General features: G+C 38.1%; 6 protein-coding genes across 16 annotated transcripts in view; 2 read left to right on the top strand and 4 right to left on the bottom strand.

Annotated features, from left to right (window-relative positions):
- LOC103703246 (uncharacterized) overlaps positions 1-6035 on the bottom strand; it is a 6106-nt gene extending 71 nt beyond the window's left edge. Inside the window, exons 1-3 of one of the 2 annotated variants that reach the window (XM_089926974.1) lie at positions 5423-6035; positions 1455-2621; positions 1-823 (exon numbers count right to left, since the gene is read on the bottom strand). The exon at positions 1-823 is cut by the window's left edge and continues 71 nt beyond it. In XM_089926974.1, coding sequence (XP_089783100.1) covers positions 533-823; positions 1455-2621; positions 5423-5656 — 1692 coding nt within the window. In that variant the 5' untranslated portion in view covers positions 5657-6035 and the 3' untranslated portion in view covers positions 1-532. The remainder of the gene's footprint in view (positions 824-1454; positions 2622-5422) is intronic. The other variant, XM_017841820.5, reaches the window with a different exon arrangement.
- Positions 6036-11145: 5110 nt separating this feature from the next.
- LOC103703174 (uncharacterized) lies at positions 11146-18740 on the top strand. 2 transcript variants are annotated; one of them, XM_008785938.5, is made up of 7 exons: positions 11146-11416; positions 12439-12468; positions 14374-14472; positions 14794-14941; positions 16477-16783; positions 16897-16951; positions 18086-18735. In XM_008785938.5, exons 1-7 carry the CDS (start codon positions 11291-11293, stop codon positions 18158-18160), a joined length of 840 nt encoding a protein of 279 aa, XP_008784160.3. In that variant the 5' UTR covers positions 11146-11290; the 3' UTR covers positions 18161-18735. The 2 variants fall into 2 exon arrangements, with proteins under 2 accessions (XP_008784160.3, XP_088565642.2); XM_088709516.2 differs by lacking the exon at positions 11146-11416 and adding an exon at positions 11991-12117 and having other exon boundaries at positions 18086-18740.
- A 673-nt stretch (positions 18741-19413) lies between these two features.
- LOC103703173 (uncharacterized) lies at positions 19414-22236 on the bottom strand. 4 transcript variants are annotated; one of them, XM_008785936.6, is made up of 2 exons: positions 21561-22236; positions 19414-21026 (listed from the first exon to the last, which is right to left on the bottom strand). In XM_008785936.6, the coding sequence occupies exon 2, from the start codon at positions 20888-20890 to the stop codon at positions 19637-19639; it is 1254 nt and encodes a 417-aa protein (XP_008784158.4). In that variant the 5' UTR covers positions 20891-21026; positions 21561-22236; the 3' UTR covers positions 19414-19636. The 4 variants fall into 4 exon arrangements, with proteins under 4 accessions (XP_008784158.4, XP_008784156.4, XP_008784157.4 ...); XM_008785934.6 differs by having other exon boundaries at positions 19414-21113; XM_008785935.6 differs by having other exon boundaries at positions 19414-21116.
- A 2007-nt stretch (positions 22237-24243) lies between these two features.
- LOC103703172 (sm-like protein LSM3B) lies at positions 24244-28125 on the top strand. The gene is made up of 3 exons (XM_008785933.5): positions 24244-24533; positions 26584-26679; positions 27798-28125. The coding sequence occupies exons 1-3, from the start codon at positions 24417-24419 to the stop codon at positions 27876-27878; spliced, it is 294 nt and encodes a 97-aa protein (XP_008784155.1). The 5' UTR covers positions 24244-24416; the 3' UTR covers positions 27879-28125.
- Positions 28126-28733: 608 nt separating this feature from the next.
- Positions 28734-32309, bottom strand: LOC103703169 (Plastid-lipid associated protein PAP / fibrillin family protein). Of its 3 annotated transcripts, none has more exons than XM_088709515.2 (7): positions 31822-32309; positions 31546-31664; positions 30385-30507; positions 29610-29708; positions 29469-29513; positions 29319-29376; positions 28734-29160 (listed from the first exon to the last, which is right to left on the bottom strand). In XM_088709515.2, the coding sequence occupies exons 1-7, from the start codon at positions 32255-32257 to the stop codon at positions 29033-29035; spliced, it is 1008 nt and encodes a 335-aa protein (XP_088565641.2). In that variant the 5' UTR covers positions 32258-32309; the 3' UTR covers positions 28734-29032. The 3 variants fall into 3 exon arrangements, with proteins under 3 accessions (XP_088565641.2, XP_008784152.4, XP_008784151.4); XM_008785930.6 differs by having other exon boundaries at positions 28734-29130; positions 29303-29376; XM_008785929.5 differs by having other exon boundaries at positions 29303-29376.
- A 3151-nt stretch (positions 32310-35460) lies between these two features.
- Positions 35461-59709, bottom strand: LOC103703170 (exocyst complex component SEC5A-like). Of its 4 annotated transcripts, none has more exons than XM_008785931.6 (21): positions 59071-59709; positions 57396-57544; positions 56708-56805; positions 54863-55057; positions 54620-54747; positions 54348-54506; positions 51619-51723; positions 51088-51162; positions 50833-50970; positions 50242-50424; positions 48845-49000; positions 47324-47450; positions 47026-47236; positions 45262-45377; positions 44924-45164; positions 41015-41108; positions 38911-38988; positions 38731-38787; positions 37567-37716; positions 37208-37423; positions 35461-35910 (listed from the first exon to the last, which is right to left on the bottom strand). In XM_008785931.6, the coding sequence occupies exons 1-21, from the start codon at positions 59476-59478 to the stop codon at positions 35695-35697; spliced, it is 3300 nt and encodes a 1099-aa protein (XP_008784153.4). In that variant the 5' UTR covers positions 59479-59709; the 3' UTR covers positions 35461-35694. The 4 variants fall into 4 exon arrangements, with proteins under 4 accessions (XP_008784153.4, XP_038986640.3, XP_008784154.4 ...); XM_039130712.3 differs by having other exon boundaries at positions 41015-41123; positions 59071-59599; XM_008785932.6 differs by lacking the exon at positions 38731-38787.
- Positions 59710-60948: the final 1239 nt, after the last annotated feature.

Raw genomic sequence — 60948 nt, forward strand, 5'->3', positions numbered from 1 at the left:
TAGTAACATCATGAATTAGCATCATGAAGTGCTTTTACCCAGTGATTATGGTGGAATAATTAATACAACGCTCCCAAAACCACATGATAGACTTCAAAGGTATTGAAAGCAAATGTTTTCAGTTCAAACAATACCAGGATAACACTAAAATCTAAAACCAATAGTCAAGTACCTGACGTGCAAATGTCATATGGTCCGTTACTCTTCATACTACTATGAAATCTAAGATGGAGTAATGGGAAAGTTCAAATTTTTTTGTGCGAGATTTCTGTTTATTGTATTATATGACTGTTACCTTCCAAGCATGAAAACTCTACCTTCCTTTTAGTTCATGGAAATTGCATTGCATGACTGCCACCTTCCTTTAAGAGGGCTTATATTTAACTCTCTAGGTGAGCTTTATAACTCTTCGCTTGTCCTCTCTTTTTCTTTTTCCTTTTTTCTACAGTTGTCCTCATCCAAACATTAATCCTTCACCTTTTTTCCATCGAGACATTAATCCTGCTTTCTACTGGCCTAACACAAACAATTCTTATAAATGAATAAAATGCCCCTGAATTAGATTCGCAGATATCATTGGTAAAAGATAATTTGAAAAGGAAACAAAATTTCTGTCCCTCATAGAATGCCAAGGGAAATGGAAGCAAGTGCACCTTTGTAACAAGGGTTTTAGGTTAGGTTTGATGCTGAATGGACCATATCCGGCAACTGCAGATCCCTCGTCGCCGTCCACATTCAGGCTATCTTTCAGCTGTCTTCGATGCCCTCCTTCACCACCTGTCGTGCACCGGTCGAGTCCTGGAGGGCAAGAGAGTTCATCACCCTGGCCATGAAATGGTGAAACTTCTTACCTAGTTGTTTCAACAATACATTGTGGCATTTTAGGTGGAATTCTGATGATTGGAGGCATTTATAGTGTTTTATGGGGAAAGAGCATGGAAACTATGGACTAAAAACCAAATATCGAAGAGGCAACACCTGCAGAAATATGATCCTATGACTTAAGAATGCATGGTCAGAATAAGTCAAAAACAATTCATTAGCACATTTTGAGCAATCATGTAATAACTATTACCAATGCGATCGACAGCCAGAATTTCTTTAGAACAAGACGACAGAATAGCATCCAAGAATATTCAAAAATAGATATATCAAGCTACACTGAATCACTAATATTCATCAGAAAGGTGGAAGTGAAAGTGCAAAACAAAATATTCAAAGCAATCAAGATATGGATCAGTCAAACCAAATAACAAATCATCAATTAAATAAATAAAATACAGAAGAAACTGCACAGCCTCAAATAACATTACACAAGCATTCATACCCATAACCTAAACAGAAGAGTGGTTCTTTCTTCCGTTTGATCTATGATCCTCCAAAGTAAAAAGACTCCCTTCTGAAAGATCTCAAGCAAATTCTCGTACAGAGGAAACTGGAAATTATATATCTACCTTCCCCTTTATGACAGATGCCCCTTCCTGTCTGATAGCAGCTGTTGGATTCCCTACTTCTCCCTCAGCAGCCTGGCCTTCTACTTTCGATTGTGAATCTACTTCTTCTCCCTTAACCATCTGGATGACTTCCGCCTCTTGTTTTGAATCCATCGCTTCTCCCTTAGCAGTTTGAACTTCTAATTTTGGTTTTAAATCAACTCCCTCTTCCACGGTAGTCTGAACTGTTTTCAATTTCGAATCCACTGCCTCTGCTTTTCTAGTCTGGTGTTCTTCTGCTTTTGATTTTGAATCCACTGCCTCTGCCTTTTCAGTCTGGAGTTCTTCTGCTTTTGATTTTGAATCCACTGCCTCTGCCTTTTCAATCTGGAGTTCCTCTGCTTTCGACTTTGAATCCGCTGCCTCTACCTTTTCAGTCTGGAGTTCTTCTGCTTTTGATTTTGAATCTACCATCTCTTCTTTTCCAGCCTGGAGTTCTGCCTTCAATTTTGAATCTACCGCCTCTTTATGGACTTCTGCTTTCGATTTTGAATCAACTGCTTCTGGGTTTGCAGCTTGGATTTCTTCTTCTTTCAATTCTGTATCCACTGCTGCTTCTTTTGCAGTCTTGATTTCTTCTGCTTTCAGTTTTGAATACAATCCTTCTCCCTCATCGTTCTGGACTTCTGCTTTCAATTTTGAATCCATTGCACCTCCCTTAACAGCCTGGACTTCTTCAACATTCAATTTTGAATCCGCTGGCTTGTCATTTCCTTCGAAAGCTGCTATACGAGAAGTAAAAGAAGCTTTTTCTGTAAATTTATTTGGACTTGAGATGTCAGCAACCAGAGTATTGAGTTTAGATTCTTCAGTAGATTGAACAGAGGCTTGTTCTAGGGTGGTACTCGGGTTTGAAACATCAGCAACCACAGTCCTGGGTTTAGATTCTTCCGTAGATTGAACTTCGGTCGTGGGCTGAACTGCTGAAGAATCAGATGTTTTTTCAGTAGCGGGATTAGGATTTGAGATGTCAGTACCTATACTTTCTTTCTTAGAATCTTCCATACACTGTACTTCTGCCTTGGACTGAACTGCTTCTTCCTTTGCTTCCACCAGTTTCGGTGGTGGTGTAACAGCCTCTGTCATGAAAGTCTTCCCAGTGTCAGAGGGTCCACTGCTCTCTTCATTCTGCATCGACAGCAAAGTTTAATCACCATGACTTCCAATTCACTCTGAATTCCTTGAAATATTTAAGTTTAATCATCATCAGACCTACATATATTGTCATAGTCTACATTTTTTTTAAAGAAAAATTGTCTACATTTTTACTCCTTCATATCTGCAACTTGTTGGTCTAAACCTCAATTAATATCTAAGATTAGTGTCTTATTATAAAATTTCGGATTTCATTTTCCCGGCCCAAAGTATAGCACTGGGATGAAATCATTCCATTAAAGCTAAACTACCATGATTGCGCAAGCCAATGTTGAACAGCGAAAGGCATCATGAAAAAAAGAACCTAAGGTTTTGTGTAAGTGCTAGAATTGTATATAAATATTATAAGTTTAATCACCTAAAGCCATGATCACAGGAATTATAATACAACAAAGGTACCTCCATGAGGAACAGAACTTTAAATAACAAGACATATACAAAAGAAGGTGGGGCTGCCCCACAAAGGAGAATGGGCTTTAGCCAGCTGTTGTAACAGCAAAAATGCAACAAAGAAGAGCTGGACCCTGAAAATGCATCAATTCCTAAGAGCATGCACAAGAAAGGCAAAGAGAAGTCATACGAGGAAAAGAAAAAGGCATCATTATGTCCCACAAAGCTAAAGCTGGATACTTCTTTTACAAATCACATAATCAGTACCAAGAAGGGCTCAAATATTTTACTACAACTGGCCATCTGTATGATGCACCATGGTATCATTATGTGTTCAAGTAAATATGTATAGTCTACTATCCTGCCAAACTCTGCATTACCACTAAATGGTGTTTCAGGAAGAAAAGATCTAATAAGAGTGTGTTTGAATGCACTACAAAAATATGATACTTCATAATTTTACTTGTGCATTGAAATTGCAAGTCATGATTTTATAATGCTAGATATTTAATTGTACAATGAAATTTATAACTATCTTAAAATAGTGATATTCTACTTTGAGTATAATATTTCAACATCATGTTTTACTCTCCTCAAGTATTTTACATTTTTTTCATTTTCAACATTATTTTTAACAACCAAACATATTTTTTTAAAATTATTAACTCATAAAATCCAATAAATTTCAAATATTGGAAAAGGATAGTATAGTGATTTTGAAATTCAACTCATGGCTTTTCATTTCTCAAAAAAAATCATGACTTTTCTTTCCTCCAATTGTGGGAGGCATATGCTTTACCAAAAAGGAAAACAAAAAAAATGGCAGGCATGATATGATACATGGTGATTGTTATGCAAGCTAGTAAATTTTCAATGTCACGTTGTTTAATCATTTTCTGTTGGCTTGTAGCCAAAGAGTCTTTATTTTTTTCACAGTTTTCAGTTTTTGATGCCCAGAGCAGCATATAATTTTCTCATTTTTTAATATTGACTAGCAACTAGGATTCCATGGGTGCCTTCTTAAAGAACACCCAAATTATCTAAGTTACAAAGTGCAAGAGTTTCTACATGCACTTTTTTTACTTGCATAAGTGGCAAAGCATGACTGGAAGAGGTTCCAAAAATCTCAAATAACTTCCAATCACATGCTGCCACATCGGATCGCAGTGGAGAATGCTAAAAAGCAAAAACTGTCATGTTATAAAAGAAATCTAACATGGCACACATCTCAAAGTATACAGCACACACCATGATGCCATCCAATAGTCCAAAGCGTGGTGTACTATTCAAGTATCAGATTAAATCCAGATGCTGAATTCGGTTATGTGCTTATAAATCTTGTCAGATCTGGGCATTCGGTCAACCGCCAAGGTAACTTATTCATATATATTTACGTCACTAAATAGTCATTTGATGTATGTTGTGATGTTTCATATTTTATTCGTTATTTATTTAAAAAAATAAATCTTGTTCTCTTTGATAAAAATGAAAAATGAATATGCTTTATTTTATTCTTTATGATATTTTCAGAACTTTATTGTTAGAAATATTAAAAATGATAATAGCTTCTATCTATTTCTATATTTATATATAAATTTTCTTACGAGCTCTTAAAAATAGATAATTCATAATTATTTGTTATGCATGCTGCAATTAAAGAGTAATAGTAATATTTGATGCAAAAATTTATTAATATTTTTATATTATATATTTTTACTTTAATTTTTTTTATTTTAACACTTATAATACAAACCCAATTACACCAGTGACCTGGGTCTTTGATTAGTTTGGTCACCATGTAGATTTAATGACTGTCTTAGAACCTTGGTTACCTATATGTTATGTCATGTACAATCTGAATAGTGGATTCTATTCTAGTCTTTAAAATTATATAATTAATTTCAGTTTTTATTATTGAATTCGGCTAAAAATCCGATTTATATCTAAATAATATCCAACTTTTATCCGTGTTTGGATGGAAAATATGGAAATAACTAATATTCAACTTGCATGGATGCATTCAAAACAAATACGGATATGCTTAATATCTAATTCATATCCGTATCCATTTATAACAAATATAAATCCTAATTTTAGTATATCTTCATATCCGTATTCATATATGCTAAAAAAACAATGATACAAACGGATATACCAGTATCCAGTCCATATCCGATTCGTTTTCGGCCGTATCCATTAAATACTCTAAATACATGTCCGGAAAAAGAAAAAGTTAACTTGCCTAAAACAGAAATCTTGCAGTAGTTTAAAATCTAAAAATTCAAGGGAAAAAAGCTTGGTCATTGACGACCATCAGATACAAATCAATCGGTAAAGAAAGGGCAGAAAATATTTTCTAATATAAATAAAAATCGAAAGAGTACCTCTTTAAACAAGAGGCCGAGGGATCTCCTGCGGTTCTCCTCCGGCGGCCCTTTCTCGATCTCCTGGCCGCCACTTGTGGCCGCCTCCGCCGCCTCTTTCCTCTCCTCTACGGATGCTTCTTCGGCCTTGGAACCGGCCGCCGCCGCCGCCGCCGCCGCCGACGGCTCCTCGAGCGGCCGAGGGGCCTCGAACTCCGCCTTGAGGTCCGTGGGCTTGGTCGCGCACCCTCCCATCGCTCTCTCTCTCTCTCTCTCTCTCTCTCTCTCTCTCTCAGAGTAGAATAGAAGGAAAAAGACGGATAAAAAAAAAAGTTGGAAAATGGGGAAGGGATCTCGGAGAATGAAAGGAATTTATAAGGGCGCGAGAGAGAGGAGGTTGCGGTCCGACATTCGCTCTGCAGCGCAGGAAAAGAAGAACCCACCACCGGAGGGAAGAATCGGAATGCGCCCAAAACGCTCATCTATTTTTGATTGCACCGGCTTTTGGCGACACCCAAAGACCGCCCTCTCCGATGGTTGGTCCGAGTTCTTTAATTTTTCAAATTAGCGGTTGGTGAAATGGAAGCCGGCACGACGGGAGGACCGGCACGAACAGTGCAAACGAGAGGATCCAAAGTGCCGGACTGTCCCGCTCTGACTTGACAGTGGGTTTGTAGACACAAAAGTGGACTCGCTTTGGGGACTGCCGTTTATATCAGACAGGTTTTTCTTTTCTTGAATAAAAATTCTGATAGCTTTAGGTCAGTATTTTTTTTTTCGATTTTTTTTTTTGCATAAACACATTTCTAAAAATTTAAATTTACATAAATATCCTCACAAAACACTTTTTTTTTTTCAAATGCTCCCAATTTAACCATTCTTCTAACACCATTAAAAACCATATTTATTTTAATTAAAAATAAATTAAAATTTTGAAATTATTTTTTGGTTTTCCATCGCGATCGTATTATAAATGTTTCTTTTTGCACATCCACCCATTAAGAATATTTTAGTTATTTTAATTTGAAACTGTTAATTTTTAACGATATTAGATGGCATGGATATATATACAAAAATATGGATAAAAAAGAGATAAAATAGCAAAACAAATGTTTGACGAGAGTATACATATAAATATCAATTTTAGAAGACTATTTGTGCTTTTTTTTTTTTTTTTTTTTTTGATGAAATGGGAGGTAGTGTTTCCACCTCTTGTTTTATTAATAATGATGTTATTTACAAGATGGGTACGTGACCGTTGAATGCCATTACAAGTAGGATTTTGTTGATGCAGCAGGGTATATGAAACCCTTTGACTCCCCCGTTACAAACCAGTTGCTCAAAACATAGTATGGACACCTGCTATTGGGTAATATGTGTGTCAGTGTGTACCATTTTTCTTCTCACCGAATGGGTGCTTCTTCTCTCTCCCAGCTCTCATCTGTTCAGTGCTTTGTTATCCTGCATCAATGCGTCTCCATTTCCAAGTTGTTGCAGATTTCTTTTATGTCATTCTTGATGGCTTGGTCAGTAGCTGACATTCAGTCTTGGAGTAGCAATACAATCTTCTACATGATGACCCTCATCCTCAAATTCATATATCCTTTGGTTTTTTTACCTTCCATAGACACCAGCACATGTGTAAAAAAATATAAAATATGTAAATAAATCTATCTCATCCTATCAACTAAAGTTTTTGGAACAAGTGATAATTTCAACACGATAAAATTTCACATATTGAGCTCACCTATTAAAGAAAAGTCCGACCTACATGTAAGAAGAAGTGTAAGAAAATATAAAATATATAAATAAATCTATCTTATCCTATCAGCTTAAGCTTTTGGGACAAGTAGTAATTTCAACAAGGTGGTTGAGAAAACACAATCCCATATCAGCAGCCTTTCTTTCCTTTTAATCTGCATTCTCCAACTTATCCACCTTTCATGAATCGTTTATGGCAGAGGGGGGCATGGAGTTTTCCTGTTAAACTTCTACTAAATCGAAGCTGCATACCTGCAGTTTAGAAATAAGTGACCTTGGGATAAATTGAAGTTATCTGCCGCGAATACTGATTGTTTAATGAATAAGAAGGATAACCAGAGATAGTGCATAGTTATCCTTTGGGATAAAAACAACTATGCCTTGTAACAATCACCTGCAAGTTTATTCCTGTTGCTAATGCTTGTATGGTGCACATAAAAAAATTATTCCAGTATCATAGATTAAAGTACGTATTTCGCATAATGCCAGCAGAAAGTGCCGGCAAGTTGGGAGGATTCGTAATGAGTTTGGTAAATGCTATGTAAATGAGGTTGGCCGGCCAAAAGAAATTGTGCCCATTAATGAAAGGTGCATAAAATTTGACAAAGTCCTAGGACTTGGCCACAAGAGTAGTTACAATATGGTTTACTAGTACTGCATATAAATATTAAATCTTATTTTAATATTTGACAGGAATGACATGGATTAATTATATCATAATATTTTACAGGTGAATAAAAGAACTACGTAGTTCATATTGGTTGGAGAGCAAATGTTGTCCAAGTCCAATCTAATAATGCATGGAAAGACTTAAAGACTAGCCGTGTATTTTGAGTAGGCTATGATGATAACCAAAGCAACATCCAATATTTTGGATTTTGTGGCAGAAGTAGGTAATTAATATATTAAATAATATTAATGTTGAATGTTATTTAGTTGACATTACATTTTTTCTTTTACAGATGATTAGAATAGGAAAAATTTGACAATGCATCAGCAAAGTATCGAAGGACAAATAGTTCATTTTAGCACAGCTCGGCAGCATTAAGATTACATTATTAGCAAGTAATGAAAAAGTATGCATAAAAAATTTATTGAATTAGATATTAAATATATTTTTTATATAAAAATATATTAATTATATATATGAGTATTAAATGTATGGTACGATGTACTGTACCAAACAGGATGGTATGGATCATACCATACCATACTGGTACCAATATATAGTATGCAATGCATACTAACATTTAATTTGTCGAATTAGTTTCCATACAGATATACCAAAATAATAACAAAATGGCATCGGTATGGAGCTCGACACCAAAATGATGTACCCTGATTACATGTAATTAGTTAGGAAATAGTAGAACTTATTATATGTTTAAAATGAAAAGGAACATGAGATCATGTGAGTCATAAATACAACGCTGGCAGCCACTTAGCAGGCCTCGCCGAATAATATGATGCACGATGATGAAGTGCATCAAGATTGGCCCACTAGCATGTCCTGGCTTGCAAAAGGAAATACCAGTGGCTCTTCACCCCTCCTGATCTTGCGCCCTGCCTAATAGTTCAACTCAATATTAGTAAAACAGTAGAAAGCAAGGTTCGAGACCGGTACGACATATCATAGTACAAAAAATATAAAGAATATATCAACATAATAAACAAAAAATGTGTAAAATTATTAGGCACCCAGCGAAGATGCCTTGTTGGCTCAGAAAGCTGGTGGTTAATATATAGGTCTCACTGTGATATATTGGTGCACATCACTCAACCATTATAAGTGGGTAACAATTACTGGTTCTACAGAATGCCTAATAGCTATTCTACTCAATAACATGATTTAGAAAAGAAAAAAAAAGTTCAATTCTCGAATCACAATACATTTGTGCCAGCCTAGTAGGATGTCAGCATAATACATAAAATTCACATTGAATTTCTTAAAAAAAAATTGTGTAGGAACTCAATTTCATATTCAATTATTATGTTATAGCAATTGAAACTTTCACACTTTGTATTTCGCACATTGTAGGAAGTTCTATATCATAGTTTCAGCTCAAAACTGAAGTTACTTTGTAAATCAAAGACATGGTCATATTTGTAATCAAAGGTTTACATATGAAACTAAAGAATTTACATACCAATGAGAATAATACTTTGTACTTTTAGCTCAATGCTGGAAATTTGACTCCAATTTTTAACTCGGATTCACCATGACCATCCATCTAGACAGTCAGTGTGAGTTTTATCAGCAAATATGAACGACGGTTTTAACAGGTGCTATAACATGGTCTGGAACACAGTTAACTGAAAGTAAAATTCAAAATACTATACACATTTGATAGCATCTGTAAAAAATAGAGATCAAAGCATGCAATATGTAGTAAACAGGATTCGTATGAACAAAGAAAGGACGTGTTCCTTTAATTCCACCTGAAAATTACATCCAATTTTAATAACATGAATAACAACTTGCATTGCAAATTAAACAGATGATTTGCTTCAAGAACAACGAAATCATCATATTTTTCAGCTATTCAGTACATTAGGCAGTGAAACATGATCATACTCCTGTAAAGTTTTTGCTTGATGACTCAGGCAAGAATAGACACACAAGTAGTTGCTGCATCATAAAAATTTACGTCTCAATAAGCATTTGAGCATAGAAAGACGATGCGACAGAAAGCAGAGCAAAAAGGAAACATTTGCTTAATTCGCGTGAGGACAGAGCTCACGCGCTGCCAGAGACCAAGCACGGAGCAATTAGAGCTGGGGAAAGAAGCCCTCCCTAATTCTCAGGCACCAAAGGCAAAGGGAAGAGGAGAGAAGGGGGCGAGGAAGCTAACAGGCAATTGGAAGCTCATCCAAATCACGGACAAACCAAACCTCGGACCTCCTACCGGTGACTCCGAGGACATGGAAGCCATGGAAAAGGCGGCAGCGAAATCCGCACCCGAGGAAGAGGGAGGAGCACTAATGGAGGTGCGCGAGGGTTCATGGCCTCCATCCGGCTACGTCTTCCTCCGAGAGGAGAAGATTAGACCGAGGGCAAGTATTGGTCTAATCCAAAATAAAACCATGCACGTAAGCCCAATCTAACAGCCATATGGAAATGCGCCCAAGCTTAAACTAAATCAGTTTAATAATTTCTACCCTAGGTTAGAATTCTCTACTGTCCATATTTTCCACCCCTAAGGACTGTAGCCCTCGATTGCTAGATTATTTGATGGAGTTTGAGAAAAGTTTTTTTTGATGTGCTGGATATGTGTTAGCTCTATATAACATATTTCATAAGTTGAGTTAGATTGTATTGGAATTAATCCAACCTAACTATCATACTACTAGCCAAATCCTTTTCCACCTAGAATACTTATTTACTAGCTTATTTTGCAAGTTATATTTTTATTTTTTCCACTAGTTTAGAAAAAAGAATTTCTAACCTTTTTCCACCCAGAGGACTGTGTAGCCCTTGATTGCTAGATTATTTGATGGAGTTCGAGAGTTATACAACTCTCTACGATGCAAAATACATAGCATAAAGAGATCCTTTTCGTGTTGGAATTAATCCATCCTAACAATCATACCACTAGCCAAACCCTTTTCCACCTACAACACTTATCTACTAACTTATTTTGCAAGTCATATTTCTATTTTCTTTTCTAATAGATTAGAAAAAAGAATTTTTAACCTTTTTCCACCCGAGAGGAATGTGCAGCCTATGATAGCTAGATTATTTAATGGAGTTCGAGAGTTATACAGCTCTCTATGATGCAAAATACATAGATTGTGCTGAAATTAATTCAACCTAACTATCATACCACTAGCTAATTTCTTTTCCACCGAGAACATTTATTTATTAACTTATTTTGCAAGTTATATTTCTATTTTCTTTTCCACTAGTTTAGAAAAAAACAATTTCGGACCTTTGAACCCAGGCCCAGCTAAAAGCCCATATACTCGGGCCGACGAGAGCAAGAAGGGCCGAGGATAGAACCCTAGACCAGTGAAAGAACCAGAGAACTCGGCTCCAATGGCGGAAGCGAAGGCCTAGAAAATAGAAGCGCCCAAAGCCTCCGTTGTTTGTTCTCTCGCGCGACTTTCTTCGAGATATTCAGGGTGGAGATGCGAGCGGCCCCATGGAAGAGCGTGCTCAGATTTCGGAATCCCCTGTCCCCGACTACCGATTCCGCGCTGTTCCATTCTTCCCCCGTCTCATTCGCCAAATGGAGGAGTAAATCGGACCCTGATGTTCGTTCCCAAAGGCCAACCCTTTTCTATTTATATTCCTTTTTTTTCCCTAAGAATACTTTGCATTTCGTGGGGCTGATGGGTAAAGATTAGCTCAAAAGATTTTTTTTTTTTTGTAAGAAGAAGATAACGGAGGATGGGCTTGATTGGTTCTTGTGTGCATTGATTTTAAATAGCACAAGTCACTTCAAACTATTGTTCTTCCCATTCTTGTTTTTTTTTAATTAAATTTATTTGATATAGAGGAGGCCTTGGAAGCTCTAGAATTTGCTATTTCTGTTGGTGAGGTTAATTAAAAAATAATTGGTGATGGGTTTGAGTGGCTTGTGTATTGCGTAATGGGCACTGGGTGTCTGATAGGTTGAATTTAAAAGGCATCGGCTACTTTAGGAGTTTTTCTTCTTTCTTTTTTTTCTTATTAATATAAAGGAAAGATGCATTTTTTTTCTTTTTTTTTTCTTTTTATTTTTATTTTTTAAAGCTTGTGAAATAAATCAAAACAAGAAAATTCAGTCATAAAATTTAGCTAAACTAATCATGCCTAATTATTCGGTGTCAGCTTTATGACAAAGAATGAAATTTCATAATCGGGCTAAGCCGTAATGGGGAGAATGATCGAGTTGATTGTGAGTTGGACCAGAAAATACAATGGAATCAATTAAATTATTGCTTAAACATAGAGCTGCGCATCCATGCCAATGGTAAAATGCCAAAGTTCCTACTTTCTAGATTTTCACCATTTTGTTACTTTCATTGGTTCACTTTTGATATACATATTTGTTTTCTTTCAGACTTGTTATCTTACGTAGCTATATATACCGAGGAAGCCATGAGATAAAGGGAATAAATAGCTGTTTCTGTTCCTATATTATCAACTCTAAAAACATATCTGTGCTGTTTGTGCGGACATGTATGTGTGCATGTTGTGTAGATAATCTATATATGATTTGTAAGTCATATATAATGCCTTCACATCTTCATCGGTTATTGACATGTAATATTTTGTGATCTTAAACTTTCAGGATGAAGGAACAAACCAAGAACAGTCCAAGGTATAACATGTCTGGATCTTTTATATCTTGTTTAAATTAATTAGATAGCTTTCACTTTTCATAATTATTTTTTTTTGATGACATACCTATATTCTTCTATTTTGGATGAGTGTCTCATGTAAGCATTCAACATTTTTTCCGATGTTTTGTTTTCTTAAAGTTGCCAGGCCTCCAAACACTGGACTTTCCCATATCTTAGTCCTGTAATTGATTGAGAATTAAACCCTCCAATAATATATGCTCTCCCCCCTTTATCCGATGCACTTTAAGGTTTATAGAAAGTGTTAACTATGGTCAAATATCAAGGAGAAGGTAAAATTCCTTGCGCATTTGTGTGGCTGGACAAATTCTAAATTGGTGTCAGTTGCTGAGGTCAAAGGTGGCCCAAGAAAATTATGGTGGAACTGCATGATCTGTGAGAATTGAGAAAACTATGAGATAATGACTTTGTAATCCATATTAGAACCACCAAATAAAGTCATAAAAGATGAACTACTATAGAGAGGGAAGGAGATAATACAATCCTGTCATGGTCTCTAAAATTAGGCACCTTCCTTTCTAGAATGGCAGATCTTGATTTGGCTTGATCTGAAGGGCCTACAGCTGAACTTTAATTTTGTTGCATAACGGAACTAGTCAATTAAGGCTGTATCATTCTCACACAATATGGAGATGGAAAAGTTTTTAGTTGGTCATGTTTTTCTTTGAAGTTGAAGGTATGGAATTTGAAGTTGACTCAAAATATTATAACGATTGGAGAAATTCATTCATGCATCCTTTGAAGCTGGAGGGGAATGGAGCATGGAGGTGATCTTAAATCATTCAGAACCAACTAGGAAGGGTGGCTAAACCTGATGAATAGTGGAAGCGGGTAAAGTGCTGGCATTCCAGCCAAATAAAGTATGTTCCCATCCTTGCAAGTTTGAATGTAATGTATAGATTCTTCCATGTCATTGTAACAATTGGGAAAAGAGCTTTTCAAAAGAGCAGCAACAATAAGCAAGTAGGAGACGCAACAAACTATTACTACTGCTGCTATAAGCAAGTAGGAGACAGTTTGGGATTTGCTCTGAGAATAGATTCGACACCATGAGTTAGTGGTTGCTGCTCTAAGAGTCCCTGAACGGTCAATAGGATTACTCTGGATCTCTTTGGAACTCAATATGTTCCAAGACACAAGGCATCTTTGCTTAGCCTTATGCTTACTCTTGTTTGTAGAAGTGGTCAGACATTTGTTGATGGACATTTCAGAGTATGTTTTGCCCATAAGGATTCTTTATCAATAGTCATCTTCAAATTGACAATAAGTATGTTTTGGAGTCTTTTGATTCTCAAAATTATCATATGCTGTTTTGAAATGATTTATGGTCTTGAAACTACTTTCTCCAGAGTTGTTTTTCTTTCCTTCAAGGCGGATAATGGCATATATGTGAAAACGCAGATCTCATGCTATTGTATTGCCTCTTCGACTTTAACTGATTGTCAATTTTCTAATTATTAGTCTGTACACCATTAGATGTAGTGGATTAAGTTCTGCTGTTCTGGTGACAATTAGACTAAATAAGAAATTGGCAAGCTGAAGGAGAAAAACTTGATCGTTCTATAGCCATGCTACGGTCTCTTGAATGATCACATTAGGATATATTTTTAATGGGGACTACTGTCAAGTAGGAGATGTTTATGCTTTATGCTTACATATCATCATTATTGGGAAGTAAATCTCTAAGATGCGGTCCAAGTATCGATAATGTTCTCAGGGACTTAATCAAAATTAATATGCAAAACTCTTCTTTATGGCCAAGTATCCTCATACATCTCCATTAGCATATTCTGATGTTTCTGAGAGTAATTTCTTCTCCTAGTCCTATATGTTGGTGTAATCTGACAAAACCATGATTTGGACAGACTCGCATCAGATTTTCAGTTCATCAAAAGCGATCTGATGCAAAGGCAGCTCTCAAGAATCTTCTTTTCGATGGTAGACCTTCTCAGCAATATTTTCAGGTAAGCATAGCTGGTAAATTTGTTTTTTCTTTGACAGTTGGCTCATTATGTTAATGATCTCTAGGACCTTGTCCGGAATCGGTAGTCACCTTTTCTAACTTCGATTTGATAACCTGATTGATATTCCATCTGCACATTGTTAAGTGAATTCTAATTAACGGTATAATTAATTGCTTTCCATCATTGTCAGTGATATTTTATTTTGTAAATCATGCCTATCTTTTTCTTCTTCTTTTTCTTATGTCATCACCTTCTTTTAGAAGCAACCATGCAAGCTGTATAATGACATGAATCTACCTGACATCTTGGTTTTATTAATAGGATGAAGATATCAGTTGGTCTACTGATAAAAAAAGCAGCAGAAATGTCAAAGCAAAGGACAGTTCACATGATTTTGATAAACATCAACGGTCAAAGAGTGCTGGGAGACCAAAGCCCCACAGTAAAGGCAAACATAGTGCAAACAAGCGTGAGTTTGGTTTTCCAGATTATTGTACTTTGTTATTAACATAATCCTTTGTATTTTATAGCTGAATTGTTAAGTAAACAATTGGTTCATCTAGTGTTCTCAATGACAAGATTTTAAGAGCTACATTTGTTTGCTATTATTTACTGCTATTAATATTCGTACTGCTGCTGCTGCTGCTAATACAAATTGCCTTATCTTGTATTCTTTTCCTTGATCTCCATAATATGATGGTATTGAGGTATCAAGAAAGTGGATGCTCAAAATTCTTTTCTCTACTGCACTTATCTACTAACTCAATCATATCCTAGCAATGCAGCATGTGGATTAACATCACATGGATGTCATCTTCTCTTATCCCTGCCTCAAGAACTTCCTCAATACCGTAGCTTATATGCTTCTAGAATCATCTCCTGTATCTTAGTGATGCTTTACAAAGTCATAGACTCGCATGGTCTTTCATTTTTCTTGACATCTTGAAGTATGCTCATTTCGAGTTTCTTCATAATGTCCCTTTTTTTATAATTGCCTGACAAAGTCCTACAGTTAAAATTTTAGAAGATTCTCTTATTAATTTCGAGGGCTCGAAAACTTAAATCTTATTCATTGAAATTGTAAAGATTCAGAGTTGCATGCTCTTTCATTCTACTTGACATGTTGGAATGAGGTCATTTAAAGTTTTTTTCATAATGTCCCTTTCTGTTTGTAATTGCCTGATGAAGTCCTATAGTCAAATCTTAAAGATTCTCTTATAAATTTCTAGGGCTCCAAAACCTATATCTTATTCATTGAAACTATAAAGCTTTGGTGGCAATCCTTTGTGTTTCTCCTGTATCCTTGTAAAAATATCTGCTATCCAATTCTCATCCTTCATGCAAGCCCTTTATTTGGCATCTGTTTTTGTTTTTTTCTACTGGAATGTTATTCTTGATAATTCACACTATTTCCTGACTAGCCCAAGACTTTATTCTCGGATTATACTTGTTTGATTTGGTTGTCCACGATTTAAGGGTGGATGTTCCTGCTACACTCCTCTGTATAAAACTTTTATCCAGTCTGACATCTCTACTGTCAATGTCCAAGTCTTTCACAAAACTTAATATGCTTTTTACTGGAATCCCCTTTGTTCCATTGGAATATCTAGGTGAAGTATTAGGGGCCCATAGTGTTGAAACTTAGTTACTGTAAATCTGTTGCTTTTGAATGTATAAGCGGTTCATAGGTTTTTTGCACAGTTTGCTGAAGAAAATAACTCTAAAGGCATCAATTTTCTTCCAGATGAACACAATTTTAGCACAACACTCATTTGAATTAAGGACACTAGATTGGAAAAAAAATAATCAGTTTGCCATTGCAGCCAACAATAACGTCAATCAAATTACATTCATTTTTAGATACCATATAATATATGCAGTGTATGATACTGCATACTTTATTATTTTGATCCCAAAATTCATGCTTGGGACCAGATTATTTAGTTACTGATTTCGTTGCCTTTATACTCATAACGAGATAACATTTCTTCCTTTTTTTTTCAGGGTGGCGCAATAGGCAGAGCAGTTATGATGAAGATGATTATGAGCATCCTGATACAAAAGTTTCAGCTACCTTTGGCGGACAAAGATGTTTTACCTGGTCTTTTACATCAGGGGAAACCCTTCATTTTCAGAATTATGCAACCGGATTTGAGTGGAGAGATAATTCAGAGCGGATCAAAACCAGAAAAAAAGTATGGAGTGAAAGTGATATTGAGGATGAACCAAGTGATATAGGTTCCCAATCCCATAGAGTTATCCTTGGATTGCCACTCACAGGCCTCTTAAAATTAGATGATGTTAAACATGCGTAAGTTATTGTTGTACAGACCTTGTCCTAAATGATGCTACTTGGTTCTCATAGTTACTGCATTCTTATACCATGTTACTCATTTAGACCATGTAATTTATTACTTTTCACAGTTTCCATGCAACTGCTTTAAAGTGGCACCCTGACAAGCATCAAGGCCCTTCCCAGGTTTGTTGTCAACTTTACTAACTCATTATTCATTTGATTTTCTTTTGTGTGTGTGTCTGCCTGTTGAATGGATCTGTTTTTTATATGGGGGAGACTGGCCAAAGATAAACTCCCACTTCCCTGACCATGGCCTAAAGGTTAATTAGCTTGTGTGAAGGGTCCAGCAGGCCTACCCCATAAACTGATAGATCTGATACATATCCCACTTAGCGGCTATCCTATAGCCAGTCTGCTTCTATTTTTTTATAACTTAGTCATGACAATTAAATGAGGGCAGGCCTTGGTGCAATTGTAAGGTTTGGTCTATTGTAGCCTAGGTGTTACGGGTTCGAAACACGAAAACAACCTCTCGCTCGCAACGGTAAAAGGCTGTGCGCATCTAAACCTCCTCAAGTCCTGCAGTGGTGGGAACCTTATGTACTGGGACATTCTCTTTTTTTTTGTTAAATCATGACAATTAAATTATTTTGGGTGGGACATTAATCCTTAAATTGCATGCAAAATTTGGCTGGAGTAATGGTGTACATTTTTTTCCTGAAGACAATTTATGCACAAGTAATAACTTTTTTTTCTTATTAAATCATATATGTCAGTTGTTTATTGTTCCATTTAAGTCATTTTATTTCAACTTTTATTCTCTAGCTTAGACTATCATGTGTGGTCACAAATTTGTTAATTTTTATGACAAGTTACAAGATCTCGGTGTGTATCATTTTACCTGCTTTTTTTTCGCTGGATTTTGCCTTTTGCCAGTTGTGGATCGTGAATCACATGAACCTAGTTTGTGAGGATAGGGTTACATAATAATGGGTCAGTGAGCTGTGCGTGTCTGGACACCTGTACCATCACTCTGAACTTTGTATTAGCTGGAAAAAATCATATGGCCTTGTTTGAATTTATCATGTGTTCCACTACACTCTAAATCAATAGTTGTTCTGTATATCTTTTCTGAAGCAAATAGTTGTTATATATCAACCATCTAATTCTTTCCAAGTTTTTGTTCAAATTTCTAGAATGATCTAATCATGTCTCACCCATTACTTTTTGTTAATCGTTAGTAAATCTTTTTATCTTGCATTCTGGGTCTTTTATTGCTGAAATCCTGAAAAAGGAACCATGCATGTGTTAATGCAGGCAATTGCTGAGGAAAGGTTCAAGCTCTGTGTTGATGCATACAACTCCCTGTGCAAAGCCTTGAATTCCAGCTAAGGCATTGGTGATAATAGTAATCAGGCATACCTTGTGCTGGAGTTTTTCCATGGAGCTGTGTATGTTCAAGTTCTCATGTAATACTTTCTATATATATATATATATATATATATATATATATATATATTAGAGAGAGAGAGAGCTAAGGTGCTCTCGAGAGGACAGTTGAGAAGGTCTTCTCATCTTAAAATAATGATAGATCATTTAATTTGAAAATTCAAATTGTTGAAGATAGCTATAAAAAAATGCTTAGATCATAGCAAAATATGATCCTAAGTCATTTTAACCACTTATTTTTATTACCTAGTTGATGCAGGGATCAGAGATCACCAAACGTTTTTATGGATTTATAGTATGATCAACAGTGTGAATCTTCGATTTGAATGCTCTATTTTTAATTTTGGAATCAAGAGAATTATATATTCTCAGAAGCATAGTTTCTCTCAAAAGATTGTATAATGTATTTTGTATGAAGTTTTTGTGGCAGTGAATAAGGGAAGGCAAGGAGAATATCATAAGGATAATCTTTTCATTGATGTAATTCCAATAAGCTGTTGATGGACTTGTCTTTGTCTACACTATAGCAATGATATTAAAAAAATAACCACTAGTTATCAAACTATACTTCATGGTTATGCATTCTAGAACGTCAAAAATAATTAAGTCTCCCACACCGATCTGTTTTAGGTCATATTTGGCAGCCTCTTTGTGGAAACAATGTGATCCAAGTATGTCTAAATTGGAGGTTACGCACTTTAACATGATCATAATATTTAAAAATCCTGTTTGTGAAGTTTTGAGTAATATGGGCAATATATAATTGAACCCTGTTTAATTAATTTCAGCATATATGGTAATGATAATGCTCCTGCTTCAGCATTTTCCGAACTCGCTTCCTTGCTAGAAGTGTTACTAAAACATCCACTTTCCACACTTGCTCAAAATTGTGGCAGCTAAGGCCATGTCTCCGTCACTATACATAGGCATGATACATAAGCTGTGTTAGAAACTGTGAAGAGAAGCCAGTAAAAGAAATAACAAATCGGGGATGTATGCCACCTTCTGGACAGTTTCGACTCTTTCTGAGTCGCACATGTATTTCGGAAGACGAACAGTATGGCGGACTAGGTCTACAGAGCTCCGAGCGTGTTTTGTATTCTGATTGCTCGTAGCATACTCACATCCATGTATAGTGAGAAGCCGGTTTACCAAAAAAAAAAAAGAAAGAAATAACAAATCCAAGATCTCATTCATTTTGCACACAGAGCAGCGATCATTCCAACTTTGAAGGTAGATGTAGAAACACTTACATGCTCATCTGACAAGGAAATAAAGGTTTAATTGCATGGCCCATGTTTACAAGTTCAATGGAACAACAATACAAAACAAGGACTTCATCTAGGAAGTACTTTAGTTATAGGCTGCTGCAGCTTACCATATCTAAAGCTTGAATTCCACAGTTCTCCAAATCATGCATCATGACTGATATCTCTTCAAGTTAAGATCAACCTCTAACTCCCTGCGCTTCAACTCCAATGCCAACCTTTCATTCTCAAGCTTCATCCTTTCATTCTCCATCCTCAGCTTGTTCAGTTCTCTGTCTTTCTTCTTACTGAATCGTTGCCACTCGAAGCTCTGCTTTTCAAGCTCCAGCATCTGAAGTTGAATTTTCCATCTCTGCTCTTCCAGCTGAAGTAATGGAAAATTCTTAGAGTGCTTCTGCCCGCAAGCAACAGCAGACATGTCTTGGGGATGAGGCTGTAACCCTGAAGAGTCTCCAAAACTCACTTCTTCATGGTCTGCCAAATGCTTCAACCTTTTCTGGAAGCATGCATCCCCAGCATCGCCATGCAATATTGCAGCATGCTCCTGAGCATCATCTTCCTCATCGTCGGTACCTGCGCTTCGATCATCTTCATCGTTATTTCCATGCACAGCCCTCCTTGTGTCATGCTCATCTCTACTACTGAGAGCCAGCTGCAGAGATCGTCGAAGCGCCAGATCGTGAGGTAGATGCAACCGATTCGCATTGTGATATGAGCACATCTCCTCATAGAATAGTTGCTTTGAACTCAAGATCTTCTTCACTTCATCCTTCAGCTTATCAGATATGTGCTCCATTTGGCCCAACAGGGCTGGATTCTCCACCACCATGCAAGCTGTGCCCCTTCCAAGAATATCTATGAGCCTTTTGTATCTCTTGTTGAGATCATTGAACTTGTCTTCACACTGCTGAGGAGAAACATAGCAGCCCCTCTCTGCCATCACTCTTGATATAGACTTCCACTTCCTCTTTTTCTGCAGTACTGCACATTTTCTCCTCCCACCATTGTTATATTCCGGCATGGCATCCTCTCCTATGTAGGAAATTGCAGTTATCAGTAGCCTAACCATTCGATCGGTCCACTTCATCCGCTGCCATGGAGGGCCCTGCTTCCGTTTGCCAGCATCATCCTGATCATGGACTCCGTCCTCGGTGAAGCTCGCTTCGCCATCATCACTCATGGAGGTTTTGAAATCTTTCATGTGATTGGCATTTAACGGGAAAACTTCGTGCATTATTGGTGAGTGAACCATCAATCTCTGATGTTGGATGCTGCTTGGCTGTTGCTGGTGGCGACGAAGGGACTCTTGTGGGTGGTGTTGGTGATGCTTGCGCACAGAACCTTGCAAGTCCAGTACCCCATAAGAAGCAGGCATCATGTTACTGGTTGGTAAACTTTGCTCCATCTATTGTGCTGAACTCTAGACAGAAAACAGCCTCTTCGCACTTGGTATATACCGAGGATGCTGCATACATCTAACCCTCCCCAAACCTCGCAATGGCAGGAGTCTCGCCGCCCTTCTTTTAAGAGCTTAAATTTGCCTGTTTTGTATTGAGAAAAGTTTTCAAATCTAGCAGCAATTTTTCCCAGCAATAAACTTTGATGACATGCTTCTTGGTAACTTCAATCTGCTGTCGTGGAACAAAAGATCAGAATGGATCGAATTGTTAAACTTCCTTTTTTTTCTTCCTTTTGCGAGGTCTTAAATTAGACTACTTCATGGGAAGAAAAAAAAAAGGAGCTTTAACTCAGAAGCTCCACCTGGTTTCTCCACAACAATCTCAGAATCTCAACAAAACCTACCTGAATCTTAGGTAAAAAAAAAAGGCATAAAGAGAAGTAAGATAGTACGAGAAAATCATAAAAATCCTAAACGTAAGCGAGACAAGAGAGAAAATCGATCAAAATCACCACCAAATCTTCTTCATATTTCTGGAAAACCAATAACCATCAGAAATTTCAAGTTCAGCTTCAGATTTCTCCATAGATAACGAGATCCAAACTCCAAGAAAAACCCAAAATGAAAGCCAAGGTAATCAAATATGACTTCACAAACAGATGATTATCGGACTTACCTGGATAGAAATGCCTGCATGAGAAGCCCAGTCGAAGTTATTTGGACGAGAAAGTCTGAGTTTTTCTTTACCATTTTTTTTTTTTTTTGTTTAAGGCGAGGTTGCCGGGGAGTTTTAGAATCACCAAGGAGACCACCTGCCGGCCTTGGTGACGCACTGAAAGGAGGTTGGTTTTGATACATTGCATGGGGGAGTGTTGGGTGCAACATTTTTGGGACCACATGACCCCACAGCCAGTGCAAAGAAGTCCTCACGGAACAAGAACTGGTTCCCATGCATTGAACGCAAGCCAGGGTTGGTGCGCTTTGAACAAGGTGGTTTTCAGTCAATATAAAAAAAAGGAAAAGGGATCGTTTTGTTTTCCAACAGTACTTCTAGTAAATTTATCGTAACATATTTAATCCTAGCTACTGTGTAAGAGTTTTCTACTTGGCCAAACTCTTAGTAGAGTAGTCAATAACAGCTAATCAATCACACGCCAATGTGATTGTCGGATTGTGTGAGATGGTCGGATTCTAGGGAGGCATTTGGAAAAAGTAAATAGCAATGTGAGAAGCAAACTACTCCAACTCCCTCATGTGAGATGGTGCAAATTATAGAACAGGCATTTGAAAAAAGAAAGTTGGAAATTTTACAAGTAAATTGAACTCCAATCAGTACTAGAAACTTCTATGGAGTCCAATCATCAGTGATGTTTTTTAGGCTTCCTTTTTCTCTTGAAATTTATTGCTTTCTATTTATTATAATGTAACTCAATATTAAGCTTTTCAGTCTTTTGAAGACTTCCGTCGGTTTCCTTTTTTCTATAGTCTTTTTGATAGTGACGTAGCTGGTTGTGTTTATGTGAAAACAGTTAGAGCAGCTGATCCACTGAAGAAAAAAAAAGAAAAGAAAAGACTCCTGACGGGCTTTGTCACGAGTCACAACCCACTACTATCTAGGTGGATTGCTGATCAAACTAGCATACAAAACTCTTTAGTTACATAAAGTGAACTTCAAATGAAAAACAAGAATGAACAATTAATTATGCCTAATTTATCCAACTCCACGACCATCGACCTCCGAAATTTAGATCAAATCGGGGTGAAGGGCATCACCATGCTGGAGAGAAATATCGTCCAGAATTGCTTGTCCAGCCAACAATCTGATACTTGATTACCTTCACGACAAATATGAGTTGCCACGAAAATATTCTAAGATTCGCCGCCATGCCTTTATATCGAGCTCCACCTCCATGAACACATGGCTTGTTAATCCACTTAAATCTCCGTCACCTGGAAATAATGAACAGCGAAATTAAGGCCAAGCCAGGCTCAAAATAAAGCTCTCTTTACAATATGTTCTTTTGCCAGTAATGAATATTTGATGCATAAAACTAGAATACATACTGAAACGGCGCTCTCCCAATTGCCCAAAAACGGCGCTCTCCCTTGGAGGGGGGCCGATGGAGGGAGGAGCTGATCCGTGAGGTTTTTGGGGAGCAGCTGGCGGAGTCGGTTTTATCCCTTCCTGTTCCCTTCGGGGGTGGAGCCGACAGATTAGTTTGGATGCCGACCGGACGGTCGCGGGTTCGGGTTAGAGATCTTCTTGCCCTGATCGGTAGGGAGCCAGCCCGTCAGATTGAGGGTGGGTGGATATGGAGGATGAGGATTCACCCCCGTGTGGCGTTATTCATCTGGAAGGTGGCTTGGGGCTGCCTTCCTACGAGGAGCTTATTGGTTCGGCGTGGTATGGCGGTCTCTCAGTGCTGTGAGGAGTGTGCAGATATCGAGGAGACGATCGAGCATGTCCTTCTGCGGTGTCCTAGAGCCCGAGAGATTTGGCGGATGGCACCAGTCCTACTACCCGATTCGGTGGTGTTTGCGCAGGATTTGATTCATATGTTGAGAGTCTCCGTGCGGAGCCCCAGATTTGCTGAGGCTGGGATTGTAGTGGCATACCTGTCCTATTACATATGGCTGGACAGGAATGCCGGTCTTTTCGAGGGGAGGAGGTCGTCTCCGAGGATGGTGGTAGACAGAGCGATGCTATCTGCGAGGGAGGTTCTTGCGGCTACCGTCGGGTTTTCTTCTGGGTTAGCCAGGGACATCTGGGGTACTTGTCACGCTGTTTCAGCGCCCTGGTTTGCCCTAGTTTCTTGGGTACCCCCACCCCCTGGCTTTCTCAAGGTAAATTTCGACGGTAGTCGGTCAGCAGATGGTGTGACTGGAGGGATCGGATTTGTGATCAGGGACCATCTGGGGAGGATGATAGCAGCAGGAGGGCGGCGTACGCCGGGTCTCACAGTGGTTGGGGCTGAGTTGCAGGCGGCATGGGAGGGTATATCCTATGCATGGCATGTTCTTGGTGTGGAGAGGGTATGCCTCGAGGGTGACTCTTCTGTGGTTATTGACTGGATTCGAGGAGCGGATCGTTTTAGAGATGGCCACCCCCTGGTTCGGGAGATCCGTGGGTTGGTGCGATTGATGGGTGAGGTTCAGATTGGACATGTGTTTAGGGAGGCGAACAGAGCTGCAGACTGGGTCGCCTCCTTTGTAGCCCGGCACTCCGGAAATTTTCTGTGGACGTCTGTGTCGGACGTCCATCCTTCCTTGTATCTCTTACTGTCCCGCGATATGGCTGGGTGTACTCACGTCAGAATTATATGAAATGAGTAGCCGCTTTTAACCAAAAAAAAATCGAGTTGTGATTTATAACCGTTTGTGGAAAGAAAAAGAAAAATCCGCATCCAAATAGAACTGGGAGAAGCTGTGTGTACCTTCGTTACGATTAAAAGTTTAAAACCCCCTCTTCCACCTCCAAGGTACGCAGCGAGCCGGGCGAGAGGAAGAGAGAGAGAGAGAGAGAGAGAGAGAGATGGCGAGCGAAGAAGAGAGCGCGGTGAAGGAGCCGCTGGACCTCATCAGGCTCAGCCTCGACGAGCGCATCTACGTCAAGCTCCGCTCCGATCGAGAGCTTCGTGGAAAACTTCACGTAATCTCATTCTTACTCTCTCACCAGATCTCTTTCCCCCAAAATCTGTTCGTTTTTCGCTGCCAAAACCCCAGAATCAGCTGTCCGTATAATTCGTAAAATCCTTTTCCTTTGATCGTTTGTGTCTCCACGATCTCGGGCATGTTTCATACATGGATTCTTGATCTTGCCCGAGTGTTTCCGGTGGAAAAATTTCCTTTTGTTCCATTTTTCTTGATTAATGGGATAAGAAATAGGGTGTTCTAGGGTTTGAACCCGTTGGCTCGATTAGTTGATAGAATCGATCGGAGACATAGACCATACTGCTGGCAACAAAGAAGAAAACTTTTTTAACGTCAGTGATTTGGAACGCTAGTAAGGATAAAACCAGTTTCATGGGGCAATAATGTAGCAGAATCATGGGAAAAAATAGTATTCGTATAAAAGGAAAACCTTGTGATTGTAGTACGGGTAGGCTGTTCGGGCTTGTTGAAACCGAACCAAACCTAAGATTGAAAGTTGGACGGAAAAACCTTCTGGGGTGAAAGCCAATGCACTATAATCATGAGGAATTAGGGAAATCAGAGTGGATAAACGCTCGCCATGGTTTGAGTTCCGCACCAGATATGGAGCATGAGTGCAGTGAGGACACCTCAATTTCTTGCTATAATGGAGAAGCAAAAACAGTTACAGGGAGTCCACAAAAGAAACTCAGTGAGCTTAGTGTATCTCTTCAACTCTAATCTCCTTTAACCCTGTACTTTATACAGGTTTAGTCCATTATATGTTGAGGAAGTAACCAGCAGAGGGAATCTACCAGGTGCTCCAGACAATGGAGAGATTAGGAATCTGGTAGCTAACCACCCACCCCTCTCAAAAATATGTCCTTATTATGCTGATGTAAAAACTAGTAGTAGCTATAATGATTACAAGAATGCAGAAGTCTTACAGTGACCACCTTTTTTATTAGAAAAATAATTGGCAGTAAGTTTCTTCTTTTCTTTAAGTTTTACCTTTCTTTAGAATTATATTTATACACACATGTATTACGAAACCACGCCACTATTACCAAGGCTCTAGATATACATCTTTTGAGAATATGCCTCAATGACGTATGGTTAATAGTGGCTCTGATGAATGGTTTCGCTAGAGTAGGTGATAATGATATCACCATTTTAGGAAATGAGTTCCATGAGAGAAGCAAGAAGGTCAATCTGCTTCGAATATACAACATGGATTCTAGCGATGCAATGAATTTGGACCCTCATGCTGGTCCAAATGAATCAATCTTCTCATTGGTTGCATTGATGTGGTCCCTCTACGCCTAGAACACCAGAATATCGAACCATGAAAGTATATGGGTTGGTGATTGCAAGGCACCAATTGTACATGTTTATATAATTATATCCATTTATTTCTCAAAAAAAGCAAAGTAAATGTTAAACACATGATAGTCAAACCTGCTGATTAAATAGAAAAGAAAGTAGCTTTAAGGGATTTTTTTTCTTTTAATATGCTGAAGTGATACTTGCATTACCTGACCACTTGTCTTCAAATTCCACCCTTGCTAAATTGCTCTTGCTTTTGTGCTCAGCTGTGCTTTTTTTTTCTCCCTCTACATCCTGTTTAAAACGTGAAAATATTGTGATTTTCATGTTGATATCAGATTATGTATGAAGATGTTGTTATACCATGGTATCTATGTGCAACAAATCCTACATATTTGCAGTGAAGTTCCATCCAGATACAATTTGCCTTATTGTGGCATCTTCAAGGAAACATCACTGACATTTAAAATCTCTCCTCATTTTAAATATGTTACTTAAATTATATATCCACTGCATTTATTTTCATAGCTTGCTCAATCCGCAATTGCTTCGTTGCATGGACTGCCAGCATTTCTAAAGAAATTTAGAGAAGTATCTTGGCATGTTAGAATTATTCAAAAGGCTGCCTTTGCTTTGGTCATATTCAAACGTCCATTTGCTTGTTGACTATCTAGATTGTGACCTAATATCTGTTTCGTCTTAAGTTAGCACTGTGTAGACACTGATTTTTCCTCTGCTTTCAGGCATATGATCAGCACTTGAATATGATACTTGGGGATGTTGAAGAAATAATTACTACTGTAGAGATTGATGATGAAACTTATGAAGAGATTGTCAGGGTAAGCAAAATCAATTTTTGTACTTTTTGGCTTTGTGAAGCTGACTTTGTCGCGAGAGATAAGTAACTATTCATAGTAGTGTATTGGAATAGTCATTGGTATTGATCTTTGTAAAGCTTGCTCAGATCCTTGTTTTTTGGTTTTATTGGTGTTTTCTACAATTCTTATTATTGTTGTCCTTCTTTTCAATGAACTTTGTCGATCAACTAAATGTCATGAGCAATCAAGTTTATGAGATGTTCCAGCCATTTTCAAATATGTTTAAACCAATCGGTTTGATGATGGTCCTGACAAGGTTGGTCCAAATTAGTGCTTTAAGAGTTGATTTCTAGGTCCTTCATGATGTTCTATAGGTTGATGTATGTGATTGTATAGAAAGATTTGCACTACATGTTTATGAAACATTCTGCTTTCATATTTGTTTAAATTGAATCTGGTTAGAAACTAATCCTAACAAAATCGATCCAAATTAATGATTAAGTTGTAAGTTTTTAGGCCCTTCATGATCTGCTTTAGATTGATGTATGTGGTTTTATGGAAATACCTGGACTACATATCATAGAAGAGGTCAGTATTCAGTGGAGAAGGAAATAGCTACTGAAACACCCTCAACCTTGGTAACTTCTTGTTTGGAACAAATGCTGGAGTCAGACACCAAGATTATTCGGCACTTAACGAAGAAATCTGTCAATTTTCTTAGAATTACAAAAGCATTGAGACTTTCAAGCAATGTGGCTAGCAATATCAGCTGAATTGTGAAGCAATCATCTTGATACGTCCTGTAGTTTTGCTGGATGAGAAAGGTGACTTCTCTGTTCAGAAGGAAGCTATAGCTATTATTCTGTGATCTTGGCCAACAAGTACTCAAGCCTTTGTACAATGTGAATGGTTATATAGTTTAAATAATTTTAGCCATTATATGCTAGCCTTTCAGTGAGCAAAATAAAAAATGTTTTAATTTTACCTATTTGTTGAAGCTCTTGATAATCTGCCAGATTTGACATCAACAGTTAATTTTAGTTCCTGTTTTCTTAGTGATTATTTACGAAGTTACTGATCATTGCTTCTGTTGAAGTAAATCCATGATTTCTGATTTTTCTTATCAACCGTTCTTTCAGACCACCAGGCGCACTGTGCCCTTTCTTTTCGTTAGAGGAGATGGAGTCATACTGGTTTCTCCACCTCTGAGGACAGCATGATCAAGCTGTAGAATTAGGTCAATGGTGAGAGGTCACTGGTGGACTTTGTGTCTCCAATATTGACTGTTGTGTTACTGTCCTTTTCCCTTTTGGATGACAACCAACTGCAAGTTCTCGAAATTGTAATCATCTATATGTTAGGTTGGAAACAGATATGAATATCTGTATTATCTGTGATAAGCATGTTTAATTTTAAGCATCCTTGTTACGACTGTTGATTGGTTGAATGAATTAAATTATATTATCAGGTTGGGTTATTACTGTTTTCTAAGTCTTTTTTAATGTGGCCATATCTTCATCCATAAATCTCCCTGCCATAAGAGGTCTTGTATGCCTTGTGTCTAAGGGACTTTTGTTTCCTGTGTTTTTTGATAGGGTGCGCCCTTCTGATGTTGTGTTATTTAAGAGTGCCAAAGAATTATTCCATCAGATCTTTAGGCCTCAAGTTCTAGAATAATTGAAAACACCTAGGCTTGAACCAGGAGCAGCACCTGTTCGTTATCACTTTGCTGCGGGTTCGTCTGGGAGGCTTTAGGCGCCTCATCAGTTTGAGGGCCTGTTTGGCTGCCTATCAATTGAGGCTACTGAAGAACTGGATATGTGATATTGAAATTAGAATAACTGCTTTTCAGTTGAGCTCAACTGTCACAATAATGAGTAATTTCAACTATCAATAGCGTATGTAACTCAAGTAGTCATAGATTTGCCCCTAATTCATAAGCACTGTAATAATTTATTATTGTGAGATGCAGACCTTCATCTTTCTCAAAACAAACACTGGATAAGTTGGCTTGTGGTCAAATGTGGTATTTGTTGCAGTGCTACCATTACACTGTCATGCATGCAATCAACATATGTTCAACTGCAGGCAAATAAATATCTAGGAATTCAAATGGAAGGTTCATTTTGCAGTACACAATTCCATGCCCTGGAGAAACATCTTTCCCTTTGATTCTTCTCTTGTTTTTGTGCCCCTCAATGATAAGCAACAGTTAACAAATAAACATTTAGGAATTCAGAATGAGTTTAATTTCAAAGTACGCCATATCATGCCCAAGATCTACATCTTTCTATTATATTCTTCACTTGTAAATATTCCTCTAAAATGTAAGCTCACATTAAACATTGTTGATCCAAGAACTGCTTTGGTAATGTTATATCATGGATGAAGTGCAGCTGAGCTCAATGTTCACGAGCTCAGACTCTTGCCTGCTCGGTCCTCTCCAAGATGAAAATGTTGCCCTTGTCATCCCTCCCAATCCGCAAGGTGTCATCAACATATCTAATGATGTTTAGAGAAGACAAAAAAGCGCAAAAGGATATCCATATCAAAAGGACAACTATCTTTTTTTTCTCCTTAACAGAAGATGATCTAATATAAGCATATTGTTGGATTTTTAGATTTAAGATTGTAAAGAGGATACGTTATTTCAAGCCAACCTTCTGGATTGAAAATGGCAAGGAGAAGATCGTAATTCTTCTGAAAAATACTCATCAACTGTGGTATCCCCACGTCAGCATCAGTCAGGAGGATAAAGCTTTTAGTCATCTGAAAAGAGTTCTCTGTGGTGTGGTTGCAGATGGTTTTACCTGATCCGGAGTAATGCTTGAGTTCTCAAGTTTAATGTCAACTCTCTGTGACAGAACAGATGCAACAATGAACTTGAGAAGGAATTTCATGATCACGAACTCCTTGTAAGTCTAGAGTTTGAAAGATGGGAGTTGTCTCACAGTTTTGGACACAATCTTGTAGGATGCCTCAATTGTCAGCTGCCCTGTCAGCAACTTGAATGCCCTCACATTAAACTCAATCACATTGACTGCCTTTTCCTGTGAGTATTGAGAATCTGAAGTTAAATTTTCCATTTACTTGAAGCAATAACAGAAGATTATGGCTTTTTTGCTTACATTATTATAACATTAGACACAATTTAATTTTTCTTCACACTAAACACCCTCTACCAATTTTGGAACATTGCCATTAGCTCTGCTTTACGTGCCATTGCATAAGCACTTGTGCTGTTTTGCAATGTGATATAACAATTTAGTATTGAATAAAATAATACGTCAATATTTAAGCACTGATTTGCATCTAGTCATTACTATACCCAACCGATTAAGAGGATATCAAGGGTGGGTTTGTCTTTGTCCATGTAATGAAGTGGTGCGACATACTTAAAACTGCAAAAAATATTTTTATATAACAAAATTTCAATGTATTAAAAGATTTTTTCTTTTTTTTGAGGAAAAAACTCCATTAAAGATTTTTCTAATTTTTAAGTAAATGCCCCAATATTGTTAGATGAGTTCTTCCCAGATAAATGAGGCAATCAGCACTAACATATCCGGTGCAACACAATGGACAGCCTCTCTGGAGATACCATTGTGATAACTTCAGTCAGGCCAACATGCGGAGCCCCAATATTTATGCATGCATGATAAGCTTTCTTTTACTTGTTGGATTAATGTGATGAGCTTACAAATTCTACAGAAGAATGGATCTCACCTTTGCAACATCAATTATCTGCATGAAGTCACCAAGAGTGATGAAGTCACGCAATCCGAGCTTTGTTCTCTTAGCCCCCAGTATTGTAATTGTGCTGTAAACAAGCTTCCAGCATCCATCCACCTAGTTTTCTCCCAAGTATTAGCATGTATTACCGGAGCAATCATAAATATGATTAAATTGATTAAACTTCAAACAAGAAATTGGTCCCCAAGTTGATACATGAGGTCAACAATTTGCTCGCTCAGTATGAAAAGGAATTCCATTGTTCAGTTCCCAATTACCATCTACTTGTTTGTCAGGTAAGGTCCCTGCAAGTACACTTGCTCAATCTGCATTTAATTTCTTTGGAAAATATCCAAGATCTCATCGAACTGCCTTTAACAGAAAGTTTATGCATAAAATTTTCAATCCAGCTAAGCAATCAAGACTCCACTGTCTGAGAAGCAGTAGGTAAACTTCATACATATTAGTATATTTTCAGGTATCAAAATGGTTGCTTTTATGGAAGTAGCTGTCTGCTTTTTGTTAGCTCAGCAGCTCAGTTGTTTAGGGAACTGCAGGATTATTTGAGAACACAAACTTATCTAAACTTGATGCTTGTAGAAGAGGCTAATTTTGATTAGTACTTGCTTGTGAAAATTACAGGAGATTGAGATGAAGAATTATTTGTAAAGTGTTAATTTGTTCATTAGATGCCTTTGAAACTAACTTGAATCACAATAAACTTCATGATGCTACTTGAATCAAAATTCTGGGAGCGGATGTATTATGGATAGTGCAGAGAAACAGGAGGTTGACAATAATATCAAGAGGTGATTTTGTCAGAGAAACCTAGGAATTCTGTGTTGGTATTAGCGCATGAAGCAAAGATGATGAGCCCTTTGAAAAAGAGAGGCACTCAAATCAGTGTTGGAAAGCAAGGCGAAAGATTAATGAAGACAATGAGGAGCAACCAAAATAAAGCCCTAACTTGAAATGAGTGATGAAGAAAGATATATAAAACTGACCATAAAAATATTGTTGGTTTTGGTTCTAACATTTCTGATTGGACAAATAAGATTACATCTAACATTTCGAGCTATACAAAAAGAAAATAAAAGATTTGGATGACTTCACTTAGTTACCTGTGTCACAAACATGAAGATGACATTGGAATACCTTATCTAACAGATTATCAGTTGGCTGAGGGGTGGGGTTTTGGGACTCCAGTAGCTCCACCAGGCCTTCGATCTCCAATTTCTTTGCAGATGGGACTCCAAAAATCCCTCTGTTAACACCTTAAATGCATGACGAACCATTATCACCATTGCCATCACACATCTTGCTTCAACAAAGAGATACATACTCGCTTGTGGTTCTATCATGGAATATATATATATATAGACAGCAGAGCAACATGAAACAAAACCAAAGACTTGTAGTAATTCACATTACCTTCTAATTTCTGGTAGAGTGCCGATCTGATCTCTTGAGCTGTCTTGTAATCTCCTTGGAGTTGTTTGTCTACCCCTTGGTTGCCAGTGGCATCATCCGGTAGTCCAGCAGTCGGTGCTGTTGCTGCTGAAGCAAAGGCTGACTTCGGTCTCTTCCCCGATGGGTAGTCTCTGCCCTTGGGGCTCTTGATTCCCAGTTGGGTGGATCGGTTCGCCTCGAAGTGCCTCATGGGTGCAGCATTGCGGCAAGAAAATGGTGGCCAGATGAACAAAGCAGCCATTGTTCTCCAACCATAAGAAAACTTCGGTTGACCGAAGAAGATGACACCAGGGGCTTCAGCGCCGTGCGGTAAACCTACGGAATGTTGAGTTCCAAAAGACTGGGTCCACTGGCCGAAGAGGTTTACGGTCCAAAAACCCAGCCTCCACAGGTACATGGAGCAGCTCTGTCCAATGTGTGGCTATCTTCTCGAGAAGATAACGATGCAGGCGCCGACACCACCTCTTAAGGGACAACTGGGCCTGGACTGGAGGCCTGCATTTCAAGGATAATAAAAAACTTATGGTAAGTTGGTGACAGCGACGGGACTCAACTATTGCAGCAACCCACAACCTCACCCCCACAAATAAATAAATATATATATATATAATTAGATTTATTAATTCTGTATAAATATTCAACATCTATCCAACGAATAATCAATATAAAACTAAATATACACTCATACGAATCCTCATATACTCCCTCCGTTTAAATCTTGACGTCTTCGTCAAACTAAGAATTCAAATCCATTCAAACCTAATCACAAGTACCATGCTTAGTTCATGGTCAACTCCAATGGATCAATGCTGCAGTATCTCCTAATCCACATAGATTATGGACTTAGTCCACTCTACTACCATTTGTAACAACTCAAGGCCTCACCAAAAAAAGATAGCTGGAAGGTATTATTTGGGTTTCTTGATTCTATATAAGTATCCAAGATCTACCCATGAATAATCGATGTGGGACTAAACACATGCCCGCAACTGTACCGTACCGGTGCTAGGCACCGGTACGGTACAGCCACAGAATTTGGTTCCGACCCCAAAGAGAGAAAGGTCAAAAAGAAAAACAGGAGAAGAGGAAAAAAAACAGAGAGAGGCCCATGCACGAGGGTGAGAGCACGAGTGGGGAAACGCGTCCCCCACTCGCGCCTGCGCGCATTCTATGCGTAAGGAATCGCTCGCGTGCGGTTTCCCGCATGGGCTCTCCACGCGAGGTAGCGAGCCCACGCGAGGGGCTTTTAATGCCACATAGTGGCATTTATTGCCACTCTATGGCCGAACACGTCAGCACGCGTTTTTTTTAAGCGGAACTGGAACCGAACCGATCGACGCACCGGTGTAGACCGACCGGTTCGTCGGTTCGGTCGATTCCACGTACTTTGCCCGTACGGGTCCTTACATACTCTCTTCATTTAAGCTCTAATATTCTCGTCAGACTAAAGGTTCAAATCTATTCAAATCTAATCACAAGCACCACGATTGGTCTGTGGTCAGCTCTAATAGATCTGTGCTGCAGTATCTCCCAGTCTACATAAGTTATGAGCTTGGTCCGCTCTAATACCATTTATAACAACTCAGGATCTCATCTAAAATGGCTAGCCTGAAGATATTATATGGATTTCTTGAATATGTAAAAACACTCAAGATTTATCCAACGAATAAACGATGTGGAACTAAATACATGCCTGCACGGGTCCTCACAACTATAGCATCCAATAAATGGTGCAAAGTAAATGGCAAAGGAATTCTAAAGTTGAACAATGACAGCAAGCTCATATACCGCATGATGTTGAAACCAACCTACCTTGAGCCAAAGAGAGGCCGTGGACGTGCACCACCTAAGATTAATAATAGCTACCGGGCTCAACTTTTTAATTATGCAAACATGCAGCGTTTAATAATCCTGGATACGTCTAGCATCACCCAACAGCTCACCCGTGTTTCTGTCATTCCAATCAACAATTGTTGCAGTTAACAAACACAATCCGAAGATACAATCCGTAGCCCGAAAGAAGGATCCATCGCGACGTCAACCGTTGGATGACGAAACAGCTGTTTTGTAATCTATGGAGGCGAACGAAAGATTCGGAGCGCTCTGAGATCTGTGCAAAAAGCGATCCAACGGTCAATCATTTCTAGGTACGATTCGAACCTTCTTTTCAGACGGTAGCTCAACCGGTAGATAAATTATATTCCTTAAAAAGGACCCTTCATCATCAAGTTACCCGGGATTTATCCAAAGTCGGCAAATATTATGCGGAACCCGTGACGTAGGGACTGGTAAATAGTTAATTAACCTTTTATGGAACTTTTCATAATTTTTTCATGCAGATTTCAGACTTTTTTACACGGAACCCGGAGACTAATTAGATCCACTTAACGAACGTTGCACTAAAATTTTTCTCGGGGCCTATTTATAGCCGGCTGGTACTGCCGCTCCATGTGAAATTTCTGATGCAGTGTTCCATGAATAATTGGACTTCTTTCAAGGACGCATTTACCCGTTAACGCACGAACGTTGCCGACATCATGGAGACCTGTTAACTTTGTACAAAATGATAAATAATTGAATATTCTTGAATATATGAGTATCATGCACTGCGATTCATCCATTATCGTGCAGATGAACGTCCACAGCTAGTGTGTCCATGAACCATCTCTGAAAAAATAGTAGCCTGTTATAGTAGTTCTCAACTTTTAATCTGCCTCATTTCATCCGCGTTTGCATAAGCTTGAGAATTAGGCTACTCAAATTACAACTATTGCCGCATTAAATGCATATTTTGTGTTGTTTTCCCTAATTATGCCTGTAAATCAATAAGATCTCCAATCCCATCAGAAATGCCTCAGAGACGTCCACCTTTTGTGCAGCACTATCGTTCAGACTAGAACAGAGATCCTAAATGCCTCAGAGACGTCCACCTTTTGTGCAGCACCATCGTTTAGACTAGAACAGAGATCCTCTGAAAACCAAGAGTCCGCCGTGTTATTCATCTTCTTTTCCTACCATTCCTCCCTTCAGACTCGGAGAGAGACATCGATGACACTCCCAACCTGTAGACCAGGGGGTAGTTCCACCCCCTTAAAACTCCTCCATCTTAAAGAACAGGGGCTGCTTATAACATTGAACCCAACATTTTCACACTTGTATTTGGGACGAAATCTCGAAGAATAACACCACTCAAGATTCAAATACTTGAGCTCCTGATATTTGTAACTGAAGGGGTATCGCTACCATCAGTTGGCCTAGAATTTTGCATAAGCCGCAGGTTAAGACAAATATAATGGTTGAACATGAGACAAATGAAATACTTGATGCATATCAAGCATCTATGACCTCTCCAGCTTACTCTGAAGTGAAAAGGTTAATCTTATAATTATCCTCCAGGTACAGCACATTCTTTGGCAGCATAATGCTGCATGAAGTATCCCTTTTCTTCCCCTAATCTTGATGACATACATCTCATCAGTCTCTGCATCAATCAAACCCTGCATATGCACCACTACTGAGACAAACAGTCTCTTTATCCGGTGCTCTCTGATATGCATGGGCCCGCCATTGTTTTTGTAACTTCATCCAAAAGTACTAGCATTCATCGTAATCCAAATTCAAATCAATGTAATTCTACATTTGCAAAAATATACAAGTAGAAGGCTCACCGGAGCACCACCTCTCAACCAATGAGAAAATTCTCCAAACACCCAAGAATGGCCCAATAATTTACCCAATGTACAGGAAAAGAAAACCAACAGTAATAATGACATTTTGAAAATGCAAAAACTGGGAGGACAAAAACAACAGATGGCATATTTTATTCCCATCAACTCATCTGCGTCTACGAGAGACTGCTGGAGAATTTACTGTTTGCTGCCTCCTGTATCTTGGAGAAGCAGCCGGTCCTTGGAAGGAAGGGTAAGTAGGTTTTGTGGATCCTGGGGCAGAACTAGGCCGCAGCGAAGATTCCAGGAAGCATGCTATGTTTAAGCGAGTCCTCTCTAGTTCACCTTCGAGAAGTTCGGTACTATACTGCTGTGCAAGTGCCTGAAAAACATTATTAAGTATTTATACCAAGATAAATGGAAAGTTTAAAGTACCATGACATCCATAATCAGCACTGTGGAGGATGGTGAAATCTGTTGCACCAAGAGAAGTTCAAATGATTTCTAAATGCATATTCCAACCACAATAATAATAATAATACAAATGTTACTTGCAAAGAATGTTGTGTGGAATTATGACAGCAAGAGCACACAAGTACTACAAAATTCTGTATTTATCACCGATCGTACCTAAGCAGATTCAGTAGTCTCGCTGCTACTGAAACAGTGTACCTTGGATCTGACATAATACATCAGAAGAAACTGCTTCCATAATGAAATCCAAATGAGGATAATGCCCATCACAAAACCATGAGATACAATACAACAGAAGAAACTACTTCCATAGCAAAAACCAAATGAAGATGACACTCCTCACCAAGGTATGCCAAATCAGTGGGAAACCGGATCGGTTCAGCCCTAAATTTCAAAATCCCTCCCAAACCACCCCAAACCGGATAGTTCGGAGTGGAACCAGTGGGGATCGCTTGGTTCGCACCCCCCCTCTCCTCTTTAAAAGGCTTGGATCATGATCTATTGAACCAGTGTAAACTGCCCGGTTCGTTCACCCCGTAACGAACCAGTAGCTGACCGGCGTGGGTTTCAGTACCTGTTCAATGGACCTTGACCCTCACAAAACAATCTCAAGGGCAATGTCACTCTCACTGATCTTTCTTTTTTTTTTTTAAGAATACGACAGAGTCATCACTTGAAAAGCAGAGCATTATGCGGCCTCTTGATTTTTATGTTTGGATTTAACTACCAAGGATAATACTAGCATGCAAAGCTTGGGTATTACCAATTTAGGGACAGCAGCCTTGGCATGTAAGGCACAACTACATTTTCAGGCACCATTTTTGTTGAAAAGATGTTCTCGGTGCTTAGATCAAGAATGCCTGCTATGAACATTATTAAACATAGCACCTGCAGACATAACAAAACCCCTCACAAATACCCTATGGTTACAAAGAGTAGTTAAGTTTTGGGCTTCCAGAGTAGTCTTGAAAACAGTAGCAGCTTTCTTTTTTTTAACAGAGTTACAATTAGTTTCTTTCCTATATCTTATGATTAATAATTTTCTTGAAATTAGCCCTCAAACAAAGATCTAAAAAATCAACTCTCATAGTTGTCCAGAAGGGGTACATCAGTAAGATTTCACATCAGGCATCATATCTATAATGAGAACAACATTAAACCTAAAAACTTTTTAAGTTCATTAAGAGAGTAAAGAATAATCTTACAATTAAATCATCTGGGGGCACTGTAGGTCCTTGATGCCGATCATCAGACATGGCATCTTCACTCCCACGAGTTGCACGGCGGTGGTGTCCTGGATTCTCAGAAGACTCATTTGCACTCTCACAAGCCTTTTCTAGTAATAAGCCTTGTAAAGACTTCAATGCTTCATGTGCATCCAGCGAGAAATATGTGTGCAAAACAGTTTCAAAATAATCAAGCTGCAGGTAAAGATGATCATTAAAAAAGAGTTCCAGACCCTCTTAGTACTCAGGTGGCTACACACCCGCAACAGTTCCAAAAGCATAAAATATTGATACAATTAACCTAACAAGTAAACGGTGACAAAGAGAAACATATTCACCTCAAGCATGAGCTGACAGAAGCCATTTGTGTCCAATGATTTAAGATCTTTAGTTTTGTTTTCATGGAAAAGGCTGAGATATGTATCAATTAAGCCCTCCACCAAAATTCCCAAAGTCTTGTCCAACAATGGCCTAGCACCAGAAAATACCTGCAATAAGCAATATCATGATTAGACTGGTCCAACCGACAGAAAACAAGACCCATCAACTAATTTTGATATGGATGGAAGCCTTGCTCATCTAGCATAAAAGAAACCCAAATCTCAGGACATCAGGCTGTTACATTTTTATAAGTTCAGAAACAACTAAAATTCATGTATTATTATCCAATATTAATAACAGACCTTGTTCATCAAGACATTATGCTACCATCGACAAAATTCTGAAAGAGATGCTGCAACATACATGAATATAATTAAGCAAGACATTGCAATCTCATTATTTGCCTACACATACATACAAATGCATGAAGACATCAGAGTTCTTCATTTAGCAGTTGACTGGTATGAAACTGTTTTGAGTCAGATCTTATAACCCCTTAACATAGTATCCAGGTTCCTTGAAAACTTAATAGTGGAAGTTATAAAATTCCTGCACTTCTTATAAAGTTTGTGACCTTGGAAATTCATTGTCGACAGGACAGAAACCAGTAAAGGAAGCAAAACAAGAAAGCAGATAACATTTACTGGTCCAGAAATAAGAGATGATCTTTGGGAAGAGAACGCAATGAACATCACTTTTAAGGAATTAGAAATTTTTTGATAGCTACTCCATATTCACCGTTATCTGGCATTGTTGTTAACTCCTTGTATTGAAACTTAGGATGTTTCTTGCATGCATCCTAATTGTTTTTATGTGAAATAAACTCAAGTTGGTCTCTCAAACACATATTCCCTTTATAAGGAACAGCTAACTGGCAACTATAAGCACCAAAAAAAGAAAAGCCAGGCAACAAAGACATGTAAATTTAGGCCCAGAGCAATGGTATACACTTCAACAAAGTAAACCTCTGCATTTGACAGAATCAGCATTTTACACATCCATTAAGTTTTTTTCCACTTTCTAATCACAGGAATTCTATCCTTTATTTTATTTCTTAACAGAAAAAAATAATGAAAATATATGGAGAGTATATCCTGCATGATAGACACATTATGCAACACCTCTGCATGCACAGACACAAGGATGTGTAGTAACTCGATCGTTGCATCTCGAATACCCTGCCAGAGAGACAACTTATAAGAACCCTGAAGGAAAACAAGCTTTCCTTTATAGTAGATATTCATTTCAAAAGATAAAAGATATGAATAAACTAGCCATCATATTTTCCACATTTTTTTTACCTTCACGTTAGGTGCTGCTCCCCATTGAACCCCAGAATCCAACAGATAATTTAAAGCAGCAGTTCTAACCAAGTTTGACTGATTGATACACAGAAAAACATTGAATTAGGCAGTTGTGTAAAGCTAAACAACATAAACCTAAGATATATTTGGCAACTACACATAAATACACATACACACATATACATATACGTAGGTTAGGTGTGAGAGAGAGAGATAGAAAGAGGGAGGGAGGGAGGGAGCATATAAAATAGCCCTGTGCACTAAAGGCAATAGTAAGGCACAAGAAACAAGTTCTGAGATTTCTGGGTACTCAAAAAATATTATTCCAGATTTCCTTCTAACAAAGGCAGGACAGGTAGATGGATAAATAGAAAGTGCATAACTTTTGAAGAACTTCATGCAGTTTTGTATGATAGATCCAAGGTAATGCAAATGATCACTTTGTGGTATCTCTTGATTATCAATCTTAATTTGGCATCACATCTTCATTTCCATTCTCGCTTAATTTACATTCCACATACTCTATCCTTGTTCTACAAATATTTAAGCCCTCATCCTCTAATATGTTCCTTCATAAGTTCAATTTAGTATTTAATCTAGTTCTCTTTTCATTAATTAACACAATATCATCTGCAAATAACACTTATCATGGTCCACCTTTCTGAATATTAGTGGTAAGTTCATCCACAATTAGTGTAAAAAAAGATGGGCTTCACACTGATCTTTGATGCAAGCCTATAATAACCAAAAATATACTTGTTGTATTTCATCAACTTCTAATACTTGTCAATGCCCCAGCATACATGTCGTCAATTATTTCAATATGCCATTTATGTACAATTATTCCTACTTAAAGCCCACCAAATTACTTTTCTTGGTATCCTACCATAAGCTTTTTCCAAGTCAATGAAGACCATTAATAGACTTTTCCTTTTTCTCCAAATTTTCTATCAACTGAGTGAGTAAAAAAAATAGCCTCCATCGTTGATCTTTCAAGCATTAAGCCAAATTGGTTGTCTAAAATAGTTGTTATTTTCCATAATCTTTGTTCAATTACCCTTTCCCATAATTTCATAGAATGACCCATAAGCTTAATTTCCTGATAATTAGAATAATTTTGTACATCACATTTCTTCTTATAGATAGGTACTACAATTCCTCTCCTTCAATCATCTGGTATTTTCTTGGTTTTAAATATTTAAATAAGTTAGCAAGCCAATTTAAGCCAATATCTCCCATGATTTTCTATACCTCAATAAGTATTTCATCTGGCTTTAATGTCCTACATTTTTGCATTCTTTTCAGTTTTCAAAGCTATCTTGATTTCGTTTTTATGAATCATACTAACAGAACCATGACTCCTCCCTAATTTTACTTCAATGAAGATTGCTTTAGTAAAACCTGCATTTAACAATTTTTCGAAATAATATCTACATCTTTCTTTAATTTCCTTGTCTTTCACTAATATTCTATTGCCCTCATTTTAATGCATCTAACTTGATTAACATCCTCAAATTTCCTCTTAACTTTAGCTGTTTTAGATTTCATGCTCATCTTCTTTTGTACCTAATCTATCATATAAATTATCATATGCTACATATGTAGCTTCACTAGCATTTTTGCATTTTTAGCCTCCTCATATCTTATAAAAATCTCGTTATTATTTATTTTTTTGCCATCGTTTAAAGCAAGTCCATTTAATTTAATTACCTCTTGCACGTCATTATTCTAAACCAAATTTCTTTATTTGTATATCTTTTCCCTTTCAACTCTCCTGGAACGCCTTTAGCTACCCTCTTAGTACAATTAACCATTTTGTCCCACATTTTAGTTGATTATGATATCTACTTTACAATACAAATCTTAAACAAACTATTCTAATGTATTATTGCACAAGATTTAAGTCCATTAATTAATTTAGGCACTGCAGATGCCAAAAGATCTTATCATAAGATTTTCTAACATCAAAAGAGGCCCTTAGAGAATTCTCTCGAAAATAAACGAATGCATCTTTATGTCATCACCATGGTACGTGACAAACAAGGCAAAGAATAAACAAGCCAAACAAAAACTTCAAAAGAGGATGGATGTCGCACTATACCTTTGCAAATGTATACTGTTCAAGGATCTTCTCTTCGAGCGCTGAAAAAGATGTTACTAGGTCTCTTATATCAGCATATTGTTCATCCTTATCCCTAAATAAGGGCAAACTGTCAGAATGGCCAGAAAAAGTATATAAAACAATAAGTCCATGATAACCCACAGATTTGCTGACAGAGTAATAATCAGTGTATGTACTTTAACTAAGGTTAACTAGATTCGACATTCTGGCCTATGATATTGTTCATGCTCCACAACATGGCCATAAAATAAGCAAATTATTGTAATATGATTCATTGTAAGTTTCAACGGATTGGAGTGTGCAACTTTCTTTTATTTGCTCTCCCTCTATGTATGAACTAAGTGCTTGCATACATACATACATAAAGGCACATGATAGCTCAGGTATTATCTTATTTCTTGACCCTCTGACACCATATCAAACCCTTCTCCTGACTGCATCTGTCTTACTTTTTAATTGTACAAAGCAAACCATCTCAATTGGTTTATGGTAGTAGGGACAAATAAATCATGAAGTTGTAACTCATTCTTTATTTCATTTTTCTATTGATCCCAATGCCACTTTGACATATTGACAGTGGGATCAGTCTTCTAATCCCTTCTAAAGCCCAAATTCGTTACGGCAACCATGGAGGCCTTAGGCTGAAGGAATCTAGGCCCCTTAGTGGGTTTGTAATGTTCTAAATGAGAGAGCTAAACAGAGGAATGAAGAAAAAGAGAGGAGAAGAAATAAAGGGAAAAAAGAGAGGAGAAGAAAATATAATCATGTACAAAATTTTGAAGGAAGAGTAGCATATCATGGACAAGGACAACGAGCAGTGTAAGGTTCCATTCTCGCTCATAACACCTAAAAAAAATACCATACCTTGATGAGCTAGGAGATATCTAGAGACTTCCTTGATAGTGAAGATTTAGGAGTTAGCAGGATTTTTGATATATTTGCAATTTTAGAATGATTATAAAACCTATCTTTTTCATAGTTTTCTAAGTCATATGATCAACTTGAATTTGTATCTAAGCCTGTGTTTCACTTGGAAGTAAAGCAGGAATAGACCTTATTCCTACCAAGCAGTCTTGCAAACTTAGGAGAATTATTAATCCATCAAATCTGCTTATATTCCCAGAATAACTATTCCCACGGGGTCAGGTTAGCATTACTCTTGGAGTAACATCATCTATTACCCTTCCCTCTATATTACATGATAAAGGATACCCTCGGCTCTAAAGTTATTCCAAGCCAGGGAATAAGAACATCAAGCAAAATAAAAACATAAATGTCTATTCCGAAAGAAGTAACCATCTTAATTCGACTTTTCTTATTCTCAAACCAAGCACAGCCTAAAAGAACCACCTTAGGTACAGGTAAGGTTAAGAAAGTTTGGGAGCCATTAGGACTGTCTCTTAAAGGTAATTTTGACTGGGAATCCGAAATTTCAGCAATCTAGTCTTCATTCTATCTTTTCTTAGGAAAGGATTTTACAGAGTCTTTGGACTTGCAGTGGATTACAAATAGAGTTTGAGTGGAGTCCATGAAAAGAATATTTCTTCCTGTATTGGTCGAGCTATTTGGAATTATAATTCAAGAGCTAAATTATTCTCAAAAAATAATGCAAAGCTACATTTCTCTCTCTTCAGAGAAGCATCTCTTTGATAAGACACTGTTAATGTTTTCCCCTGTTGCCTTCATAGCCACTACTCTAAAAGCTGGTGACTAGATGATTCTCATGAGCAATCAAGATAAACCCTCCAACAACAAATCCTCTCCATTGCAACATAAGTGTTGGATTTCACCTTTCTACAAAACTTTAACCTAAAACAGTGGAGACTTCATGTTGTTGAAGAGCATGGATGGCGGTGTCATCCCAAACCGCCCGGTTCGGAATGTACCAAGTTGTTTTGGGAGCGGACCTGCACGGTTTTGCCCCTTAGTTTGAGAAACGGTGGGAGAGAGGCAGAAGGAAAGAGAGGAAGAGAGAGGGGGAGGGAGAGGGAGGAAGTGGGAGGGAGAGGGCTTTCGAGCCCCCTCTCCTCCAACCACAACGTAACTAGGGCTACCAACTTCACTTTAAAAAAGGGGGAGGGAGAGAGTAGGGGGAGGGAGGGGGAGGGAGAGGGTAGGGGGAGGGCTTTCGAGCCCCCTCTCCTCGGCCGAAAGAGATGGGACTCGAAAGCCCTCTCCATCTCCCTCCCTCCCCCTCCCTCTCCCTCCCCCTCCCCCTCTCCCCCTCCCTCTCTCCCCCTCTCTCTATCTTTTCCTCCCTTCCGTTACGCCACGATAGGAGAAGAGGGGGCTCGAAAGCCCTCTCTCGGCACCTCTCTCCCCCCTTCATCTCCCTCTCTCTCTCCCTCCCACCAATCCCCTTCATTCTCTCCCTCTCTCTTTTCCTCTCTTTCGTTCCCTCTCCCTCTCCATCTCCCCTTCGTCAGTGCACCACGAGCAAGGTGCACCGTACCGGTACCTGTAGGCGTACCGGTCGCCTACCGGACCGGTTTAAACCGATACCTAACCGACCAGCTCTTCCCCGCGAAAGCGGGTGCGCCCGGCCGGAGTCGGGGAAGAAGAATAGAAGAGAGTGAGCGGGGGACGGGGGGAGGGAGGAGAGGCCTCCGCCGCCCACGGAGGGCCGCAAGGGGGCGGCGGAGGCCGGGGAGGGGAGCCGGGGTGGGGAGAGGTACACCGTACCGGTACCGGTAGGCATACCTAACCGACCAGCTCTTTCCCGCGGAAGCGGATGCGCCTAGCCGGAGCCGGAAAAGAAGAGAAGGAGAGAACGAGCAGGGACAAAGGGAGGAGAGGCCTCCGCCGCCCACGAAGGGCCACAGGGGGGCGGCGGAGCCCCCAGTGGCGCGACGGAGGACGCAGCCGCGGAAAAAAAATTAGGATTTTTATGTAAAGTCGGCAAATCCGCCGCGGAAAAAAATTTAGAATTTTTAAGTGAAGTCAGCTAGCGATTTGCCGACTTCACTTAAAAATTTCCAAATTAAAAAACCGAGGCCTCATCCCCTGTTTCGAAAGAAACAGGGGACGCGGCCGCAGCCTCCGCCGCGCCCCCGCGGGCTCCCCTGCCCCCCCCCCCCCCCGCGCCACCGGCGGAGGCCTTCCTTCTCCCTCCCTTCCCCACTCACTCTCTCCTTCTCTTCTTCCTCTCCGGCTCCAGCTGGGTTCGGCATCTACGGGCCCTATACCGGTTTCCACGGCTCCATCGTACCAGTCAAGGCCCGAACCGATACAGTACGTGTTGAACCAACCGATACAAGCTGGTTCAACATACTATGACCGCGAGTCGGCACAACACGGTACCGTACCGAGCAATCAGTATGGATCCCAGTATAGATCCCACTAACCTTGTTTAAGAGTTAAACTAACTATTTTCTATTCAACTTTAAATTGCTGAAAACTAATGAAACCATCTCACCGACAAAGGAGCACAGGAAAGTTGAAATCATGGTTCCTTTTTCTCAACTTGGAAACCACAACTGAGATTTTCTTGTATGAAAGTGCCCTAGATATAGGTGAAGACTAAAAGTGAGAAAAGAAGAGGTGACTAAGGAAAACTCCAATGGTAGTTTTGAGAAATATATGCCAGCTTACTCCCTAATGAGAAATGGAAGATGCTTCTATTTCAAGGGTTTGACCCTGGACAGTGCAAATATATACCATCTTGTCCCTAGTAAGAAAGCTTCTCCAGATTTTCACTGCTCTGAGCTTAAATTCTAGATTATTAGGAACATTCATGGTTGATCCATCAAATGTAGAAGGTACTTTCCACCCCAAATTTTTGATTTAAGCTATGGAAAGATTCTCATAAGAAATTTCTAGGGAGAAAAAACAAAACAGTCATAAGGATCTCAAATGATTAGGAGAAAGGGATTAACTGTAAAAGCACACCTGTATTGCAGCCATATGTGCTTGTACTTGTCATACAAGCTATGTGACAGCTCATCTTTGCAATAGCCAATGTTACTAAGAACTATTAACAGCTTTCTGTGGGAATCAGCAGCAGCATCACCACCGACACGAATACTAGATGACTCTCCGTCAAGACCATCTACATATCCATTCTGCAAGTGATTGCTTTCTTTGTTTGATTTACTCTGAGATATTTCACCACCAATTCGTTCAATATAACCTGAGTCACTTGCACAAATTGAACATGATACTCATGATGATAATTGATTATGTAAAATACCAAGTTATTTAATTACTGCATTCAATATTAAGCATACCTGCAAAATCCAGGAAACAATTGAGAAATGCAAGTCTAACTGATTCTTGAATTTCTTGAACATGTTCTAAAATGTCATCTGACTTAGTTGCTTCACTCCTCAGATTCTGAATCATACTGAACAGGTAGAAAGTAGAAACAATATCAATCCAAAGGCACTAAATACTGTAACTTATATTCTTAAAGGAATGCTGCTCTGCCTTTGTTTAGATGAACCATAGATCAAGGGTCTTCTTTTCCAAGAAGTGGCACTATCAAGGTTCGCCGTCTCGGTACCAGACCCTGTACCAGTGCCACACTAGCACAATGTCGGTACGGTATGGTGCAGAGATTTTTTTTTTTTTGCGTACCAAGTGTCGGTACGCCATCGGTACCGAACCGGTACAATACGCTATGCCCTGCACCGCCCGGTTTAAGCCGGTACGGCATACCTTGGGCACTACAATTTCAAAATCAAAATTGTAACAAAATAAATATGTTAAACTTTCAAAAATAACCTAGAAAAGTTGAGTGGAAAAATCAAATGTACCAGACAGTATAAAGAAGAAAATCCTTTTCATAGTTACAATATAGATTACTATGAAATGATAAAAAATTCTAGATGATTATTTTTTTAATACTAAACAATCATTAACTCATGCAATTAATACCTAATTTTAAGTCATGATAAAAAAGACTAATTTGCATAAATTTATCACAAGAACTCATAATTACTTAGAAGGCAGACAAACAAGACAAGGACAAGAAAGCAAAGTTAGCAGCAGCCAAAATAAGCAGAAAAGACCAATGAATTGTCAGTCAGGAATTACGGTGCTGGATATCACAGTGATATCACAGTGCCTCATTGATGATGTTCATAAGCAACCAGCTGCAGCAGGATATATACATACATACATGGTGGTGGATATCACAGTGTTATTGTGGTTATGGTTTTTCCAGCAACATTAGTGCCTCACCGTTGATGTTTATAAGCAACCAGCTGCAGGATACACACACACACACACATAGATAGATAAATATGGACATACACACACGCACACATCTGCCATCCATACCCGGTAAGGTAAAACATCAATGGTGCATGTGTGAATGCACCAAACAGAGTCATTCTCATCAATCAAAATAAATACAGGAGGTACTTGCAAAAAAAAAAAATCAGAAGAAATGTCACAAACCAAACTCAAACTCAGTCCAAAACATAGAAAGAACAAAGAAAGGAGCACCGGTTTCTGAAAAGAGTTGCATATGCATTCAAGAGCTTCTAAAAAGATCAAAGAAGTTAACCAGTTCTGAATCCTATATGATCTTCAATGTTTATGATTTAATACTCAAAAAAAGAAGACTATACCCAGGTAGGAAATAGTATAGATGAAGGGAGATAATGAAATACAATCCCAAGTATGCACAAAGTAAATATCTCTTGCATGAGATGAGCTATCTGAAGTGTTCATTCACTGAAAAGCTCAAACTTATGAAGCATTGGATCCAGTCCACCTCCTCTAGAAACATGCTCTATTCTACCTGTAGTGCTATCATTTGCAGATCATACATGAGCAGTCAACTGATGGGCTTCTACCTCAATAAACTAAGAGAAATCTACATAGCAGGTAATTAAGAGGAAGGCTATGTGAAAGTCTCTGAAGAAATAAGGCGCAAGAGACACATGAATACAAATAACAGGAAACACACAAACATAAGTATAGATTTACACAGTGATGAAAAAAATTCATATACAATTGGCAGAATCCAAGAAGCAAGAACTTACACATCAATCCGGTCCATAGCTGATGTTGTCATTGCTCGAAATGCCAAGGGCAAGTAAGAAATTGCATATGGAGACTTATTTCTTTCCAGAGTAGATAAAGGAACCCATGTTTCATCTTTGACTATCTCCTTGGTTGTTGCCCGCATCCATGAGCAGAGCCTTAGTATATAAATCTTTGTGATTTCAAAATGAGAGGTGCGCAAAGTTTTAACTGGTAGAATCATAGAAATACTCAAAGATTATATCCTGTTTTACATTATTACTAACATACAGCTTTTTCAAGAAGAATAGTAAATACCAGCAGTTGGAGGAGCAGACTCTTTCCCCTCAAAAGCCTGACATGTTTTAGCTATTTCCCTTATAGCATCAGCCATGAATGGGCGAAGAATGTTTGATTCTTCAAAATCACGAAATGTATTGTGGACCTGTCATCAAAACAGGAACTTATCTACCTGTCTGTACCTACCAACAACAGGAATAAAAATGAACTGTATAATAATTGCACTCCAAAGATAAAGCAAATTCCAGTAGATATCCAGAGTACATAACAATCATGTCAGGAAGACAGTACACTCATAAGTGGTGATTGGGACAGGAAAAGTGCATGGATAATTCGAAAGGCGGATACAAAGCCTATACATAATAACAAGAAATAAGGCATATCAATATCTATGCAGCCATAATGCAAGTTACAGCCACAATTTGCATGGAAACATCTCCTCGAAGCACCACAATCTACATAAAATCATTGAAACTAACGTTGCCAGGGCACAGCCAAATGTCCGAATTTTGACATCCAAATGCAAATTTAGATTTCAAAAAGCTTGTGAAATAAGACACGACATTTTAGAAAAATATTAACTAAACAGTTGTATTCTTCATGTATCTTAATATTCAAATCCAAACCAATATGGCCTTTGATCCCGTATATTGAATTCAAATATGGCATTACAAGTAATTGCATTTTGGAGTTATTTGGATCCAATAAACCGCCTCCACTTTATAAACAATATCTATACTTTATAGCTTTTTAAGCATGCCAATTTTTGATACATACCAATCCCATGTACCACAACACTTTTTATTTATGCTACTGAAACTAGACATACAGGCTAACCCTTTCCAAGCCATTCCAAGCCGCCTTCTAACGCAGTGACATATAAGAACTCAAAACCCCCTATAACTACTCTCATGTATAACCAAATTACAACTCAGGAGTATGCTTTCATCACTATTTCACAAGCATCTTATAATCCTTTGTTCTCCATTCTTTTGTCAACACCACAAATATACTTGCTTTTGATGCTACATGGCTGGTTCAACGTAGAAGGCAAGATTATCTTAGATAAAGTTTGGTGGATGAAATAAGAATTGTCCCAAAGCAAGGTGCACCATCTTGGTACCAGGCCCCATACCGCTACCGCACTATTACTGTGTCGGGATGGTACGGGGCCGGCTCGCTATATCGACCTTCATACCATGTACCGGTACCAAACCGATATGGTACGCCCCATCCCATACCACTCGATTCGGTACAATACAGCGAACCTTGCCCCAAAGTGTATTCCTACACAAGTCTTAATGAGTGAGCCACCAAATATTACGAATCATTCTAGGATGGCTCGAAGATAATGAATGCATGATGGCTAGGGCTATGTAACCAATTTGAGAAGTGATAGCATCATTAAGTTTTTTTTCCCCCAAGACTAACCATGAACAACTTATATGAAAGAATAAAAAAGGGAACAAATTTGGAAAGGTAAGTCGAGAAAAGGTTTGTTAACTAATTGACAACAAAAAATGTGAGAAATTACTATACCTTGAGCTCAAATGCAGATATAGTATCATGAACCATGGCAGCAACCTCTTCAAGAGAATGGCTTGAGTATTTCACCTCACCAACTTTATCCTCGCTCCTATTAGCAGCAGGTTTAGCATTTGTCTCTGAATCAAGAACTGTATTGCCAGCAGTGACCTTGAGAAAAAAAAGCAAAGTTAGCATATCTGAGAGTAGTAAACAAGACTTAACTAGAAAGAAAACAAATTCAGTATTTTCCTTTATGGACATAAATGAAACTCTTTCTCAGTATACAGCTTTTCACATCCTTCACTACAATTCTATGAACCTCTTTTAATGTGTGACCACCTCTAGTTCTTGATATGCCTACATACTGAACTAATTCTGCAAGTGACAATTGAAGAACAAACTTGTAAATCATAATATCCAAACCAACTAATACAGTAAAGAAATTAACATCAGAAGTCCTATTAGCCTCCCACAAATATTAGCACTGTTCTATTCTGCAAGTCTGTTACTTAACTATAACAACAAGGTGGCACATGAACAACAATAACTAAACCAGGCTATCCATGTCAGCATAGGCTGGGGCACTAAAAGTCATATCAAAATGTTATGTCGCACCAGGAGGAACCTCTGTACATATTGATGATGTGAAGCATCTACTTTATTATCATTCATACATAACATGATGGAGATCAACAGTGAGAACATAGATCTTTTCTTAAATCAAAACATCATGCTCTTCACTATACCCTTCAATAAATAGTATTTATATGATAGATTTGAAATATCCTGCACATTTTACTTTTATATTTCCATTTTCCTATACGATTATAGCTATATGCAGCACATGAAAGAAAACGCCCCTTATGCAGCTCTCATAAAGATTAATAAGACCTGATAAACTGTGATGCTCATATAAAAAGGTCAAATTGTTGCTTGTAATTACCAAGATACTTTAGATAAGTTAGTTGATGATATCGAATGCAAAAATGAACGACAAGGGACTCTTTTGCTTCAATTCTTTTCTTCATAAATTGGAAAGAGTCAGCACTGTTGGCAAGGAAGTTTGGAACTTGGTGGTTCCACATAAGAACATAGCTTGTGTGTGAAGAAGATCCTCGATATGTAAAATTCTAGACAAACGTAGGTACACCATAGAATAGCACTTCGTATGGATGACAACGCCATGTTGAATCATCAGCTTCCTAATAAAATTTCATTTGGTTAATGTGTCAAGTAAAATTAGCTAAAGCTTCCAGCTTGAAGAAACCAACAGTATAAAGGAACCAAATACTAAGCAGATGAAAACTTTCCAAGGGCATCTCTCAAGCATACTCATTACAGTGCCAAAAATATTGAGCATTACATCTTTTAAACCTAAAAAAGCAGTAGAGATTGATTCAAAGTAATACCTTCGCAAACTTTCCACTGAACACAGATAGCGCTAATCTCCAGAATGCCGGCATGTGGTGGATAAGTACAGCAGCTAACCTGCAGATATACCTTCCTCTTAAAGCATCCACTTTTTCCCCCATCATATTTACCAGCTGTGAGTCAACTGGAAGAGAGTCACCTATGGACGAATCAACATCTAACTGGATAAAACAGAACATACCAAGCACCAGTCAATATATCTAATAGGAAAAACAGAAGAGTAACAATCATATTAACATACAGATGGTTACTTTAATTTAATTTTAAACAAAATAATAATACATGATGAAAGATAAATAAATTAAATCTTGAGCATAGTTTTTCAAAGGTGAATGCACATTTTATGCTTGAAATTAGTGTAACTCGATCAAGTAACTCAATTGTACATATAGTACTGCATGTATAGTTCTTTTTTATTTTCATGTGGCACTCCCTCTTTCCATCTTGATTTTACCATCTGGTTATTGATTCTTAAGAAATCTTAACAGAAGTAAATGGCAAGTTACAAATCCATAGGCAGTACAAATGCATTAACTAGACCACTAGCATATCACAAATAAAGCACTTACAGATTTATTCGAGTCCTGTTGGAGTTGCCTCCATCTTGCATCAGATTGCACTTTTTCCCGGATCTCATTGTGCAAAATTTCCATCCATGCCTCATGATCTAAAGTGCACTTTTCAAGCAAACCTCGAATCCTGCGATTCTGACAAAAGAAATGAAATTTAAAACACTTAGCTAAGTAAATGTCAAGCATCAAGACGATGAAACAGCATTAGAATTTTTATACATAACTAGTTTTTAAAGAACTATTATAAAGTACCTGAATGTTAAGATAATACCACAAGGGATCTGAATCAGGCTCCAACTCCAGCAACAGCCTAGCAATGTTCTCAAGCTAGAAGCACAGAACACTAGTTAAATGAAAGACGCATGGGGCCCTTAAAACACACGCACAAGGAACATATTATACCTACCAGAAGTAGAATTAAACTAGGGCAAGGAATCCAAAATTTTGATATTAATTTATACTGAGTTATGAAACAAATTGGAAAAAAAGATTTACAATAAGAAAGGTCATGAACAAGGAAATCTTAGGGCAAAAGGAGAAATAGAAGGTCACTTGTCCCATCATTTTCCTCTCTTAAAAGTTTTCTGATTCTTATAATATATGAAAACCTTCTTTCCTTTTTTATTAACTAATCCATGTACAACTTAGGTGGGTTCCCCTATAAGAACGCTCAAGAAAAGTCAACACAGGGTTTTATCAATTAGCATTCGTAAGACATCAGGTAACATTACATTAACTTGTTTATTTTTTGTAAAAGTGAATTAGGCATCGGAGCAAACTTACATCAGCAAGATCAAGCTTTGGATCTTCCATTGATTTATAAAGCATGCCCCTAAACTCCTGCATCACTTTTTCCACCTCCTCAAGTACACGTTTTAGTATTCCCACCTGCAAGTAAAAATTTCACGCAACTGTAAATAAATTGGCCAGTAGTAAGAAAAGACTATGCATAGCTGCTAATCTTGTTCAAAGCAAGATGTAAGTATTGTTCTCCAAGAACATCAAAGAACATATGATACAAATACATAGTGCCTAAAATTTTACAGCATGACACAGAAACCTTGCTGTATTTTTAAATTTCAACAATGCAACAAAAGAATAATGGGAAACCAAGATATACCAAAACTTCACTCTGAAGGAAGAGTTTTGGGAGATTCATATCTAGAATCTAGAAAATAGCGTAACTTCCTTAGAATATGGTAGCTAGGTGAAATGCTTCTCAAGAACTTTAGTTATCAAGCACCATATGATAAAAAAGTTTGCAAAGAAGATACCAAAATAGCCAACTACAGTGAACTGTTCTTGAAACTGGAGAAATACCAACTGATGCATCAAAATAAATAAGTGGGATTTGGTGTGGAGTCTTTTGTGCGAGAGGACAAGCAAGATGATCAAAAGTACAAAAAACGAAGACAAAGAATTTCTAAATTGGGTTTTTATCAAATCGTCAGTCTCCAAACTATGCCAACTTCAAGGTGTTGAATGTAGCTCTCCAATTCTAACAATCTAAGTTGAACCATGTTCTGACAGTTTCAAATCTTTGAACATTTAAAATGAAACTGGTTCATCTGAATGAAGGGATTTGCGATATCCAAGATTTTCTCATGATAGGAAATACTAAAATTTACATCTCAAGAAGCATTTCAAGCCAAATGTCTAACTAAACCAGAAATCCTGTTTATTTCCTAAGTTTAAGCAAGTTTTTGATCTTAGATAATCAAATACAATTGAAGAATTTCAGGTTCCCAGTGACCTGCAATGTTTCCTTGCAATTATTAGGTAAATAAAAGACTTCCTTCATCTTTCCTCTAAAAAAAATAAAAAACTAAAAAAGAGATTTCCATTATCTCAAGTCTGAATCTTTTAAATTCTGCAGCGGATTAAAGAGCATGGGAGTCGGCAAAGGTAAAACTGCATTAGATAAGCTTGTAGACTTTTAACTTTTTGGTTTTAAATTAAGGTTCTAAAAGTGCATAATAATGTTGGCTTATAGGAATTTCATTTAAACTTTTTTGGTGCTTAAAGTGTAGGTCTTCAGTTGAGCTTCTGCTCAACACAAACCTTGGGAGTTTGTTATGTCCATGATAGAATGAAGTGTCTATAAGCTGATTCAGCTTCGTTTGCGACGAGCAAAAACATGGATTAAAAAACATATAATTTATGTTACCCCAAAAACAAAGTGTTATGTTCAAAACAATCCACAACTGAAAAAAGAATTCTAGTGACATTTACTGAGGGTAACTTTACTGATTCCTTTTTCATGCATTTCTATTAGGGCTTAGAAGTGAGGATTTAATTCATAGTTGACAAAGGTTACCACAAAATTCCACCAATCCTTGACATCCCTATTCTTTTGTTTAACATTCATCTGAACCCCTTGTTCGCAACATACCTAATAACCTATATAACAACCACAAAGCTATTGATGCTAGTTCTTAACAATCAAGTAAACAGAAGATGGCTCAAAGGTAAATCCAGCTATAACGAAAAAATAACATCCTGATGCTATACTAGAAGATTAGACTCAACCTTAAAAATAAATAAGGCATAAGACACGGTGACAACAATACAGCCAATACACAACTTTGCTATATTACTGAAATTACGTATTACATGGAGCCTAGATTTATCATTTAAGTTTCTATTCATTTTTCTTTCTGAGTTATCTTCTTCTATTTGCAGTTATGTTTATGTTCTGGCAGAAAGTAAATGGCTGTGTGCATTGAAGATATTTGGTCACAATATTGTGGCTCCTCCCTCTTACGGAAAAGTATGAAGGCAATCGAAAGGCCATGCGGCAATAGATGGGAGGAATCAAGTCTGGCCAAGATAAGAGAGCAAAATTCAGAAAAGATGACAGAAGAAGATACAGAAAAAACTATGAGGAACAAGAGGGAAAAACGAAGGGAATGCAGAGCTTTCTGAAAAGTGTACAAGAGGCCGTTTAATGCCTACAGAGCCTTTAGCTTGTACAACAGTGTGTCTCTTTACGGGCCCTAAAAGTTTTCTTTATTGTTTTCCTCTACCAAGTAATGAGCCCCAGACCACTATTACAGACGCACTTTGATACTTTTATCTGGATTCTAAAAGGATAAGGACCACTTTGACCCACCATAATGCTAATGGAAGACCCCTTTTTTCCTCCTTTCTCAAGGCAGAGTGGGGTGGGTATAAATGAAACTTTCCCCATGTTTCTCAGTTTTTTCCTCTTTATAGCGGGTGAGAACCCATACTTAGGGCTTTCCATGGTTTACCACCACAAGACTCAATCCTTCCATATTCCTCTTTTGTCTAGTTCTGAGTCTTCTGACTAAAATAAATCATACTACAGTCCATAAATCTGTCATCAAGAATGATTCTAAGTTTGTAACCATAATGTACCACCAATCTACAAGAGATAAGAAATAACAAGAACTTCCACGCAATGATGAAAGTTAAGCATTCCCAATAAAAAACAGAGCAGTTTTACTGCCCAAGACACTAAAATGAATAAGTTGGCAAGGTTGACATACATGAGAAGGAAGCACAATTGACTTCGCTTTCCTGTACTCTCTAACAGCTAAATCATATTCGCCTTTACTAATGCTCCCACGAATTGCGCTCGGCAGATTGAACAGCGTGCGGAACCTCTGAAGCATTCCTTGAACTGATCTGATTTTCTCAGCTTGCACCTAAATTATGGTCAAGATGGATGAGAAATCAAGTTTATCAAATTTATAGAACCATTGATTAACTGCAAGCCTCACAGATGCAAACTTTTAAAACTAAGTATTCAGTTCTCTACCTGCCTCTCAAACAGAGGCTCAAATGCACGATTTGCTACTGCACTGATATTTTGTGTGGTTTGATGCAAGTGAGCAGTACCTGCACCTTCCGGATCTTCCTCTATCTGCCTCAGTTTCGACTCGATATCTGCAAAGAACAAAAGTAACCTCTTCCAGCATCTCGAAGCAATCTATCGAAACCCGACCCTCAAATTACATATGTAAACACCATAAATATACATTGAAATTAGATGACTAAGTACCATCAATTGTGGTTTTGCAAGAGACAAAGCAATCAAAATTCTCTTTCACCAACTGCTTTTTCTGCAGTGTCCTTCCCCTAAGATCAGTTTTTAAAGTAAGGGCACCAGATTCTAAATCTGCAGCACTTGTTTCTTGGTGAACCCGGGAAAGAAAAACCTTGGGATCAAAATTTGAAGAAGAATATGTTACTTTTTCTGCAAAAATTAAGACACAAGCTTTTGTTAAATAACAACAACAGTGAAGATGAAATCAATGTAATAATAAAAGCACAAAATCCTACCACTATTATTTTGTGCTTAAAACACTATCTCCTTTGCTGTTACAGATATAGATACATTAGCCCATAAACTCTGGTTTGCAATCAAGCTAATACTGTGGTTCTAACCTTAAATTAATTTCAGACAATGGCATACTCACAACCAAGAATAAGCATGTAGTTGGAGAAAAATTATAAAGGAAAACTAGAAGTAATGAAAGAACCAGTTTGTTTCAGTTATTAAAATCTGACGAAACAAACACAAAATTGACTTAATGTAGTCCGCCATCTAGCTGAACCGTAGAAGGTGGAAGAGGGCCTAGTTTTGATGATATAATGGGTAAAACGAATTAAAGTCTCAAATAGACATTTTGCTTTTGGAACAATTTTCTCCTGACTCCTGTGACATCTACTTTTACTACTTTAAGCATTAGCAACTCCCATTTTTGCAACATTTCTTTTGGGGGTTCATAAATGTACTATCCTCTTTGAGTTACGCACTCTTTTAGAGTTTCACTCTATAGACGTGTTACATGGAAATGCAGGGTTCTAAGAAAAGGGGAGTGTACATATCTACTCCACATGCAAATGTCTCATGACTCCATTACAATTTCTATACATTGTACTCAACAGTCAGCTAGAATTTGCCCATTTATTGACTCAGGTGATTTCTACCAGATGCATCCTGCATTATTTCTCTATTTCAGCTGCCTTTCACCTACAAATTTCCATTTCCAACCATTGCCCAGATTTTGAAAATGCAAGGTCTGAAGTTGATCAATCTTGCTCTTAGAGTTGCCAACATAGCTGTCAATCATCATGTTCCTAAACAAGAGTCTAAATAAATGCTTCACGTTATCCACCAAATTCACTATTCTCCAAGGGGTACATTGATCCTTTACCTGCTTATTTTGTTGAGAGTTGACAATCACCTCTTAAAAGGACCGGTTAGAGACTTTAATCCTCGAGGTATTTGACTTCCAAACAGGCACCTAAAAGCCTTAATCACCATGTCTGAATATGGTACCAACTCAACAACCTTCAGAATCATTAGTAGATGTCAGTCACAAAACACTGACAATGGCTCCTACTAAGAATATGCAAAAACCTAACTCCTCTAACTCTAAAAAGCACATGGAACAACTTATGTCCCAGAAATGGACAAAATATCCCTGATAAACATAGGCCATTCTTCTTGCAGCTAAATAGGAAAGGTTACAAGGAACAGTCAGAAAAATTACTAATAAGTATTTTGACTCCTAGAAGCATTAAAAACCTTCTGGAGTGAAATGCACCATGCTAATATAAGCAATCCACTAAAGTGATGAGCTTATTCAAAAAATCTGGTTTATACAGCTCCATAATTTTGCATGAAAGTTCATCACAAGTACTATCACCCATGAACCTGCATGTGGATTCACTTTGATCATTAAAAGCACAAGTTCAACCATGTATATTAGAAATTAACAATGTATATTAGCATTTCAAACCTATATAAAGTATTAAGAGGATTAGCAACAATCAGGCCACAACAATTTTGGGACTCATCACTCATCATAAGGGTAAACTAGAACCAAAAGTAGCATACCTCGAGTACTGGGATCCAATGGATCAGACCTCTCTCGAGAAACTGGCGAGCTTACTGAAGCTGCAGTAATTAGCCTCAAAGATTTGTTATCTATTACCCTGTCAGTTCACAACAGAAACTAAATAAGGCAAAGAAAAGATAATGACAACCTAGAAAGGGTAGCATATGATAGTGTGGATAGAATCATTTTCATGAATTTTAATTAAAATTTCAAAACAGGCTACATGTCAATGATCAAAGACTGCCTGAAAAGAAGGAAAGAGAAAAAGAAAAATTTACTTGCAAATATCGCTTGAGCTTTCCATGGTACACACACAAATACATACATATATACACATGCATAAACCTATGTATGTACGAAGCTTCACTTTGAGCATGATCACAGAAATAATAGCTAAGACTAAATGGCTTCAAGATTTAACAGCCAAAAATAACTAATTTATTAATGTGGCAAAGTGGCAATCTAGAACATGATACATCATCTGAAGTAGTTGGATGGATATATGAACTAAAACATTCAATTAAATTCTAATAAGAGCAACATTTTAGAATTGAATGCATCCAAAAGCACAACTGGGGTTCCAGAGCTCGGGGGGAAGCAATTCAAGGCTGAGAACATGAGTTAAGAAAGCCAAAAAAAAAAGAACAAAATTATTGGCGATGACCATCCATGTATATGAAATGTTACCCTAGTCCCAGTGGATCTAAAACTTCCACTCCTCGAGGTAGGGATTGTAAATTGGTAAGCGCCTTCCGACCTAGTGCTGTCCCTTTTTGCTCTAAGCTTTGAGCAGGTGCTGCCCTTGTCTCGCGCATTTCTCGGACTCTGCGAGCAAGCTGGAAATAAGAAAAGATAAATAGATCATTCATCTTTCACCTTATCAGTCATGAATATATCATTGAGCAAAAATGGGAAGTTAAATTGCAAATCCGCTAGCATAGATGCTACTCAGAATGGATCATAAATGATGCAAAAGATACCAAAAAGAACAGTGAAGATCTTGACAGTGCAGAGATACTGAAGGACCGGACAGGAGTTAGTGATAACAACCACTGCTTGTCCTTAATAAGTAAGCATCAGAGCCTTTTAAGGTTTAAAATATCATACTAATACACTACACCAGCCTAAATTTACAAGTATAGCTTACTGGCAATAAATACTAGTAATATACCAGTGAACTTGTTGATGTTTAATTTACCGTTACAGAAAACACAATTTATAAGTTCACCGATATTCTTACACTGAAAGCAGGTTAGCTGTTTGATTGAATGACCAAAAATTTAACCAAGCCAATTACAACACATGAACCAAACCAAATTCTAAACGGGGCATATACCAAATTCATGATCACTGTTAATAAGTCAAAAAACATCAAGATGCCACCCAACCATTGTGGAAGCAGACCTTACAGTGGAAAAACAATTGGTGCACTTAGCACCTGCTAACTGTGCATAAGTTACTTCTTCTTTCCTACAAAAGTGCCAGTTGGCACGTCCTTCTTCGAGACGGAATCAGCTAGTTGATCCCTTTTTTTCTAAATCACATCAGCCAGCTGATTCACTTCCTGTCAAGACACATAACCCACTTCCTTCCTCAGGCTATTGATGGAATAGGGACTATGATCGTTAGCATGGAGAAAAACTATAATGTGGTGAAGAAAAATAAAGAACATATGCAATAATTATCAGCAGGAAATGTTGATAATTGCAGAAAAAAATGTCAAATTATATGTATCTTGCTTACGCTTCCCCTGGAAAGCACGAGAACAACAAAATTTTTAGCAAGATCCATGACAGAACTCTACATTGAATACCACTTTAATATAAACAAACACATTTGATACAGAGCTTCCAAAAACTCTTCAACATAATTCAAAACAAATTCTGATGCACAGATCTCTTCAGCAGAAACAAACCAAGAAATTAGCTGAAACATGATGCCATGGTTCATTGAAAATTTATCAAGCGTGACTCCGACTCATTAGCACAAACTGTTCGAAATGAGACCAGCAGCTGTTGTTACAAAAGACTAACGAGGTCCATGTCAGATTCGAGGACTAACCAATAAAAAGCAAGAGATGTGTTACTAAGGTCTAAGAACTCCTAAAAAGCCCATCTCAAAATCAAGAATTGGTCAATAAAAATGGGAGCATGCAATCCTAATAACTGCTCGCAAGTTCATCTTAAATTCAAGAACTTACCAATCAGAAACGGGAGCAAGAATTACCAAGAAATACTAACAAGTCCATCTCAAATTTAAGAATTCATCCATAAAAGTCGGGGCAAGAATGCGTCTGCCTCGATACAAGGTAATCCATTTTAGATTCAAAAGGACCAATCAATCAAGAACGGGGGGCGAATACCTCGGCCTCGTCGACCTTCTTCCAGCTCCTCGGCTCGTCCCCGTCCCCATCCCCCTCGTCCCTCGAAGCCTTTCGCTCCCGATTCCGCTGCGGGGGCCCGCGATCCCTGGAGGTATCCTCATCACCGGACGAGATACTGAGCAACTCGACCTCGGAGTCGTCGTCGTCGTCCGCGCCGCCCCTGCCCGGCCGGCGCTGTCCCTTGCCCATGGCGGCGCCGCCCCTGGCATTAGGGTTAGGGTTCCCCTGGCCCTTCACCATGAAGGGCGGCGGCGGGGGGGCTCGGATGAGGTTGACGACGGGCTTCGAGGCCTTGGACGGCTTCTGGTAGCTCAAATCGCGCTCCGCCTGCTCCTTTAGAGCCATCTGGAGGAGCTCATCCTCGTCGATATCGCTATCGCTCGGCATCTCTTCTTCTCGCCTTTGCCTCCCTCTCCCTCTCTCTCTCTCTCTCTCTTTCGCTTCCGGTTTTCTTTCTTGCCCTCTGCCCAGATCTGGCGGTGGCTTCCAAGAATGGAGAAAAAAAGATGAGAGAAACTGGGGTCGGAGCACTCGCGTTAGTTTAAACGCGCTTTGGTTCGCCTGGCAGTCCTGAGTGGGTCCCCTGTGGTTTCTCGACCGGTCGCCTGCCTCGGGCCTCGCCCACTATGACCAAAAAGGCTTACATTTATTGGCGGTGGTGTGATTCGTGCAGACTCCCCCCGCTGTTTTCGACTTCTCAGAAGGGACGGTGGATTTTGCGCTGTTGTATGAATTTTACAAGGGCTGGAGGAGGAGGGATGACGACAGACATGAGGTGTCTGGTCCAATGATGCGACCTGGTTTAAATATTTTAGATTTTTTTCAGAAATATTTTTCTAAAAATTAAATTTATTAAATTATTTTTTAAAAAATTTATATTCATTTCCGTATCCCATGAAATACTATTTTCTATAAATATTTTCAATATAACAACTCTTCAAATACTATTAATAAAAACTATACTTATTTTATATAAAAATAAAATAAACTTTTGCAATTATTTTTTTTTATTATAGTCCTCTCATAAATATTTTTTTACATAACTATCATTAAAAATATTTTAATTATTTTTTTTATATATCTGCCATTAAAGATATTTCGTGCCTCCACTGCATCAAGACCGCCTCCTTTCCACCCCTCATATTCTCCTCCCAGTTCTATCTCATTAGTTTTATTCAAATTTATTGAGTCAAATAACTTTTTGAGCATCCAAATAAATCCCTAACAACGAAGAATATATTTGGCATTTCAGAAAAGCGAAAAACACTTAACTTTACACTTATTGGATTTTGATCTGATTAAAACTATTGGCGAAAGAGAGACCATATGGCTTTACTGGATTGATGAGGAATGAATATTGTTTGACATAAAATTATTCAAATATTTAGATTAGAACTATTCAAGCTATTCACACTGGGTGGTGACGGTAAGCAAGCGGGATCTTCCAAGAAGAAGAGAAATGGCGCCTCCAATGGTCCAGCCGCTTGTTCCGTGAGTTTTTTATAAAGAAGAAAGACTAGGAGGCCTATTTCACCAAACAAACCGGAGAACAAAGCACACTTCTTCTCCTCCTCTCTCTCGTCTAACATTTCTGGTAACGATCTTTTCTTCCTCCACTTTTATTGGATCAAGACAGTGCATTTTTTACGATTTGATGTTGGTTTTTAGACTCTTAAAGCTTAAAGTCTCTCATTTTTCTTTTTTTAATTATCATTTTAAAGATCAAGAATTCTTGCTGCAATATTGTCCTATAAATCTTCTAAAGGATCGCCCATTTCTCCACGAACTATTTAGGCTTTTTCTTAAAAAAATATTAATGTTTTCGCTGAAAAGATCGTGCATGGGCTCCATCCGTAG

Source organism: Phoenix dactylifera, chromosome 13, assembly GCF_051530095.1.
Source record: "Phoenix dactylifera cultivar Ajwa chromosome 13, Ajwa_hap1_PhDact_Kaust_v1.1, whole genome shotgun sequence".
Lineage (NCBI taxonomy): Eukaryota > Viridiplantae > Streptophyta > Magnoliopsida > Arecales > Arecaceae > Phoenix > Phoenix dactylifera.

Excerpts from the sequence above, each read along its gene's own strand:
- LOC103703174 (XM_008785938.5), top strand. The coding sequence starts at position 11,291 with ATGCGAGCGGCCCCATGGAAGAGCGTGCTCAGATTTCGGAATCCCCTG. Across the intron at positions 14,942-16,476 it reads CAAACATAGTGCAAACAAGC|GGTGGCGCAATAGGCAGAGC; the intron begins GTGAGTTTGGTT and ends TTTTTTTTTCAG. Across the intron at positions 16,784-16,896 it reads TTAGATGATGTTAAACATGC|TTTCCATGCAACTGCTTTAA; the intron begins GTAAGTTATTGT and ends TACTTTTCACAG.
- LOC103703173 (XM_008785936.6), bottom strand. The coding sequence starts at position 20,890 with ATGGAGCAAAGTTTACCAACCAGTAACATGATGCCTGCTTCTTATGGG.
- LOC103703172 (XM_008785933.5), top strand. The coding sequence starts at position 24,417 with ATGGCGAGCGAAGAAGAGAGCGCGGTGAAGGAGCCGCTGGACCTCATC. Across the intron at positions 24,534-26,583 it reads AGCTTCGTGGAAAACTTCAC|GCATATGATCAGCACTTGAA; the intron begins GTAATCTCATTC and ends CTCTGCTTTCAG. Across the intron at positions 26,680-27,797 it reads CTTATGAAGAGATTGTCAGG|ACCACCAGGCGCACTGTGCC; the intron begins GTAAGCAAAATC and ends CCGTTCTTTCAG.
- LOC103703169 (XM_088709515.2), bottom strand. The coding sequence starts at position 32,257 with ATGTACCTGTGGAGGCTGGGTTTTTGGACCGTAAACCTCTTCGGCCAG. Across the intron at positions 31,665-31,821 it reads ACTCTACCAGAAATTAGAAG|GTGTTAACAGAGGGATTTTT; the intron begins GTAATGTGAATT and ends CATGCATTTAAG. Across the intron at positions 29,709-30,384 it reads AGATAATTGATGTTGCAAAG|GAAAAGGCAGTCAATGTGAT; the intron begins GTGAGATCCATT and ends CAATACTCACAG.
- LOC103703170 (XM_039130712.3), bottom strand. The coding sequence starts at position 59,478 with ATGCCGAGCGATAGCGATATCGACGAGGATGAGCTCCTCCAGATGGCT. Across the intron at positions 37,424-37,566 it reads TCTGTCAGCTCATGCTTGAG|CTTGATTATTTTGAAACTGT; the intron begins GTGAATATGTTT and ends CTTTACCTGCAG. Across the intron at positions 35,911-37,207 it reads TGCCCCCAGATGATTTAATT|GCACTTGCACAGCAGTATAG; the intron begins GTAAGATTATTC and ends AATGTTTTTCAG.